This window comes from Benincasa hispida, chromosome 10, assembly GCF_009727055.1.
Source record: "Benincasa hispida cultivar B227 chromosome 10, ASM972705v1, whole genome shotgun sequence".
NCBI lineage: Eukaryota > Viridiplantae > Streptophyta > Magnoliopsida > Cucurbitales > Cucurbitaceae > Benincasa > Benincasa hispida.
The window spans coordinates 36,011,166-36,083,254 of NC_052358.1; the positions used below are offsets into that span (position 1 = coordinate 36,011,166).

Sequence of the window (72,089 nt, forward strand, 5' to 3'; positions counted from 1 at the left end):
TTCCCCTTTAGGATCTTGAAGGCAGAGCAAATGATGTATGGATTTAATCTTATATGCTACATTTCTTAATTATTTGGAAAGTTTGTAAGTTTTTTAGGGTCTTCTTCCTTGTTATTGTTCAAATTCTTATTGTTTGGTGGAAATTATTTGGTAAGGAAAGGAATAGGAAGTTTGAGATTGATTTTGTTATAGGTTTCTTTCATTTATTTTAAATCTTGTATGGAGTCTTTGTTCCATATGATGTTCATGTTCAATGTTGAAAGAAAATTTTTTGAGGTAACTAAAGAGGACAAGAAGAAGACGACAACGACATGAAGAGAGAATCTTCTTATAGGCTAAGATGTAAGAGAGAAATGGAGGCACATAATGGTAAATAAGCTATAAATTTAATGAAAAAAACTTGGGTGAAGCCTAGGTTACACCCATCTACTGTGCAGCCTCTACTATACTCAATTAAAAGTTGTCACGTGGCAATGTATTTTTCCGAAAAAATGATTAAAAATTGTTCTGCTCGTAAGGGAAGGGTGAACATGAGATTAGGTGTAGCCCACTCTAAATTAAATATGGAGAAGGTACAATTGTATTAATAAGGAAAGAAAGTGACTTATGTAAGAATGAGAGGAAAATTTTTAGGAAGTTGAGAAAATTTGGGAATTTGAATAGTAGGGTATAAGGCTTGTTAACAAAGAGAGAAAATAAAGCATTTTGAGAAGGGAAAAACATTGGAAGTGAGTTGAAGAAAGAATGGAAGGTTATAGTCCACATCTACCAATTCAAAATGTAAATTGGTATAATCGTAATGGAATTTTACTGATAGATCAATCATAATTGGCCACAATCACAAATGTATTTGGATTGTATTTTATCACATTTATTTAGAATTATAATTTTTTCTTAGTTTATTATTATTATTATCTTTACTATTACCATTACCACTAGACATAATCTGTTATATTTATTTATTTTATTGTTACTACTACTATTACTACTATAGCCTAGTAATGATGGCAACAGTAATAATTACAACAATAGTAACAATAAATATGAAAGACTCATAATTCTAATACCATAACAGTAACAATATCTATAACTATAATAGTAGTTGTAATGATATCGATAACGAATAGTGGGTCCTTTTAGGGTTGATGCCCTAAATCTCATGGTCTTATAGCTTGTAATTGAATTTATACAAACAATTTATTTATCTAATAAAATAAGATGTATTTTATTCTCTATTCAGTTGCATTAACCTACAAAAATCAATAAACTAAGATCCAATGTTATCTTCTATAACTTAAACATGCATGTGGAGACATATAGGTGGATCATGTTTAAGTGATAATCTAAACGGTGTGTAGAAGATGGATAAGGCTGAGTACCTTATCTTGGTGACACTATGAGTACAACCTGCTTTGTAATTTTTATAATTGTTGTAAAGTGCTACAAATTATCATATCCTAATCATTCATGGGGAGACATGTGAGTGGAGGTATTCTATACAAAGAGTTTGTATAAGACAGGAACACGAAATGAATAGTTTTTCTGTATAACCCCGTTACTAGAAGAGACTTACATTTCACAAGGATGACCATAGGTGACTTAACCTGAATTCTGAGTGAGTTGTGAACTCCTACTTATGAAGACGGTCCTTTGATATTTATGGGTGAGAGTGGCGAGTTTCGCCGACTCAATGTGCCTACCATTTTGGGGATTTGTCTGATTGGAGAGATGGGAACGCAACTACATAAGAAGTAATTTACTTATTCCCTACTGTTAGGGTAAGTAAAGGAATTGCTCCCTCAAGAGCTGATTCCGGGGCTTGAGTAATATTACACCACACCCTCTCTTGGCCCGAGAAGAGTTGGGTTATAGTTGGACTATAACTTATTGTTCATTAGAGAGATTAGTGGTACTCAAGGAGTTAGATGTAAGTACAGGGGCGAAACGGTAATTTTGGTTCAGTTGTACTTACGAACAATTTGTGAAGGGTTAACGTACTGTTAATTGGTTATATCCAATGGACACATAAATATATCTATAGTGCGAAGAGTGCAATTATCGATTTTTAGTGGAGTGATTGGTAGTTAATAGAAGTTGATTAATTTAATTAAAGAATTTAATTAATTAATCAAGTTCCATTTGAGCTTCAAACTATAGGTCTATAAGATCCACTCCTTAGCTCAATTGAGAATAATGAGAATCGGACTAATTTTGGTTTAATTTGAATTGTTCAAATTAATTGAAGGAAATTAATTATATTAGATATAATTAATATAATGTATATGATACATTATAGTATAAAGTTTTAATGAAAGAAATAAATACTTGAATATGATTCAAATATTAATTATATGAATGTGATTCATATAAAAAACTATATGTTAAAACTAATATGAATATGATTCATATTAATATTATAGTTAATATGAGAGATTAATAAGCTATAGGTTATATTATATGTGATATAATATAAACTATATGTTATATATTATATATGATATAACATAGGGATGGTTAGTTATAATAAGTTAATTATTATAAATTATTTAATTCAAAATTATAATTTTTTTTAATTCTAATTTTGAATTTTTGAAAAATGTGAGATGGAAATTTAGTTTTAATAATTCCCTCCCATCTCTTCTGGAATCTCTTATTGCTTTTCTACAACGTGAAAAAATCATAGAGAATTAATCCTTATTATCTTCCTCTCATTCTTTTAGAGCGTTGAACAATTGGTCCCTAGGTGAATACTCTCTGTGAAAGATTTTCTCTCAACAAAATCCCTTCTACCAAAATTAATCTCCTAGAAACCCACTCCTCTTTAGTCGATTCTCAACCATTAAGAATAATGGGGAAGAGCTCTTGTTGGTGTCCATTGACGTTGTTGTGATTGTGTGTTTGTGAATTTGAGGTAGAATCTGATTTGTTCTTGACCGAAGAGGATTTGTGAAGTTCTTTGGTTTGCAAGGGTGAGATCCATGAATCCCTATCTTCCTCTCTATTTTTCTTTTGAAAGCATGTTGTATAAATTAGCAGTTGTTGTGTATCCTGTAAAATTCTTGGTTTTGAATTTTCTGTTTGTTTCTCAAACTGAAATTAAAACCATGTGACATTCATTCAATTTCGCTTGGGATTCAATCCCTTCAGGTCCCACACAAATTTCAAACGCAATTAGATTGAGCACCCTCAATTCCTCAATCAGATTATGTTCCTTGATTATAGAATTCGAAGTGGACCACACATTTCATTATGATTACATAATAAGTACACAACAACAAACATAATCAAATGGGGTCCACTTTTTGTCGGATTGTGTGTCCTAAAACTCGTAGTTTATAGACATTAAACATATTCTAATTTTAATAAAGCTATTATTGAGATTTATTTAATGAAATTGTTATTGAATGTGTAAATTGCATTAGTAATAGCCTAAATCCAATAAACTAACGAACCCCTGGCTCTAACATGAATACTTGAACTTTATATATAGACATAAAAGAGGATCATATTTAAGTATATAGCCAAAATGGTCTATAAGTGTAAGGATCGGGTTGGGTACCTAATCGTGGGACATTATGGATGCGGCCCGCTTTATATTTTATACAAACGATGTGATCCCAAAATTGTTCATGTGGAGACATGTGAGTGGGGACATCCTATGCAAAATATGTTTGTGAAAGAACTCTTATCAAAGAGTACCTCTAAGCGGAAGCAAGATCGTTCTAAATTCATTGTGACAGAAATACCGCATTCACAACATACAAGTTATGCAATTAACAACAAATTACGACATTCTTTGATAAATTAAACAACAAAGGAGCAAGATATATACTAGTTGAAGAACTCTTCTTCTTTGAACTCTCATTCTCATCAATCCAGCAAATCGTTGTCGCTGAGATCGTCAAGCATATCATCCACCAAATCTCGATGTTGTCTACCACCGAACGGACTTCTCACGAACAAGCAACAATGGAGGACACAACCATTCGGAAACCTCGGTATTCTTGGAGTGAGAATCCAGGAGGTGTGGGGTCTGTTGGATTTGGTAGAGGAAAGGAGGAAGGAACGATCGTTTACCACGACCAAGTAAGTGGGCGATATCTGAAGTCTATCGTATAGACTACTGCTTGATCGTTTAGTAAAAGGTGCACGATCATGTAGTAAACTGGGGCTGATCGTTTAGTAATATCGCTCTGCGCGCGCGATCGTTTAGCAAATGCTCTGTGATCATTTAAGAAAAGCGCACATGTACACGATCGTTTAAAAACACTTGAGCTATCGTGTAGGCTCTCATTTACTAGACGATGGGTAGTGTACTCAACGTGAAGCGATTAACCGATCTATATGCAAAATAAAAACCATTTTCATTTTATCCTTCAGTTACGAAAGTTTATTGGAACCTCCCACTATCTCATTCGGTTACGGAGAAAAAGCCGACAACAATTATCTTATAATTGTTTAATTAAAAAATAAATATAATCATATTATATTTATAACATATGGTTTAATATCACATCATATGCAACATATGAACCATAGTCATTTTCTCCACCACTAGATATAAATCATATTTATATCATTTTCCTCCAATTAATGTATCTCATACATCATGTCAACTATATCATATATAATTGACCAGTTCAATCATATCATATATAATCGAACTTCCTCTTGTCAATTTGAACGCTTCAAACAGACCCAAAAACTGATTCTTAACTTGAATCCATTGAACTACTAAGGGGATCTTATAGACCTATACCTCGAAGCTCCAACGGTACATGAATAACTGACTAAAGTCTTTAGCCACAAGATCCACCATTCGTTAACTGCCAAGCATTCCACAAGATCTACTATCTTTATGAATAAACACTTTATTCAATTGAAAATTTATAGTATATTTACACTGTATTAGACTTTACAGAAATTAAGTTCCTTTTCAACTCACGAACTACATAAAAATTATCTAAAATGAGAAAATTCTTCTGTAAAATCAACTGGACTCCTCCCACTGCCACAGCTAAGATGACGTGCCCGATGCCTACTTACATCGTCATCTCACCAACCTCTAGCTGCCGTCAGGATCTATGTTAGTGGCCCTAGAGTCAATAATCCAGGCAGAATCATCATTCTCCACTAAACAAGTTTCCAAAACTAGTAAATCATATTTACCTTCTTTTGCCTTAGGCTTGGCCACCTTCTTCTCCTTTAACCAGCGAGGACAATTCCACTTCTAGTGCTCATCCTAGTTGAAGTGGAAACACTTTCCTTTATCAACCGGTGTTAGACACCTACCCCATTGAGTGATAGGTTGTGGGTTAGCTGGTGCCTTCCTCTTTCCCTTAGCACCCTTCCTCTTCTTCCACTTAGTAGTGTTAGAAGTAGAAGGTGCAGACTTAGTCCCTGAGGTTGAACCTCTATGGAATATCTTTGATGATGAAGCAACATTTGCCTCACCTCCCTTATTCTTCTTACTTTTCAGCAAGGACTGGAAAGTCTGCAACTCGTTGAGGAAAGTTGTAAGGGTATAGTCCATGTTGTTCAGAATCGCATTGCTGACAAAGTGCAGTAAGCTATCCGACAACGAAGGCAGGAAAATGCTAACCTGGTTGTCCTCCTCGATCCGAGACTCATTTATCTCTACCACATTGAAGTGGACCATCATATTAAACACATGTTCTCGAACGGAGGTGCCTTCCTCCATTTTGGAGTTGAAGATGCATTTGAGAGCTTCGTGTTTGAGCTGTTCAGATGGTTGTCTGAATATTTCCCGTAGGGACTCCATGATCTCATGCGCTGAGACCATAGGCTCATGCTTCTTAGTGAAAACGTCGTTAAAAATGGCCAAGATATAGGCTCGAGCCTTCTCGTTCACCTGTGTCTAGTGTTCATAAGCCTCCTAAATATTTTGAGCGGCGTTAGGAGGTGGAATAGAAGGACACTCCTCCGTAAGCACGAACCGACGATCATCGATGATTAATATTGTTGTGATCGTGTGTTTCCATCTAGCGTAGTTTTCGTCAATCAATTTATCAGAACTAAGTAAAGCTAATGTGATGATGGCCATAATTATGTTGCTGAAAAACGAACAAACTTATTAAGTCTATACAATACCACATTTTAATACCAATTTTAGTTTTAGCAAAATAGTTTTCAAGTAAAAGTGAAAAGACTTCTATTTCGTAATGATGCCCCAGTGAGGCAGGAAAAACATCACCGGTGGAGTGATCAGATGCTCTTCACTGGGACGAGACACTCTCAACCATTAGGCATAAACAACTCTTGTAATTTCACCTATCAGTCACCATTCGTTTAGTCCAGATTTGTTAACCCTTAACAATTCTACGTAAGTATAACCTCGTTTTCGGCCCTAGAGTCTCACCCTAATACGCCCACCATAAGGAAAAAGCATATTAGGATAAGAGACTAAAGCGACCTTATCCTATATAGGAGATCAAATAAAGAAACGTGCAAAACTGCCATTGTATAGTGGGACACTCCCAGGGTACCTCGAGGCAATGCACAGAAACTTTATCCAACCTAACGAGAGAGACCGTGGGATATGCTGTCGCACGTCCCGCTCCCACTTACTATGAATATTCTCTCCATCCACCTTGATATTGACCTACCCAAACACCATCCTTTAGAGGAACACTCCTATGGTACCATGAGGCCGAGGATAGATCTCATAATTTGAGCATAAAGGGAGAAACGCGAAGAGGCTTAAATGAAGTATCAGATACCCGAAGTATCTCCCACTAAATGTTCTACTTAGGGGTTCATTAACTTAGACCATCCAGCTACAGATTTTATCTATTTCAATTTAGTTTGCTCAAAAACAACACTTGTCTTTGAAATTAAACAAGTTCAAGTAGTCACATTAAACTCTTTAACGAACTGTCCTCAAATTTTCATGCATGCATCAAATTTATCTAATTCACCTTTCCAGGTAAGTTCCCAGGTAGGGATGTTTCATTTCTGTCCTCTTAAATAACCCAGCCTAGACAAAACCCGCCTTAGACAAAAAGGTCGCTTATAGATAGATTTGTTAGACATTTAATCTTTTATTAGTCAATTTAATCCTATTAAACTGATTAAAAGATTAAACCTTAGGTTGCTAATCTTATTAGAACCGTGATCTTAGGTCTATCTCTACCAAGTTTTAAAACACTTTTAAAACCATGATTCAAGCCTAAGTTCGCATGCATGCCTTTCTTATAGATTTTAGTTCTAATGTCCTTATGAAACAACTAAAACCATACACATTGCCATGCATAACTAGGTATTTATAACTCTGATAAATTTTAACCTATGTGTCATGCTTCATGCAATTTCCATTCATTACTGTATATAACTTTTATACACTTGTAATGAACCAAGAAAACATGCTTCCATACACCCTTATACTATAACACTTATAATATAAAGATGATTCATGTCTATGTTTAATGTATGCATAAATATAACTCTTATATTATATGATGCATGAGCATGCTCTTATGTAATTTAAATCATGCTTCCCTAAATTATAACACTTACAATAAAGAGATGATGCATGACCAATATATAACCTAAGGTGGGATTTCAACTATATGGCATATCATATGACATATAATCAAACATACATCCTATATACATTCACAAAAGATTAATGGACCGGGATGAACCGCCTCAAAACTGAAATAAAAATCTATCTATTACATTTCTCCATCGAGCAAATCGGTTCACAGGCGAACCGGGTCTTGAACCGCCTAAGCGAAGCTCCCTCTGATCGTTTAGTAAATTGGTCGGGTATCCACGATCGAGTACCATTTACAATGCGATGAAGCATGAGGTACTCGATTGGCACCAGAGTTAAACCCGCAAGTCTAAACGATCATTTAGACGACGATGTTGCTATGAAGCACGATCGTTTAGACGATTGTACAACAAGTGACAAGTAACAAAATTACTCTACAATCGTGTAGTCAAGAACTAAACGATGAAGCTTCCTGAGCTACACGATCTTCTAGTGTGCACGCGTCAACATGCTCCTGAGTATCCAATACTTAACGATCCTTTACCCCATTGTTTACACGACCCAACCAACGCTTGGTCGTCTTCATCCTCGAAGAACAACAACTTCTTGCCTTGAAGCCTCATCATGAATGACTCACATAGACTCAAACACTTTGAGTTTACAAACTTGATAGCAAGTTAATCTGCCCAAAACACATGGGCCTTTACAATTAACTTCAAATGTAAAAGAATTAAATAATCAGAGGCTTCATCCCAGAAAACTCCATTAATCCACATCTATCAAACTATTTAACAATTAAAGGAGTGTAGACATACTTTACCCATCGAGAAAGTATATGTTATTCTTTGCATCAATTAATTTAGAATATTAGAACCTGACTCTGATACCAATTGAAGGAACTCTTATCAAATAGTACTTCTGAGTGAAAGCAAGATCGTTTCAAATTCATTGTGAAAGAAATACTGCATTCACAATCAAGTGGGAGATATTTGAAGTCTATCACATAAACTACTGGTTGATCGTTTAGTAAAAGGTGCACGATCGTGTAGTAAACTGGGGATGATCGTTTAGACGATCGTTTAGTAATATCGCTCCACGCACGTGATCGTTTAGTAAATGCTCCGTGATCGTTTAGGAAAAACGCACGTGTACACAATTGTTCAGAATCACTTCAGCTATTATGTAGACTTTCGTTTACTAGAATATGGGCAATGTACTCAACGTGAAGCGATTAACCGATTTATATGCAAAATGAAAGCCATTTTCATTTTATCCTTCACTTATGAAAACTGATTGCAAACTCCCACTATCTCATTCGGTTACGGAGAAAAAATCGCCAACAATTATCTTATAATTGTTTAATTAAAAAATAAATATAATCATATTATATTTATAACATATGGTTTAATATCACATCATATGCAACATATGAACCATAGTCATTTTCTCCTCCACTAGATATAAATCATATTTATATCCTTTTCCTCCAATTAATGTATCTCATACATCATGTCAACTATATCATATATAATTGACTAGTTCAATCGTATCATATATAATCGAACTCCCTCTTGTCAATTTGAACGCTTCAATCTGACCCAAAAACTGATTCTCAACTTGAATCCATTGAGCTACCAAGGGGACCTTATAGACCTATGGCTCAAAGCTCTAATGGTACTTGAATAGCTGACTAAACTCTTTAGCCACGAGACCCACCATCCGTTAACTCTCAGGCATTCCACTAAAAATCGAAAACTGCACTATTCTCACCACAAAAATATTTATGTGTCTATTGGATATAACCAATCAACAATACGATAACCCTTCACTGATGCTCGTAAGTACAATTGGGTCAATTTACCGTATTGCCCCTGTAATTACATCTAACTCCTAAAGTACCACTGATCCCTTTAATGAACAATACAACATAGTCCTACTATGTGTGGACACCTCTCAAGCCATGAAAAGGTGTATGGCACCATATCATTCAAGCCCCAGAATCAGCCCTTAAGGGAGCAATCTATCTACTTACCCCTTCTTCGGAGAAGGAGTGAATTCCATGTGTAGTTGAGTTTCCAGCTCCCAAATCAGACGAATCCCTAAAGACAAGAGTTCCCAACTCACTAAGGATTGAGGTCATGTTACCTATGGTCATCTTAGTGAAGTGAAGTTTTTTTCATGAACGATGTTATTTAACGAGACTATAACACTTCATGGTCCAGTCTTATACAAACTCCATTGTATAGGACGCTCCCGCTCACATGTCTCCACATGAATGATCAGGATCAGACCATCTGTAACAAGTCATAACACTTGTAACTATTCTACAAAGCGGGCCGCATCCGTAGCGTTACCAGGATAAGGTTTCCCTACTATACCCATATACTACAGACCATTTTGGTTATCACTTAAGGCATGATCGACCTATATATCTCCACATACATGCTTAAGTTACAACGAACACCAGGGATCTTAGTTTATTGGTTTGTGGTAAAGCAATTAAAACATCCAATGTTCCATAGACAAGAGTGAAGAAAAATATCATATATTATTATATCATACGTTTGTTCGATATAGTGTTTACAAACTACAAGATCCAACGAGATTTTAGGGCATCAATCCCAATAGTTGCACAAGCCTAGACCATGAAATAGTCACTTTTCTTTATAATGACCGTTTACTGTTAAAACTGACTATTTCAATCTGATGACCTAAGCTAACTCGATCTGAATCTTGAGCTAACTATGAATTTTTGTTTGTTTGGGATTATCTTTTAATCTGCATGGGTGAGAGTAGCTCAACAACGCCACTCAATAAGCCTCTCATTTTAGGGGTAAGACCGAGTAGATAACTAGGGATATAGTTTTACAAGATGGAATTCGCTCCTATCCGCTTTAGGGATAGCAGATAGGTTGTTCTCTTAAGTACTGTTTTCTAGTCTTGAACAAAGGGCCCTACCCTCTCTAACGGACTCGGTTTATAGGTAGGACCATAAACCAATTGTTCATTAGTGAATCAATGGAGATTTAAGGAGCAACATGTATTACAGGGATAAAACAGTAATATTGAACTAATTATTAATACGAACAACCTATGAAGGATCAACAAGGGGATAGAAATATATATATACAGTGAGTTGAGTGCAACTACTGGGCTTTAGTGGAGTGACACTAACTAACGAATGCTGATTAATTCGGTTAAAATATTTTTAACCAATTAATCTCTAATCGTTGGAGCTCATGATCTGTAGGTTCATTAGGTCCCCTTACAAGCTCACAAATGGACTAAACCTTAGAAATGTGTGATGAGAGAATTTGAAACGTTCAAATTCGAATTACGAGAATTTTTAATTATATATGATATAATTAAAACATTCAATTATCAAATGAAATGAAATTGAAGAATTGGAATATTTAAATATGATTTAAATATTAATTAAATGAATATGGATTCATGACGGAAAAATTGGTGTTTAGTTAATTTAATATTTGATATTAAATTAATTTAATTATTAAGAATTAATTTTATACAAAATTAATTATGGAATTAATGTTTGTTTAAGAATGAGTTAATTTTATATAATATTAGTTACTGAATTATATTTTATATAAAATTATAATTTCTTTTTAATTTTCAAATTTTGATTTCAAAATTTAAAAATTGAATTTTGAATTCAATTTAAATAATGGAAGTAATACACCTTCCATTCCACTCACCAAATTGTGGTTTGGTGTCACGCCTTCATGCAATCATATTGCATGCTAAAGAATGAACAAAACCAATTCATTTTGCTAAGAAATTTAGGCTGCATGCTAAAATTTGAAGAAGGAGAATGATTCTTCTTCATACTTGAAACCAGAAAATTTGTCCAATTCTCTTGATTTAGCCTCATTTTGGAATCCACCTTCCAATCCAAGGTCCAAGAGAATAATAAGAAAGATCTAATGGTAGTCTACAAGCCATTGAAGAGGAAAAACGAGCGAGGTGTTGTTGATTTGAAGAGATCTTCAAAGGTATTATAAAGCATTATGAAACCCTAAGAGGGCGTTTGAGGCGCAGAGTAGGTTATTATAGTCTGTAAGTTATAATAAACTGTCTATTTTTATAATTTGTGTTTGGGGTACAAACTATTATAGTCTGGTTCATAATAGTATGTGTTTAGTGTGTAGAGTATTGTATTTTGTCTTATAATAGTGTGTGTTTGGAGTGCAGGTTATTATAGTTTGTATTAAAACATTCTGTAATTTGAATGCAGATTATTTTAGACCATGTGTAACTTTTTCTACTACCATATTTTATAATACTAATAATTATGAATATGAAATATCATATTTTGAAAATATAATTAAGACTATATGTTCCACCAATTAATACAAAATTATTTTGATTGTAATTTATATTAAAGACTAACCACCAATTTTTTATCATTTTGAGATATACCTTGATTAACATGGCCAAAAAAAGAAAAAAATATATACTTTCGGATGCAATTCATGTGTTTCATACATAAACCTCTCTCTTTTTAGTTACAAAAAAAAGTAAGACAAAATAACTAACTCATGATTGCATGATTAAAATATGACCTTTTTTTGAGGTACCAAATGTACTACAAACTTAAATGCATAAGTGAAACAAACTAATCATCGTTCATTATTGAGAAGTAGTCCAAAACACGGGTTGATCAAACATTCTCTTCAAGGAGGAGGTTACAATAGTCCAACGCATATCTCAGGAACATGCATCGCATACCGCGTCCATGGATTTTGATTGTCGAGTAAAATTGACCTCCTAATTTTCACTATCAGTTATATGTCCTAAAACTCGCCGTTTATAAACATTAAAACATATTCTATCAACAATAAATATGTTATTGAAAGTATTTCAATAAAGTTGTTATTGAATATATAAATTGCAATCATAGATTCATAAATCCAATAAACTAATGAACCCTTGGCTATAACATGAAAACTTAAGCTTTATGTAGAGACATAAAAGTGGATCAAGTTTTATAGTATATAGCAGAAATGGTCTATAAGTATGTGGATAGGATTGGGTACGTTATCTTGGGGACACTATGGATGCGGTCTACTTTGTATATTGATACAAACAATGTGATGATCTCAAAGTCGTTCATGTGGAGACATGCGAGTGGAAGCATCCTATGCAAAAGATGTTTGCATAAGGCCGAACCACGAAATAGTCACTTTTCTTTATAATTATCATTTACTATCAAAACCGACTATTTCAATTCGATAACCTAAAGTATCTCGATCTCAATCCTGAACTAACTATGAACTCTTGTTTATTTAGGATTATCTTTTAATCTCCATGGGTGAGAGTGGCTCAACATCGCCGCTCAATAAGCCTCTCATTTTAGGAGTAAGATCGAATAAATAGTTGGAGACATAGTCTTGCAAGACAGAATTCACTCCTACCCGTTTTAGAGTTAGCAGATAGGTTGTTCTCTTAAGTACTGACTCTTGGTCTTGAACAAAGGGCCCTGCCCTCTATATGGCTGGGAGGAGCTCGGTTTATTGGTAGGACCATAAACCAATTGTCCATTTGAGCATCTATAGAGACTTAAAGAGCAATATATATTATAGGGGTAAAACGGTAATTTTGACCTAATTATAAATACGAACAACTTGTGAACACTCCAACAAAATACTTATAGCACTTTTCAAAATCGCTATTGAAAGTATAGGGAAAATAGGCGCTAGTTGAAATTTAGGTTTCCCTCTCTTTGAAATCTTAAAATCCACTTTTCCTAATTTTGGATGAAGCCTTTCTCCCTCCTGCCTCCTCTTTTTCCCCATTTTCCCACTTATTTTTTCTCCTTTCCACATTTTCTCCCTTTTTCCTCGGAAATGGCCATGGGCAAATTTTTTCTCACACTATTCACTATGGTCATCTTTTGCTGTCGATTTTCACACTTAGTTCCTCTTGGTGTCGATTTTCACACTTCTCCCTTTCCCCTCAACATGCCTGCCTGCATCGCCTTCATCTCCAATGACAACACCAACAACCAAGATGAAAGAATCCTACTGCAACAGCCTCAAGACCATCCTCAATGCTGACGACGACTGCCTTTTCTCGGTGTTCAAGAACAATGATTACTTAGGCATTATCCTCAATGTCAAAAAGGTCCGCTACTTTAGGTTCTCTCTTACTTTCTTGTCCAAAAAACCCTTAATTTCTATCCTTTAGTTATTTCTTCAAAAATAACTCATGGCAAAGTTTCTTGTCCACCTGCTTTTTAATGTAAATGCAAGTTTAATTCCTCAAAATTGCTATTTTAATTTTTGACTCTATCTGGAACCTATACTAGATAACAGTCATAATTTGACAGTGGATCTTGTGTCCAATAGGTGGATGTTCATTGCGTACTTGATTGGTTATTAATTCCTATATTTTGAATCACAAATGATGAGCTCAGTTTCATAATTATGTTTACAGAACAATGCAGGGAAGACTAAAGAATCTGAGTGAAGACGAAAATATCAAAGAGCAAAAGTTCTTTTCTCCTCCATTATGTTCTATTTTCCACTTGGCGTTATATGAATAAAATAACAACATTGCATATGTTTCCAATTATGATAGGTGGCTCTTTATGACGGAAGAAGACATTAAAAATTTGCCTTGCATTCAGGAAATTTTCGTAAATACTTTATTTGAGCTCACAACATTACTTCTAAATTAAATGTCAATATAATTATTATTTTGATAGGTAACTTCATATAGATTTGTTGTACAGGAAATCAGTCGTCTTAAAAAAGAAAGACGTGCGAAATGTGTATATAATCATCACATTTCTCGGAAAGGTTATGCGAATCTTGCCCAAGAATTAGTAAATTTTTCGAATTAAATTAAATCTTTTATTCTAATATGTTTATGCTAATTAAATATGTATGTTCATGTAGAACCTATCGAATGATCCTTCTTATTAGGCAACTTTATGGAAATAAGCAAGAAAAGGAAAAAATAATGAATACTTTGATGAAGCTACTCGAGAATGTGCCAATCGAATTGTAAGTTTATATTGTGCAAAGTTTAAAGATGACATATATATATATAATGTCTGAAACTTGTGATGATATATATATTGTGTGAAAATTGTAATATGTTTTACAGGATAAATTGGTTGAAGTCTATGAAGGTAAAGATGTTTTGACCAAAGCATTGAGTACAGAGGAACATTGGAAACGTGTTAGAGGAATGGGTGATTTTGTTTTGCATTCCCAATATTTCAAATTAGTAAAACCAAAGTCCTCAATGAGCCAAGAAATTGAAGGATGCTCTAGTGAAAAAGATGTTCAACATGGTAAAGTGTCAAGAGAAAGAACTCACAACAGACAACCTCATGAGTCCAAATCATCTGTTGGAAGTGTTGCACTAAATGCATCTGAACAAGAAGATACTGCGAAGATGCCTAAAGAAGACTTGGAGGTAATTTATTTGTTGTGACTTTTAAATTTTAATCATATTGTATGTGCTTAACCATGCATGACATTAGTTCTTTTAAATTTATTAAGAGGACACCATGCCACTTGGCTATAGGAACTATAGATAATATTGTTGCAGTAGCCACAGTATTTGATGATGATGTGTCATGCTTAACTGTTAAAGTTCTGATTGACATTGTCATGGGAGAAGATTTGCCTATACCAATTCCTGTGAAGGGTAAAATAGAGTCCTTAAATCAAGCAATGGGCAACTTTGTAACATGGCCTCGTGAACTTGTAGTTATGGTTGACGAGAAAAAAGTATGCCTCTTTTTCAGTATATGAGTTTGGTTATTTATTATTTTTCCTAGTTATGGTAACTTTGGTTATGGTAGGACCATTCAACAAATAAGAGTTTCGGCCAGTCCTCCAAATATACTAACGCAAATGGTACCATCAAACTCTTGAACGGACATGCCATGCATAACATGAACGATGTAGACATGATCCATATCAATTTGGACGAGCATATATTTGGAAGAGACAAATTTATTTATTTAGGCCGCGATGATTTGATCCAATATTGCAATATGATTGAAATAGGCTAAATGTGTATTTTGACATACATTGCGTAAGTATTACTGATCTAGATTCACTCATGTATACTTTGTTTCACGTTTAAATAATAACTTTTACTTTGTTTAGGTATCTTTGGGATGAATGTGGTCATGATATTACGAAAAAGTTTTTTTATAATTGATGAAGCAAGAATATCACCACACATGAAGTCTCAAGATATTCGATCCAAAAATTTAGTTAATCAACTAAAATTGGTTAATTTAGACCAGTTAGTCCTTATTCCATATAATACAGGGTAAGTAAATACAAGTTCTTAAGTTATTTTTAATGTGCATTATACACATACTAATATTTCAAAATTGTTGCTTATTATAGTTATCGTTGGATATTGGTTGTAATCAATCTACAAGAAAATTGTGTTTATGTTTTGGACTTTCTTCAAAGTAAGGTTCAAGAGGATTTTTATAGAGTTATAAATATGTAAGTGTAATCGAACTTTTTTAGCTCTTAATTGAAGTATTTATGTTTAACTAATGTTTTCAAACTATTTAGTGGATTGAAAACATGGCAAAAGCACGATCTCCAACACCATTGTCTTCTCCAAAATGGAAACCTGTAAAGGTAAATTTGCATTCATTTTTTAACAATTTATGTTCAATCGAATATAAGAATAATTGTTTTCAACTTCTTTACATGCAGTGCCCCCGTCAATTAGATTTTGTAGGATGCGGGTACTATGTGCAAAAGTATATACACGAAATAGTGTATAATCCTACTACTCCCATTATTAGCCTCGTACGGAAATTATTTAATTTTTATTTACTAGTTGTAATTTAATAAATGGATGTAAACTTATGTTGGATTTATTTTTTTTTTCCTCTTTGTAGTTGAATACAAAAAAATGCATACATCCAAGAAGAGATTGACGTAATTTGAACCCAATGGGCAAGTTTTGTTGGCCGATTTGTGTAAGGATGTAATTCTTATTTTTTGTCTCAATAGAATGTAAATGCTAGCTTAGAATGAATGCAAACTTATCTAACCATGAACTATTTATTGGAAGATTTATGTATAATATTTTTGTGTTTATGGGGTATTTGGTGTTAAGTATTCCTGGAATTAGTATTAATTGATATTTGTGAATAAGAGAAATGATGGCCCGGTGTAAGTATTCTATGAAAGTCTGTTATTGTTATACAAATGTTGGTGATTAGTGTATTTATTTCATATTTGATGAGTATATGTAATGGATTGGAAATATTAATTCTTGTTTGTGGATAAATTCATAGGTGGAAGAAAAATATTGATGGCTTGTGATGCAAAATTTTTTATACTTTTTAATAAAAAAAAAAAATTGACGGACATTTCCTGACCCAACACAAGACATATAATGTCGTTTTTAACTTTTTGACCGAAAAAAATGGATTCGACAACGGAATTTTAAAAAAAAGACAATAATTGATAAAACGGACAAATTATGGGTTTCAATGTCGGTTTAAAGGGCTTCAATTGATTCTTGGGCTTCAGTTGCAACCGACATTAAAGGGCTTTAACGTCGGTTGAAAAATTCATTAAAGCAACATTAAAGGGCTTTAATGTGTAAAGCCCGAAATTTTTGTGGTGGACTCTGTATGTTTCCGAATTCAAATAAAAATGGACCAGTTATATCCCAACTAGGACACCCACACTTCACAAAGAAAGAGAATGAAAGAAAATAATGGAAGAGATGTTAACAAAGAAAACAAAACGAAAGGAAAAATTGGATTTGTGAACTTTGTTTTTTGTTTTCATAATCAATGCATGTTGAAGAATTTGTGGATTTTTTACATTCCTGAACACATTATTTCAGTCTTTGTTTGGGACTAGATTGTCAATTGTGGTTGTGAGTTCATGGTTTTGGCTAAGAGATATACTTCCTTGACAGAATCTCAAGATATTCATTTGTTACTTTTCTCCTAATTCTATTGGTTCTAATGCTCGGAAGGAATCTGAAACCATTTTGGAATTTACTCGTTGTTTATACTTCCAGATATTCATCCAAACCATGTAACAAATTCAAGGGGCTCTCATTGTGGCTTCATGTTTTCAAATGGTTATGGGTTTCCTTGGCTTTTGGAGGAATACTGTGAGGTGGGTAACATTTAACTTTTTACTTTATATGTTTCTTAACCATGTTGAACTTAGTCATTTTAGCAGAGTACATGTTAAAATTTTCCTATGATTAACTCAAATTGAAAGTTTGTTATTGATATTGAATGTGGATGATGATGATCTTTTAATTTTTTTCTTGATTTAATTTTATACTTAAAGTAAGCATCAAGAAGCATTTATTCTATACTTTCTCTTTGAATGTTTAATGTGCGTGGGATTTTCAGTCTGTCATTTTCGGCAGTTTAGTCATCGTGAGATGATGTAATAAATGAGTAGATTACAAGTAGCTTGTAAGGTTTATTTCAAATGTTCAATTTACTTGGTTCACCTTTTCTTTTCCTCAATAACTAATTTGTATCCTACACTTTGCTTCTAATTGGTATGCATTTCTTTATACCTCTTTGAGGATATTGACTGTATAGAGTTTTCTCGAGTAAAATGGTGGTTTAATATACATTTTCCTTTATGGTTTAGTATATATGTAAAGCTGGTTTCTAGAATGCAATTAAACGTTTGATTTTCATCTTTCATGCTTGGTTTCATATTTCTTTTTTCATTGCATAGATATTAGCTTTCACTAGTTGTACAAAAGTAGTTCAATTTAGTTGTCTGGTAATTTTAAATTGAAGGATGTTTAGGTGTGAATATTAGAGCTAGAATGGTGTCATTGATTTTGTTTTATCATCTTTTTACTATTGAGATAATGGAAAGTAAAATCTTAACTTTGTGACACTTTTGTGATCTCTTGATTATAGAATGTATATTTGGTTAAAATAACTTCAAGGAATCTACCATGTTGTTGAGGGTGAAAAAGTTTAGGAGAGTTATCTTTGTGACTATATGATTTGCTTAGATAGATATTGTGTACTTGAAATTGGTTGGAAGTTACTTTACGAATTTTGTGTATAGATATCAATAAGTTTTTTGTTTCTTCCATCTTTATTTTCTTCTACCATCCTAAGACACACATCCAAGATGAAATTGGAAGTATAAAGTTTGAATTTGTCCGTATATCTATATATTATTTTCATTATTTGTTTCAATAATTTTACTTAATCTTTTATTACATAATGACTTTTTGTAGGCTGTTAAAGAACTATCAATGCATGTGATATCTAGACGACAAATGCAACTAATTTGGATTGATTGGAATTTTTATATAAATATTTTGTAATTTATAAAGTTTATGTTTTGTTCATTTGGAGTTAATTGATTATGTGAATTATAAATACTTTTTTCACTTTTAATGTGTAGCAAGGTATGACACACAATAATAGTATCATCAACATAATTGAGAAACTATAAAAGGTTCCTAAAGGGCTATAAAAAATTATAAAAGCTATGGACCAAATTTTTTTAACATTCAAGGCTCATTAAAGCTTTCATTAAAGAAATAGTTATATTGTAAATAAATGTTATAATAAACAAACAATAACCTCAAATTTTGGCTATACAAATATTTTTATAGCTTTTTTTAAAATGTTATCTTAAATGTTGCAAAGATCAACTGTTGTTTATAAAATGCTATAAAAAGTCAAATATTTTATAGCATGTTACTAAATAGAATAATAGGTCGAATTTTTTTTAGCATTTTAAAAACACAATAAAAAGCTACATATTTTTAATAGCTTGGGTTGTTATGACTTTGCTGAAAATGCTATAAAAGACCTATTATAGCATTTTTTTAAGCTATCATAGGCCTTTTTTTTCCAGTAGTGGAAAGATCGACTTACTGATTATGGTTAAATCAATTGAACACAAATATATCTATAGTGTAGAGAGTGCAACTATTGAGCTATAGTGGAGTGTATCGGTAGTTAACAACACATCCATAAGGTACATGTCAAGACTTTCATACACGGTCAGACCAATTAAATATCTCAGTGTAGTTATATCCACCACTTGAGAATATTTCTCCTCATAATCAATACGAGGTCTTTGTGAAAAACCTTGTGCAACTAGTCTTGCTTTATATCTTGTGACCTCCTTATTTTCATTGTTTTTTGTCACAAATACCCATTTTTATCCCACGGGTTTTACACCCTCTAGTGTTCGAATTATTGGTCCGAAAACTTGACATTTTAACAGAGTTTTTTTTTTTTTTTTTTTTTACTTTAATTGCTTATTTCGACTGAAGCCAATCTTTTCTACGTGGTAGAAAATAACAAGTTTTTTATTGGGTTTTTGGAAATTTAAAAGTTCAATGGCATTATCGTAATTATTGAGCAGTGGCATTTTTGCAATTATCTCTTCTTCTTAAAAAATAGGGCAGTATTTTTGTGTAACTCTCTTTGGGAGAGCAGGGCAGCTGCTGAACTGAAAACAAAAGGGAGCCGCCTGGGAAAATCGTAAGCTGCAAGTGTCTGAGGCAAAAATTGGGTAGTTGCCGAGACTGAAAAAAAAGTGGCAACCGGTGGAAGTCGATCATGATCGATCGGTGGGCATATGTCCGCGGGTTCAGCGTGGGTGTCCACGCAAGGTCGCCGATCGTAGCAGCTGCTTTGCAGATCAGTTTGTGGCATAGGCAGCGGTTTGGTTTCGCCGTGGAGGCTGGTTCCGGCGGCAGTGAGAGAGAGGCGCGGGTCTACGCATGGTTCGCCGGTCAGAGGCGGGTAGCACACTGTTTTGGGCTGTTTTGCAGCGGGTTGTTCTCATTAGACAGAGGCAACGTTGTGTGCGGATCTCTCGGTATCAGTGGATACTTAAAATTACGGGATTCATTGTCCATGGATATAGTGTTGGATGCCTTGAGAACGAGAAATCTCGAGATTAAAAAGGAATGCAAAGATGGAGAGTTACTCATGACCAGAGGCAAAAATGAGAAAAAGAATAGAAAAGGAAAAGAGTCGAGATCCAGGTCGAAATCAAAGGGAAAAAGCAAAAAGTGTTTCCTATGTCATAAAGAAGGATACTTTAGAAAAAATTACCCTTTGAATAAGAGCAAGGAAGCATCAAGTAGCAAGCATACAGGGGATTCTAGTATAGCAAATATTTCTGATGGGTATGATTCAGCAGAGGTTTTGATGGTGTCCAGTAGGGTCATTCAGAATGCTTGGATCATGGATTCAGGGTGCACGTTTCACATGACTCCAAATCGGGATTTCTTGGTTGACTTTCAGGAAAATGATGGGGGATCAGTTCTGCTTGGTTATTGCTCATTAATAAATTAATTCAAGTTGGTTCTCAAAGTGGATGTAGACCAAACTGGTCGAACCACTATATATCTTATTGTTCTTTACTGCTTTCGTTTTATTTCTGCTGATTGTTTGCGTCCTGTTTGGCCATCTAAGTTACGTTCAGAAACTCTCACATACGTCAATATTTTTCAATTGATTTTGGCTTAGAATCCTCACTTTCATATATAAAATTAATTATTAGAATCCTCACTTTCAGTTATTGAAATTCTAATAATTAATTTTAATAAAATTAATTTTAAATACTAATTAAACTATTTAATTAATAAAAAAATTGGTATCAAATATCATATTATCAAACCATCAATTCCTAATACATGAATCCCCATTCATGTAATTAATATTTAAATCACATTTAAATATTTTTCAACTATCCTACTTTTTGTTTAGTTCAATAGTTAAACGTTTAATTACATCACATATAATTAACAATTCCTTTGATTTGAGTTTGAACGTTTCAAATTTTCTTATCACTGTATTCTAAGGTTTAATCCATTTGTGAGCTAGTAGGGGAACCTAATGGACCTACAGATCATGGGCTCCAACAATCAAGATTAATCGACTAAACTCTTTAAACCGAAATAATCAGCATTCATTAACTATCGGGTCACTCCACTAAGGCCTAGTAGTTGCACTCCATTCACTATAGATATATTTATATCCACTTGATATAGCCATAATCATTAAGTCAACCCTTCATAGGATGTTCCTAATAATGGCTGGGTCAAAAGTTATTTTACCCTTGAGATTACATCTTGCTCTTTACGTCACATTGGTACTCTAATGAACAATTGGTTTGTGATCTAATCATCAAACCGAGTCCCTATCGAGCCAATGAGATGGTGGAGCCCTATGTTCAAGGACTGGAGTTGGCACTTAAAGGAACAACCTCTATACTATCCCTAAAAATGGGTAAGAGTGAATTCCATCTTGCATTCTATGTCCCCAGCTATTTACCTAGTCTTACCCTTGAAATTGGGAGTTTATTGAGCCAGTGCTATTGGGCCAACCCTTACCCATCCAAATCTAAGGATAATTCTGAATAAATAGAAGTTCATAGTTAGCTCAGAATTAAGGTCAAATTACCTAGGCCATCGCTTTGAAATAGTCAATCTTATACAGTAAACAACGTTATAAATAAGAGTGACTTATTTCTTGGTCCGGTCTTATAGAAACTTTTTACATAGGACGCCCATACTCGCATGTCTCCACATGAACGATTCAGGATCACATCGTTTATACTAAATATAAAATGTGCCGCATTCAATAGTATTTCCAGAATAAAGTACCCAGAAAAGGATATTAGGAGTGTTTCCGATAGTGTGTCGTTAGCACTTGAATCATTACTTCTCCAATTTCTATCCCACATGAAATTCCAATAACTCTATCAATAATCTCCAAAGAAGGATATTAGGAAACTAAGTAAACTAGAGATCGATTCACGCAGTTCTCTTATCTCTTTCTACAAATAGTGAACTTATTAAGATAGTATGATAATATATAATATGATACGACATGCAAGCATTTTTCGAAGAAAATTAGTTAAATACCCACGGAAGTAGTTTAAGTATTTTCTTAAACTAATTTTAAAATTTATTGAACAAATTTTTTATTCTCAAAGTTGGTCAAATTCTTATAAATAGAAAAATCTAAAAAAATATTTATACATTTATAATAAAAATGTTTCAAAAATATTTGTATTTTTAGAAACTTTTTTCTACAAAATATAAATATTTTTAAATATTTGAAAAAAACCCCTTGTTTTTATCCGTACTTGATATTTTAACCATATATTACATTTTTTCCCTTTTTTGAACGGCACATTTAATCCTCCAAAATATCTCGGAAGGTTTAATTATAAACTTAACCTCCATAATTGAGACAAAATTAAAATTTAGTCCTTATAATTTATAATTAAATTTAGTCCTTGTTGTTTGATAAAATCTTTATAAATAATCTTTACCGTAGGGATTATTTATAAAGATTTTGTTAGGGACCAAGATAGTATAGGTTACCTTTATTTTACATTAATTAGAATGAGATGACCAATATACTACTTAAGTGGCTTGACTCCCCTACTTCAATAATTAGCTTTTGGGATGTGGTTCTCCAAGGTGTTTAAGTACGTACTAGATTTATCAAGCCATAAAGATTATTTGTAACTTTTTCTCAAACCATAAAAACTAAATTTAAATTTAAACTTTTAAAATTATAGATACTAAATTATAACACATTATCATACGAAATTTTGTAATTTAGCCATTAAAGTACGTACCTGAGGAATTTTCTTCCTCGTACTATTCTGCAGCCTTATAAACTTTTCAATCCCTTTCAAAAGAGAAAAAAAAAAAAAAGGAAAAAAGAAAGTCTTCATCGCTGAAAAGTCATCGGTACTTTCCAAAACAAAATAGGCCATTCTTGAAATCTGTGACTAATGAATACTTCTTGTCTTTCCATTAGTTGCACCATCCTTAAAGATATTTTAGTATATCCTCCATTATTTCAACCATTTTTTGATTGGTTGCACCATCCTTGTCTTTCCTAAAAGATATATATATATATTTTTTTTTTTCTAGAAAATTATCTTTGTTTCATCCTCCATTGGACCTATTATGTCATCTAGTATTTATAACGTCACAAATTCTTTTTCTTTTTAAATAGATATTTTATAGCATAAATTTTTAAAACATAAACTTAATTTAACATTGAACAAGTTCTAAAATGTCAATATCAACGAAATTAAAATATCGAGTTCTCAATTTTACTAAAATGTATCTGAAAATATTGAAAAATGTTGATGTTAATGTAATTTTAAAAAAATAATTAAAGAAATTAAATTAGTAAATAGGTATTTTATCCTATTCTTAAAAAAGTTTAATTGTTATTATTTATACCATATACACATCAATAACATTTTTGTTGCTTATTGTTATATTTCATGGATTTTTTTTTATAATATATATAATAGTGAAAATGTCAATGGCAAACCTATAAAAATGGGGAAATAGCGAACTCGATTATATCTCATATTAGATACCTTTACTCTCAAGTTAGTGGTAAATCAAATCAAACTTGGTTGCTCCCAAAAGTCTGCATTCACATTCAATACTCGAAATGTGGGTCTCTTTAGCGTTGTCTTTATATAAACATCACCATGAAGAAGGAGAAGCCAAAGCCAAAACGGCAAACCATTATGGATATTCTCTTCCTTTTCATTTCCCTCTCTCTATTCTCTCTCCTTGCCTTGAGATTTTTTCTTCAACTTCATCGCCAAAACCTTCCCCCAACACCACTTTTCTCTCTTCCCATTATTGGTCATCTCCATCTTGTCAAACATCCTATCCATAGAATCCTTCACAATCTCTCCAAAAAGTATGGAGATGTCTTCTCTCTCCGATTCGGTTCACGACTCGTCGTAGTTGTATCATCCCCTTCTGTTGTCCAAGAATGTCTTACAAAGAACGATATCATTCTCGCAAATCGACCCTTGTTGGGCACTGGAAAGCACTTGGCATACAACCATACCACCATGGTTGTTGCCCCTTATGGTGAACACTGGCGAAACCTTCGTCGAATTAGCGCCCTCGAGCTTTTCTCGACGAATCGACTAAATCTATTCTCGGGAATTCGAGAAGACGAAGTTAAAGGGTTGATGGTTCGATTACGTGGGAGTTCGTTGGAAGAATTCGCACTAGTAGAGCCAGAAAGTATGTTTTTAGATCTGATGTACAATGCTATTATAAGAATGGTGGGTGGGAAGAAGCCTTGTGAAGAGGATAAGGGAAATTCGAGGGAATTTAGAGAGGTGGTGACAAAGATTATGGAGGTTGGTGGGGCAACAAATCCAGGAGACTTCATACCAATATGGAATTGGATTGATCCGTGTGGCTTGGAGAAGAAGATCAAAAAGCTTGGAAAGACAATGGATGAACTTCTCCAAGACTTAGTTGATGGGGTAAGAAATGAGAAAGGTGAAGGGAATGCTATGATTCATCGTTTACTTCATTTGCAGAAAACTGAGCCTGAGAATTATAGTGACCAGATTATCAAAGGCCTAATACAGGTATGTATCTCTCTATTTTCGTCACTCTCTTATCTCCCTTCCCTTTACCTTGCTTGACTTAACTTTAGACATTCTAAAGGTATCGAAGTGTTTGTTATCCAGAAACCGAGAAAACCCGTCCATACAATTACCTAGTAAAAATTTGTTGTTTTTAAATGATTCTTTTTCTGTGCAACACCTAATTAATTACCTGCAAAGAAAACATATGAAAGTCACATCAAACTCATTATATATATTTATACATATACGCTTTTATTGTCTTTTTTTCTTGGTTGAAAATTTGAAATGGCAAGTAATAAAAAAAGATATTTGTAATACATAGGAGAATAAGAGAAAAAATTTAAAAATATATTAGATCTTTAATATATTTGTAAACATGGATGAGTTGATTAGTAAATTTTTTTATTTTTTAATTTCTTATTTCACCCCCTTCTTGTCTGATCTTGTTGTACACATTTTTTTTTTTCTATTTTTGCTTATTCCCTCCATTTTTCATTTTTTCATTTTCTTTTGTTTCTCAATTTTTCATCTTCCTTTTTTTAAAAATTTTTTTATCCCATTTTTGCATTTTTTTTTTATTTTCTTTCATTTCCTCCTTTTTTCCTTTCTTTCTCTTTCCTTTATTTTTTATTTTCTTTTATTTCCTTCCTTTTATTTCCTTCTTTTTAATTTTCTTTTCTTTATTCGATTTTTGCTTATTCTTTTCTTTATTTATTTTCTTTCTTCTGTTTTTTACTATTCATTTTTTTTTTTTTTTACTTTCTTTCCTTTCTCCAATTTTTGTTTATTCTGTTTTCTTTTTTTATTATATTATTTTCTTTTCTTTCTCCGATTTTTTGCTTTTTTTCTTTCTTTTTCTTTTTTAATTTTTCTTTCATTTATCCAGTTTTTACTTCTTTTTTTTTTTCTATTTAATTTGCTTTCCTTTCTTCTATTTTTTATTCTTCTCTTTCTCTTATTTTAAAATTTTTTCTTTCTTTTATTTGAATTTTTTCTTCTTCCCCTTTTTTTCACAAGAATTATAAGGCTGAGTTTGGTACCCAATACATGAAAGTACTCAATTCATAAGTGACTTAACACCAACAAGTCAATCATCAAGTTTGATTATTATAACAATAATAAATATAAATAGTAAATGCCAATAATATTTTCTATCATTGATAACTTAATCTTTGATTATATTTTGGATAATTGCAATTGGTAGCATTTTTAGGAATAATAACCAAGTATATAACATCATTTAAAAAAATTACAAATATAGACAAGTCTATCAGTAATAAACCTCTATCGTTGATAGACTCCCAAGTCTATCAGCGATAGACTTCTATAGTTGATAACCTCTTACCAGTGATATGATCTATCACTGATAGACTTCTACCAATAATATGGTCTATCACTGATTGACTATTTAAATTTCACTATATTTGCAATTTTTTTTTACATTATGTTATATCTGCTAATACTTTGGGCCTAATGTCTATATTTGCAACTGTCTCTTATATTTTCATAGTTAATAGCCGCTTATAAAAATCTATCATTGATAGCCAACTTAGTGAATTTAATTAATAAAGTTGAATCTCGAACTAAAATATAAGTGGAATGCCTAGTAGTTATCACTAATAGCATGTTTATTAGTGATAGAAGCTATCATCGAAAAGCAAAGGGACTTATAAATGTTTGGGAAAGATAAGAAATTGGCGAAAGGTGTCTAGTAGCTATGATTGATAGAAACTACTACTGATAGCATGTTACCAGTGATAGAAGCTACCCGATAGCATATTATCGGTGATATAAGCTACTCGATAGCACGTTATCGGTGATAGAGAACTATCACTGATAGCATGATATCAGTGAGATCATTGATAATATCTTATCAGTGAAAGAAGCTATCACTGATAATCACAATATGAATGATGTTTGTGATATCGGTGATAAAACTTAGGTGATATCTATATATCGAGTTTCTTTCAAAGGTGATAACTGGTTATAGAAGTCTCTCATTGATAGCCTTAAGTGTTAATATTTCAAGGTTGATTCTAATTGATGAAAGTCTATCAGTGATAGCGATTGATAGCTGCTATCAGTGATGATCATGATAAAAGATTATTAGTGATAGCTAATGTGGTAATCAAAGTTGTTGGTCTTCTTTCAAAGTTGATCATTATTTATAAATCTATCATTAATAGCCACTGATAGCTTTAAGTATTGATATTTCAAGATTGATTCCAATTGATGAAAGTGAATCAATGATAGCTACTGATAATTGATAGCAAATTAAAAGCTAATATTTCAAGATTGCATTAATTTTTCTCAAATTGAAAGCTATCGCTAATAGCAACTATCGTTAGCAGTTGATAGCAGCTATCATTGGCTATCACTGATAGCTACTATCAACGATAGTTTTTAATTTTAGAAAAATGGGAAGAAGCGAGCAAAATGGTGGCTAGGCATGGGTTAAAAATTTTAGTATTTTATCATTTTTTGATCTATATATGCAATTATTTTATCTTTATACTACATATTTTATTATTTTGGGCTTGAATTCTATTTATGCAACTAGCTCTAAAAAAAAATCATATGTCAAAGTAGGACTATTTTCATTAATGTTTTCTTAATGACGGATAAAACACACAAATTTTTTTAATGAAGAAAAAAAATGAAAGAAAGGTTTGAAAAGAGTAGTTTTTAATTACATGGTAAAAAATCTTTAAAAATATATATTTATTTTTCTTTAAATTTTGTCACATGACAAACATTGGTTGGGTAATGATAACTAATAAGGCTACGAAAAGATTTGTGCATGTCAGGGATATCAACCCTTGAATTATCTCTATAATTATATGATATTGTGCAATTTGGGTATAATTCTCGTAACTTTGCTTTTGGGTTCATCCCAAAAGGTCTCATACAATGGAGATAGTTGTCATTACTTATATATATTTATGATCAACCCATTATGTAAGTGATGTGGGACTTTTGTCGCATTCCCTACAATCCTCCCTTCAAATAGGCATCCATTCATTTAATAACTCTTATCTAGAGTAACTCATCTTCACTAGAACACACTGCCTATCTGATAGAGTTCAACCATGGATTACACTATGACCTACTTTCAAGGCTATACTACATCTTTGTAGGGCACACGAAGATTCTACCGACATGGCTAAGTTAGGGACAATTGATATCCACAATGATACGATATTATCCACTTTGGGCATACACCTTCATGACTTTACTTTTTGGATTCACCCACAATAGCTCATACCAATGGGTATATAAATGATAATAACTATATAGTTGTCTTTACTTGTATACTCGCGATCATCCCCTTATCTAACTGGTATGGATTTTTTATCGTATTCCTAACAGTGCAGTTTAAGATACATCCAAATAATTTTCTTAAAAAAAAAAAAAAGGAGAAGAGACATGTTTTCGCTTTGTGCTTTTATTTCTTTAACTTTAATCTATTTTTGTAAATAAAAACATGCCTTGTAAGTAAAATTAGTCATTCCTATTTAATGACTTTTATTCACAGTCATCGACTGATAACACTTTTTGAAAATTCAAAAGCTTGAAAACATCACGTTTTTCCTTTTGAAAATGCAATTCAACCTTTTTATGACATTTTTCTTTTCTCTCATCCATTAATTTGTGTATGACATTGTATCATGTAATGTCATATTTCTTAACGTGAGTATTGAATTGATAGATCATATTTATAGCTGGGATTGACACAACAGCCGTAACCTTAGAATGGGCACTCTCTCATCTACTAAATAATCCTAATGTATTGGAGAAAGCAAAAGTTGAGATAGACAGTGCCATTGGACAAGAGCGACTAATAACTGAAGCCGATTTGCCAAGTTTGAACTATATACAAGGAATAATTTCCGAAACACTTCGATTGACCCCTGCAGCTCCTTTGCTTGTTCCCCATTGCGCTTCCGAAGATTGTAAAATTGGAGCCTACGATGTACCACGTGACACAATGGTATTGATTAATGCTTGGGCTATTCATAGAGATCCCAAATTATGGGAGAATGCCACAAAATTTAAGCCTGAAAGACATACAAATCCTATTGGAACTGACTCATATAAATTTTTACCATTTGGATTGGGAAGGAGAGCCTGTCCTGGAATAGGAATAGCCCAACGGATGGCTACCTTGACTTTGGCGACGATGATTCAATGCTTTGAGTGGGAAAGAGAGGGCTCTTCATTGGTTGATATGAGTGAAGGTGAAGGGATCACTATGCCCAAAGCTCGACGATTGGTAGCCAAGTGCAAACCACGTCCAATCATGAAAGCTATATTTAGCTAAGGAGTTTGATCACAATATCTCAAAATGGACTTCTATAAGAGTAGCAAAACAATGCAATATATGTGGGATGATATAATTCAATTTTCAAAGACTTTTACTTGATGTTCTGTATTCACTACAAAATGAATTCATATTCTTTATGTCATTGTTATTTATAGTTATGAATTGTGTTGGCTTATTGCAAGTTATTGGAATATAAATACAATGACTACTTTATTAGTATGCAAATGCATCTCCTCCTTTAATCCAAATTAAAATTATTAAAATATAAACGTGGTCGGCGGAATTTATCATCTAAATTATAACCAAATAATTGACTGTTTCTCCCAAAAAGTACAGTAGTTGTAGCACGGGTCGAACTCAAGGAACAAAGAATTTCTCAATTAATTGACCACAATCTCGAGGTAACTAAGGGGATTCTGACATTGATTATTGCAAAAAGAATTAAAATGCATAAAAATAAGAGAGCAATTAGAAGTTGTGATGATCAATGAAAAAAGACCTAGCTTGGGTTATTGCGAAAATTTTCTATTCAATATATTCCATCATCGAATTCTCATACTAGATTTGAGTATTTATTTGTACTTAACAAAATTTATTAGATCAAAAGCTAATTAATCATGCTAATTAACTAATTAGTCCCGAGTAAATTGATGGAAAGCATGCCAACCGAAATTGTCCTCATTGCATTAAGATCTAAGAAAACGAGTTGAATATTCAATTTTCAAGCGCTCAATTAAATATTCGTTTGATTCAATCTTAGGTTGATTAAAGTAATGTTTATCGTTGTTGATTCACAAGCTAACCTAAGTTATTGCATCTTGCAAATTAACAGACAATTACATATTACTTATTGTATGTCAATGTATCTAAAGTGGTAATCATGCAGTCAACAATGACCATAAAATATTATAATAATCTATTAAATCAAAATTCAAATCAACAAATACAGATATATAAACGATGTTTAATGCTCACAAGTACATTAATAAGTAGAAAAAAAATCTTAAAACTCAAGCTAGATTCACTACAACAAAATTGAGATTTCATGACATTTAAAAACTGTCAGATTTTAAATTCGTGACAATTATTTTCAATTATTGTATCATCTGTAAAAGTATGAATATCAATGACAAGTTTTATAAAATGTCATAATTGTTCTTCTCATGACAATAAATAAATGTAAACAATGAACAATTACTGATAACTACCATCATCAAGTTTACTATGATATGTTATCATTATCATCGATTGAATCCAAATTGGCTCAATTCTATAAGGTTATGTGTGCTGATGACAATTATAAGATGTCAAAAAATGAATATATAATGACATTTTTTTTCTTGTGAAGAATATATGAAATACGATACTTTATTGTCAAGAATATTTGGACCATGACAAATATTTTATGCCTACAAATGTTCTATCATAATACATTTTTATTGTCACAAAATTTCATATTTATGACACTTTTGTATTGTCAATATTATACATGACTTGATAGTTTGTTATTTTTTGGAACTCTGTCATCACGCGTGTATCTATAATCAACTTCTTATCCTATTAAAACACACAAAAAAAACATAAACATAAAGGACTTTTATATGTATATACAATGATAAAAGTTAATAGTGTTTTTACAAAGAGGTGGGCTAAATAATCTTTGGTAAAGGTTTTATAATAAGCTAACTAAGTACAATCTACAAACAAGCTTGAATTAAATACATTGCAACCAAAATTTTGCCACTGACCCTACAAAAAGTTTTATAAATGAATCAATTGCTTTGTAGCTTCATTGCTCCAATGGATTTTAGTAAAACCTAGTAACAAAATAAAAACTAATTTTAGAGTACAACTCTATACATGAATATTGACAATGATAATAATATAAGACTGAACAAGTCTTCAAATAATAGCTCAACGACTTCATATTTAGGCTTAGGACATCAAATATAAGACTCTTCCTTATATCATATAGCCAAAATTATGTGAAGATACTTGACAAATGAAAACACATGAAAAATCCTATCAACCAAATTGTTAAAAACCAAATATCAATGTGAATTGAAAATCCTATCAACCATTTTATTTAATGTCACCCTCCAAATGCCATTGCAACAAAATGTAGCAGACACGAAAACAAACCCCTCCACCTTCCATATGCATATGCTTTATTTATGTTCCCATGCTCTAAAAAATAGTAGGATCCACCAAGAATTAGAGATCCCAGCTCAAAAAATTACCATAATACATTGAAATCCATTAAGTTTGCTAGAAGAACAAATAAAACCATCGACAGCTAATAATAAGAATAAAAAAAAAAAAACTTGAAACATTATTTTAATAGTAAAACATAGTAAATATAGAGGAATCCACTTCCAACTGCCTTCTAAGACATTACAAATTTTTAATATATACATATTTTCAAATAAATTCTACATATACTTAATTTCAAATCAATTCTAATGGACAAATTGAAAGTCTTGACAAAATTTGAGGGGTCAGACCACAATGACCATCTATCTAGGAGATCACTAATGTTGTGTTACATGTCCTAAAACTCGTAGTTTGTAAACATTGAAACATATTCTATCAATAATAAATATGTTATTGAAAGTATTTCAATAAAGTTGTTATTGAATATATAAATTGCAATCATAGATTCATAAATCCAATAAACTAATGAATCCTTGGCTATAACATGAATATTTGAACTTTATATAGATAAATAAAAGAGGACCAAGTTTTATGGTATATAGCAAAAATGGTCTATAAGTATATGGACATAATTGGGTACCTTATCCTAGAGACACTATGGATGCGGCCCACTTTGTATATTGATACAAACGATTTTATCCCAGAGTCGTTCATGTGGAGACATGCGAGTGGAGGCATCCTATGCAAAAGATATTTGCATAAGACCGGACCATGAAATAGTAACTTTTCTTTATAATGATCATTTACTGCCAAAACTGACTATTTCAATTCAATGACCTAAAGTAACTCGATCTCAATCCTTACTTATTATGAAATCTTATTTATTCAAGATTATCCTTTTAATCTATTTATTTAGGAGTAAGATCAGATAGATAGTTGGGGACATAGTCCTGCAAGACATAATTCACTCCTACCCGTTTTAGGGTTAGCAGATAGTTGTTTCCTTAAGTACTGACTTTTGGTCATGAACAAAAGGGTCCCGCCTTCTCTATGGCTAAGAGGGGCTCGATTTATTGGTAGGACCATAAACCAATTGTTCATTTGAGGATCGGTGGAGACTTAAGGAGCAAGATATATTATAAGGATAAAACGCTAATTTTGATCTAGCTGTAAATACGAACAATTTGTGAAGAATCGATTTACAGATTATGGTTAAATCAAGTGGACAAATATATATCTCGATAGTTACCAAATATTTGTTAATTCGGTTTAAAGAGTTTAATCATTTAATCTCAAATCGTTGGAGATGATCTGTAGGTCCATTAGGTCCCTCTACTAGCTCGTAAAAGGATTCAACCTTAGAATAGGGTGCTGAGAGAATTTGAAATGTTCAAATTCGATTTAGGGTTTGGATTTTTATATTCAACATAATTAATGTTTAATTAACGAATTAAACAATTTTGGAGGGAGGAAAATATTTAAATATGATTTAAATATTAATTGCATGACTAGTGTTTCATGTTTGAATTATGTGTTTTATTAATTTAATATTTCATATTAAATTAATTAAAATGTTTAATTAATTAACAATATATTTATTTAAAATTCGAAATTTGTGAAATTCAAAATATAAAATTAATTTCATTTGATTAAATTAATTAAGTTATAAATAAATAAAATAAAATAAATTATTATTGATCGGTGCAAAATATGTGTCGTTAGTTCTATCTTACCCAAGCAATTAAAATTTATAAGACTCTAATAACTACCAAAACTAACACGTAGTTAAGTGTAAGTAAGAGGTCGATCCTAAGAGAACCTCTATTAATTGATCAAAAATAGTTCTTGAACTAAAGAAAAATATTAATTGGAGGGGTTTGTTTGAAAGAGATTAAAAGAGAGCTAAGATGAGGATAAAGGTAAATTGTAACACAAACTCACTATTCTTGTTAGAAGGAAGTGGATAGAAAAAGATGCTTGAAAATTCTTGTACCAGGTTTAATCCTATCATTGTTCTTGAATAACTGCTTGAAAACTCAACATCCCACGATCTAATAAGGAAAAACCCTTAAAGTGAATGAACTTTTATCAAAGAGTACCTCTGAGCGGAAGCAAGATCGTTCCAAACTCATTGTGACAGAATTACCGCATTCACAATCAAATAGACTAGTTATGCATTAACAACAAATTAAGGTATGTTATGAAACTTAAACAACATAGAGAACGAAATACATAGCAGTTGAAGAACCCTTCTTCACCAAAATTTTGCTCTCGTCACACGGACTGCACCTCTCACTCTCGCTGAGATCGTCCAAGCAATCGTCCACCAAATCGTCCACCCACAAGTAGATTCCTCACCAATACGATAGCAAGGAAGACACCACCACTTGGAACCCTCGGTATTCTAGGTGTGAGAATCTAGGACGTTTGGGCTCTATTGGATTTTGTAGAAGGAATGAGGAAAAGAAAATCGTATACCACGACCAAGCAAGTGGGAGAAGTCGGTTGTCTATCATATAGACGATGCTTGATCGTTTAGATAGAGGTACACAATCGTTTAGTAAAAGGGGTGCGATCGTATAGATGAATGTTTAGTAAGACGCTCGGGCGCACAATCATTTAGAAAGAGCTAAACGATCGTTTAGTAAATCCTATGCGATCATTTAGAAGAATGCGCATGTGTATACGATCGTTTAAAAACTTTGAGCTATCGTGTATGCTCTCGGTTTGCTATGCAATAGGTAGTATATACCACTCATGAGCGAATGTCTGATCTGTTACAAAATGAAAACAATTTTCGTTTTATCCTTCAGTTATGAAAACTGAATGGAACCTCCCACTATCATTCGGTTACGGAGAAAAAGTCGGGCAACAATTATCCCATAATTGTCAAATTAAAAAATAAATATAATCTTATTATATTTATAACCTATGGTTTAATATCACATCATATGTAATACATTAACCATAGTTCTTTTCTCCTCCACTAGATATAAATCATATTTATATCATTTTCCTCAAAATAATGTATTTCATACATCATGTTAACCATATCATACATAATTGACATGTTTCATTATATCATATATAATCAAACTCTCTCTTGTCAATTTGAACACTTCAAAATGATATTTATATCATTTTCCTCAAAATAATGTATCTAACGGTACGTGAATAGCTGACTAAACTCTTTAGCCACGAGATCCACCATCCATTAATTGCCAGGCATTCCACTAAAGACCGACAACTGCACTCTTCTCACCACAAGTATATGTCTATGTCCATCGAATATAACCAATCAATAGTATGATAACCCTTCATATATGCTCGTAAGTACAGCTAGGCCAATTTACTATTTTTCCCCTGTAGTTATATCTAACTTCTTAAGTACCATCGATCCCTCTAATAAACAATACAACATAGTCCTACTACGTGTGGACACTTCTCGGGCCATGAGAAGGTGTATGGCGCTACATCGTTCAAGCCCTGGAATCAACCCTTAAGGGAGCAATCTATCTACTTACCCCTGCTTTAGGGAAGAAGTGAATTCCATCTTGTGTAGCTGAGTTCTCAGCTCCCAAATCGAAGAATCCCCAAAGTGGTAGGTTTGCATCGGCGATCTGGCCACTCGCACCCATGCAAATCAAAGAACTGCCTCTCAAAGGCAGAAGTTCCCAACTCACTCAGAATTGAGGTCATGTTACCTATGGTCATCCTAGTAAAGTGAAGTCTCTGTCATGAACGGTGTTATATAACGAGATTATAACACATCGTAGTCTATTCTTATACAAACTCCTTTGTATAGGACGCCTCCGCTTGCATGTCTCCACATGAAGGATCAGGATCAAACCATCTGTAGGAAGTCACAACACTTGTAACTATTCTACAAAGCAGGCCGCATCCGTAGCGTCACCAAGATAAGGTTTCCCTCATTTATCCATATACTATAGACCATTTTTCTTATCACGTAAGACATGATCCATTTATATGTCTCCACATACATGCTTAAGTTACAAACGAAAACCAGAGATCTTAGTTTATTGGTTTGTGGTAAAACAATTAAAACATCTAATGTTCATAGAAATAAGTGAAGAAAATATTAAATATTATTACATCACAACCGTTTGTTCAAAACTGTGTATACAAACTACAGGATCCAACGAGAGTTTAGGGCATCATCCCCAATATAAATACCCAAATAGCTAATTAACAAGAATCACATCAATTAGCCTTAATCTAAGTAAAAAACACTTCCATATAGCATTTATCATGTTCTTTTAATAGATTGGTTTAAAGACATGGGTTATCAAGATTGTGACATTCAAGAAACACATTAGAGTAAGATTCAAGAATGATTGAATGAATGTTCTAACTAGGAATTTCAAGAGTTAAATTCAGAAAAAGTCCTAATTAACAAAAGAAAATTTAATTTTGTAACCTATCTCACCATTATGTAATAGTGCCAAGTAAGAATTACACACAAGAATTCAATGGAATTAACGCGTCAATTATCATTCATTAATTTCCATTCAAAATCAGCCCAAGAACATTCAAGTATGAAGACAATTTAAGAAAATATAAAAAAGAACTCAAGAAATAAACCTAGAGAATTCCCAAGAAAAAGAATTACCTAGCCATGGAGATAAGAAATCTTGAAGAAGTTCTTGAAAGTATGATGAATTCCATCAAGCAATTCACTAGGAAATTGTAAAAGTTACAAGAATCTCTCATATAAATCACAAAGTTCAATAATTTTCTCTCTAATTTTGTTCTAAGTTCTTGTCGACTGAAAAATGAAGTTTTTCTCTCTTTTCTCTCGCTGAAAATGATACCATAAATTTTATATCTGCAGGTGTAGCGTCGTGACGCTGAGGCTAGCATTGCAACATTAAATCATAAAAGAAAGTCAAGAAGCATTGGGCTTGAGTCATGACGTTTGGTTGACACGTGGTTGCACAAGACGCGCACGCGGATAGTCTTGTCAAAATCTGGAGCGTTACAACCCTGAGTGAAGCATTACGACGCTGCCCTGTTTTTGAAGCAAATAGGTGCATTATGTCTTCAAGCGTCAAGCTAGTGTCAGGCTCAGTGTTGTGAGGAGCATTGCGATGCTGTAAGCATTACTGAAGTGTGTTGAATTGTTCCTCTTAAGGGGCAATGTGGTAAGTTGTCCTAAATCTTATTGTTATGTGGTTCTTTGGTGTCTTTTGCCTCGAATTAGCTCCAAACTTTTCGAATTAACTTTTTTTGAGTCAGGATTGGGATTTACCTACAAAAATAGACATTTTAAGCAAATAATTGAAGTAAAATTGAGAGAATTCGTACTAATAAGATAGCTCTTTACAAGACCTATCTGTTGGGGTTGATGCTCTAAATATCGTAAGGTCCTGTAGTTTTTAAACACATGTATGAACAAACACTTTGTGATTTATAATATGAGATATTTTATTCACGTCAGTTTATAAAATATGAGATATTTTAGTTGCATTAACCACAAACCAATAAACAAAGATCCATGGTTATTATTGTAACTTAAGCATGTATGTGGAAACATACAAGTGGATCGTACTTTAAGTGATAACCTAAATGGTCTGTAGTATATGAATAAAGGAGGGAAACCTTATCCTGGTGTCTACGAGTGTGGCTCGCTTTGTAGGTGTTACAAATGTTGTAAAGTGCTACAAATTGTCTAATCCTGATCATTCGTGTATTAGACATGCGAGCGGTGATGCTCTATACAAAGAAGTTTGTATAAGACCGGATCATATGTAACATGACCTTATTCTTGAGTGAGTTGTGAACACCTGCCTATGAAGGTGGTCGTTTGATTTGCATCGGTGCAAGTGACCAAATCTCAAACTCAAACCTACCACTTTGGGGATTCGTCTGATTGGGGAGCTAAAAACTGAGCTACACAAGACAAAATTCACTCATTTCCCAAAGTAAGGGCAAGTAGATAAATTGCTTCCTTAAGGGCTGATTCCGGGCTTGAACAATGTGGCGCCACACCTTCTTATGACCCGAGAAAGGTTTAGTCATAGTGGGACTATGATATATTGTTCATTAGAGGGATCGGTAGTACTTAAGGAGTTAGATGTAACTATAGGGGCAAAACAATAAATTGACCTAGTTGTACTTACGAGCAATTTGTGAAAAGTCATTGTACTGTTGATTGGTTATATTTGGTGGACACATAAATATATCTATAGTGCGAAGATTACAGCTATCGGTCTTTAGTGGAGTGTCTGACAGTTAACGGATGGTGAATATCGTGATTAAAGAGTTTATTTAGTTATTCACGTACCATTGGAGCTTCAACCTACAGGTCCATAAGGTCCCCTTGGTAGCTCAATGGATTCAAGTTGAGAATCAATTTTTGGGTTAGTTTGAAATGTTCGAAATAACAAGAGAGAATTTGATTATATATGATATAAATAAATTAGTTCAATTATATATAATATAATTGATTTGATTGGAGGAATTAATATAAATATGATTTATATTAAATTCCATAAAAGAGAAAAAGAACTATGATTTATATGTAGCATATGATGCAATATTAAAACTATAGGTTATAAATATAATATGATAAGTTAGTTATTATATTTATTTACAATTATTAATTATAAGATAATTAATTTTCTTTTTCTTCGATAACCAACCTTAATGTGTTGTTTTAGATGGTTTATGGCAACGGATGGATAAATATGAAAATAGTTTTCATTATTCATGGAACCAGGCTTCACGAAACAAGTGATTAGATTACTTGTTGAGAGAGTAAACGATAAGTCATCGAGTTTTCTATACGATAGTTATTCGCTTACTACACGATCGAAAATTAAGTCTATACCATAGAATTCTTCCTTCTGTCGTATACTCGAACGTCTACTCGATCATTTATTCCTCCATCCCTCTATCCAAATCCATACAGAGCTCACAACTCTTGGATTCTCACACCGAGAATACCAAAGTAATCGAGTGGTGTGTCCAATTCTGTTCGAGGGTCTATGATCGAGTTATATTCGCTAGTGATCCAGGATTTTCCAGATGCTCGCTGCGTTCGTGCTATTGGACGCGTTGGTGATAGATCGAGAGAAATACGTGAAGAAATGATTCTTCAAAGGTATTGTACTCGATCTTTTGTATTTTGTTTATGAAGCATGTTGTACTTTATCTTTGATGCATAATTGTTTCTGATCGATTATAAATGTTTATGTTTTTTCACAATGAAGTTTGGAATGATCCACTTCTGCTCACTGGTTCTCTACATTTAGAGTTCTTTCACTCTAATTTAATTAATTAGAAATTCAAAGTTTTGCTAACAAAAGGTTGAAGCTTATTTTTTAAAAGAAAAAGTCTTTTTCTTGCAAAATTATAAATGAAAAGACTACCTAGTTTTAGTTTACTTAAAAGCCAAAACTAATAGAAAGAAGACATCCAACTTTCAGTTCCTCTTCGCCCTACACTGGCCCGGTTATCGGTCTAGGATATACCTAACTTGCATTTGAGAAAGGCAATACTAACACAAGGGTGCCTTTTTATAATCACGCACACAAAATATAATTGGCATTTCTTTTACTTAGAGGGATAACTTTCACACTCGCACCCTCGGGAACTTATCACTCTTTTCTCGTGAGCCCTAGCAGAAACACGATGAAGATAGCCCTTTTCACCTCTGCCCATGCACAAACACACATATTAGTGAAGGTTATGTTAATTTTGCAAATTTGCTTTTTTTTTAGCAATTTTTTTTTTTTTTTTTTTTTTTTTTTTTTTTTTAATTTAACACTAGGCCCTTGTTATTCCTCTATATCTAAACTTTCCTCTAAAACAAGATGGTTGTTCTTAGACCAAAATTTGTCCTATCGGGGTGACAAATAAAATTAAGTAGATATGACATTTCCAAGAGTTTTAGATTCTAAATAAATCTAAAAGACTACGTATTTGATTTTTTATGAAATTAAAAAGAAAAGAAAGTTTCTTTTGAAATATGAGTTTCAAAATTTTGTTTGAAAATTTTAAAAGGTCTAAAATTTTATTTGTATCCTTACTAGAAAGAGTGTATCATCAAAATTTTATTAATAAGAATCAAGAAATTGTGTAAAAGAAATGATGCACAAAACAAAGTGAATAAAATTCTTGAATGAGCAAACATGAATCTATTGCATTCAAGGCATAAATGGTCTTTTGAAGCATAAAGAATTCAATAGACATGTTTTTCAAATAATCAAAATTACGCTATCAAGATGAATCAGAGTCTTAAATTTATTCAGATATGTTAGATCAAAGTTGCATAAATCTATGTAATCAGTCTAAGTAATCAACAATCTATTAACCCGAGCTCAGATGCTCAAGGGTTCCAAACATTTCAAACATGCATATATGATTCTATATGGATCATTATTAAGCAAAAATTTTTGGTGAGGCTTATTTTTTAAAGCTAATCAAAGAATACCAAAATGAATACAAAAAACATGCAATATTTACCCACCCGCAACTTAAAGATGGAACATTGTCCTCAATGTTTAAAATAAGTAAATGAATTCAAGAAACAAAAAGGAAGGGATGTAGAGAGAAACTTCCCTGGTTTTGTTGTTCATTTATTTGCTTGAGAGAGAATTTTCTTACTTTTGTTTTTCTTTCACGATGAGCATCTTTATNTATATATATATAGATAGATAGATAGATAGATAATCACCTACAAAAGAAAAAGAAAATAATCAATTATTCTATTTATTAAAAATGCTAAAATAAGAAAGAAAGAAGAAAAATGAAAAATTAGAAAAGAAAGAAAGAAAGAGAAAATTTGTCTTGTTGCAAATTTTTAGCGTCGTTTACTCGATATTGGTGAATATAGGTGTCAAGTATATGAGGAATTAGCTAAACATGAATTCAACTGGACTTGGTTTACATGCCTTTCATTGTAGATTTTGAGCTTGTGTCCGTTCACCTTGAAGATTTTTCCTATTTCAAGACTTTTTATTTCGACGGCACCATAAAAGAAAACATTAGTAATTTCAAAAGGACCTAGCCACTTGGACTTGAGTTTTCCAGGCATCAATTGTAATCTAAAATTGTAATGAAAAATGAAGTTTATCTCTCTTGCGCTGAAAATGAAACTACTGATTTTACATCTGTAGGTGTAGCTTTGCGATGCTGAGGCTAGCGTTGCAACGCTAAATCGTAAAAACAAAGCCAAAAAGCGTTGGGCTTGAGTCGTGATGCTGGGTTGTGCAAGACGCGCGCTCGCGTGGAAAGTTCGGTCAAAATCCAGAGCGTTACGACACTGGGTGAAGAGTTGCAACTCTGCCCTATATTTGCAGCAAATAGGTGTATTCTGTCTTTAAGTGTCAAGCTAGCGTCAGACTCATTGTTGTAGGGAGCGTTGTGATGCTGCAAGCATTGCTGAAGTGTGTTGAATTGTTCCTCTTGAGGGGCAAAGTGGTAATTTGTCTTGGATCTTCTTGTTAATTGGTTCTTTGGTGTAGTTTGGCTCGAATTAGCTTCAAATCCTGTGAAATAACTTCGTTTGAGTTGGGATTAGAATTTACATACAAAAATAAACATTTTAAGTAAATAATTGAAGTAAAATTGAGGGAATTGGTACTAGACCATTCATATGTATGGAACGGAAAAATAAATAAATGATTTATTTAAAGCAAATAAATGATGGAACTGAAAAATCTACAGGTAGAGCAAAATTTTCAGGAGTGGTAAAAAAAATTAATAAATTGAGAAACAAAGAATAATTGTTTAGACTGACTTAAACACCACAATTCATATGTATTGCATAGTCAAACAGGAAAGAAAAGGAACAACAAGAGTAACAAAAAACCAGTTGTTCCTTCGTGATCTCGGGAGTAATGCAACAAATTAAACATTAACTTAAAGATAGCCTTACAAAAATTAAGTTTCATAAACGCAAAAGTAAGACTAAAATGGAAGGAAATAAAAAGGTTCTATCTCCAGTAGTATTTTAACAACAAAATCCAAACAAGAAATAGCGAGATCGCAAGAATTAGAAGAAACCAAAGCACAGGAAGTAAATTCCAGAAAATTAAAACCTCAAATTGAGCTCGAAACACCCTTGAAAAACGAGGGGGGTAGAGAGGGGGAGAAGAATTCAGCAAAAAAAAAAAAAAAAAAAAAAAAAAAAAAAAAAAAAAAAAAAAGAAGATATGGCAATAGAAACAACAAAATGAAATCGAAATATCACAAGAAAGATAAGAAGAAAGCAGAAGAAATGGACAAACCCGAAACTAGACCACGTTCAATTACATTATTTTAAGTAGATCTTATTCAATCTTTCTGACTTGCAATCTTCAATCCATTACCTGCATAGACATAAATTATTTACCGACTGTTTGAATATATCTGAAAATTTAAACATACAAGTACTAATCACCACTCACAATTAAGAAATCAAACTACAAAAAAATAAAATTACTATATCAAGAATTATGGAAATACAGATCAAATCAGCAGCATCCCAAAATCCAAGTTCAAAATTTAAAGCTAAATATATAACAAATTTCTCCAATAATAAGAGGCCGACAAAAATCCAAGCAGTAGCAAAGACGATATTCAATCAATATATTGACCAATAACCATCACAAATTCGGCTTACTTGGAAATTATGGGTCTTTAGAACAAAAACCACACTTTGAGAAATACTGATTGGCCCTTCCAGCAACCACATGACGGCGATGGCGAGTGCAATGATCGTGACCTAGGGGAAGAGAAATCCATGGCTATAACATGAATACTCAAATATTATGTAGAGACATAAAAGTGGACCGAGTATAAGTATATAGCCAAAATGATCTATAAGTATAAGGATAGGGTTGGACATCTTATCTTGTGGACATTATGGATGCAGTCTGTTTTATATTTGATACAAACGATGTGATCTCGAAATCATTCATGTAGAGACATACGAATGGGGGCATCTTATGCAAAATATGTTTGCATAAGACCGGACCACGAAATAGTCCATTTTCTTTATAACGTAAATGACCTAAGGTAACTCAATTTCAATCCTAAGTTGACTTGAAATATAAAGAAAATGGACCACGAAATAGTGGAGAGTCTCGGTAGTTAACGAATATCGATTAGGTACGTTTATGGAGTTTAGCTGATTAATCTCAAATCGTTGGAGCTCATGATCTGTTGGTTCATTAGGTCCCTCTACTAACTCGTAAATGGTATAACATCAGAATAGCGTGTTGATTGAATTTGAAATGTTCATATTCGGATTAGGCTTTGGATTATCACTAATGTTCAGTTATTGGATTAAACGTTACGGTTTTGGAAAATTGATAATAATTAAATATTATTTAAATATTTTAGTTATACATATTTGAATTAGGTGATTTATTAATTTAATATTTGATCTTAAATTAATTTATTAATTAAATGGTTTAATTAATTATTTATTCAAATTAATTTTATTGATTTTTAAATTTATAAAATTCAAGTATAAAATTAATTTTAATTTTATTTTAATTAATTTGAAATTTGTTCTAATTAATATTAAAAGAAATAATTAGATGAAAAGTGCGATAATTCCACATTTTCCATTTAATTCACACACAATGTGTTATAAAATGAGCTAGACATTTTAAATCTATAACAAAAATAAGAAACATGCTCACTTATGATAACACATAACAACTTATTTTAATCGTTAAAATAGGACATTATCTTGTAAAACTATGGTTACAAACTCACCTGGACTATAATCCTATCTATGACTAAACTAACTTAAGTTGATGGTTTACAGAACACTTGCTACCTTGGATTATAGCTAATTGTTGAGCATTGTTACCCGATTTTATGAGCACACGTGAGCGATATGAGGTAATAAAAGGGTTTATCACTTAGACATTGTAGGTTGAAATCCAAAATATAAACGTTATACTTGGATAAATCACATAGGTTTAGGTTGTTTTTAGACGAAATATACTAAGTAAAGAATATACCCAAACAATTAGAACACTTCAGTTGGAGATTAATAATATAAATGATATATTGTTTGTCATTAAGAGTTCATATCATGAGATCCATGTTTGGCTTCTTGTCGCTTTTACTGCGACTGCTTCATTCAAAAAGTGTTTGCATGGGTCAATAACAAGGTGAATAGGGGAACTTGTCCATAGTAAGTGGGTGAAGAAAATGTATCAACATATCCTGCAACCCCTCCATTAGTTTGAACCGTGCGATTCTTATTTTGTGTCTGCTGTCATTTAAAGGCGACATAGCTCGTCATTTCTAGTGACTATCCCCTCGGAGGGTTGTAATATAGGATTTGGAACAAATCAAACTTAAAAAATGAATAAGGTTTCTTAGTTTCATCTTCAACATTTTCTTCTAGTTCGGGAGCTTGTTGATACTGTTCTCTGAAATCTGAAAATCGAAAATCACACTTACAAAATTTACTAAGTGTTGGTAAGTTCTTAGCTGAAAACGGTAACTAAATATCTAAAGGAATAAAGAGTTATTCTAGAGTTAGTATTTAGTCAAGAATGTATTGCTTCAGTAAAGGAGTATTTGACTGCCCCTTGGAGCATCTACTCGGACTCACTAAAGTATCGTTGTAAATAAATAATGAAATATGGGTAAATTATTACTTTTTCTAAAAAGAATTTGGATTTAGACGCAGTTTACTGATATAATTTGCTTATATTTCAGCATGTCGAATTCAATTATCCAACTTTTTAGCTTTCGATAAATTTAACGGTGAAGATTATTCAAATTAGAAATCAAACATCAATATGATACTAGTTGTGGATGATTCGTATTAATGGAGGAATATCCTTCAGTTTCCAACTCATTTGCAAGCCAAAATGTTTGTGATGCATATGCCAAGTGGGTAAGGGCAAATGAAAAAGCTCCAGCCTATTTCTTAGCTAGCATATCTGATGTGTTAATTAAAAATATGAGAGCATGGTCACCACTAAGGAGATCATGGAGTCGTTACATGTGATGTTTGGACGACCCTCCACATCCGTTCTACATGATGCTCTCAAATACGTTTATAATTCCTGAATGAAAGAGGGGATCTTTGTTAGAGAACATGTCCTAGACTTGATGGTCCACTTCAATATAGCGGAAGCAAACGGAGATTTCATAGATGAAAAGAGCAAAGTCAATTTCATCATGGAATCACTTCCGAAGAATTTCTTACCATTTCGTGCAAATCCTATGATTAATAAAATAGAATATAATCTGACTACTCTTCTCAATGAGCTTCAGAGTTACCAATCCCTAATGAAAAATAAGAGTAAGGAAGGGGAAACAAACATTGTGACCTTAGAAAAATTCCAAAATGGATCGTCATCTGGAACTAAATCCACTTGTAAGAAGTCTAGACCTTCTATGTATAAGGATAAGATTATCCAAATGAAAAAAAAAAGGAAAAGGGAAAAAGAAAACTCATGCAAAGAAAGGCAAGTCCAAAGTTGCTAAAGGTAAATGTTACCATTGCAATGAAGACGAGCACTAGAAAAGAAATTACTCTAAATACCTTGTAGAAAAGAAGGCTGAAGAGGCAAAACAAGGCAAATTTGATTTACTAGTAATTGAAACTTGATGCGTTGTTTTATTAAATGGAAATATGGATGAGATGCGTTGATGGAATTGCGTTGTGCACTCAAGTTTCTCCAGCGAAATTCAAGTATAAATCCACCTGAGTTTCCTGGTAAGTCCAGGGACGAACATAGGGACTTGTGAAAATAGTTGCGTTGGTAATTTTTATGAAGACTTGTGGTAACCAGTTAAATAAATAAATCGTAGGGTTTGTTGTTTGCATTGATAAAAATAAATAACGAATGCGACGGAGTTTAAAAAGAGTTGGTAATGGGAAATATGATGAATATGCGGTGAATGGGTTGAGAAAACTTTCGGCTAACACTCCCTAGAATGTGTTCATGCTTTGCGATCATGCAACATGCATACAATAGTAAACCACCTCTCGGCATGAATGCTATGGCTTATAAGGCTAGAACGCATGCAATAAATATACGATAAGTCTATAGGGTTTACACATAAACCTCTATCTCTATTTATGTGATGACAACATGACATTCACACAAATATGCGACCACATACTATCATTCCCATTCCTAGGATGCATGCGACGCAAGCTGACAAACAAACCTTATCTCTAAGTCCCTATCTCTTGTTTATGTAAGCCTAATCTTGCTCTTTCGAGTCCAGATTCTAACCTAGCTCTCTCGAGACATTAGGTTCTTTCTTTAGATTCCCTCTCGAGTAACTCTAAAGGGTATTTTTCACAGCATAAAACAAGACAATCATATGTAATGAACTTCCTAGGTCATTTTAGCTTAGTTCTTCTCAAACCATTCAACTAGTTTAGCTACTCATGCATATTAAGAGAGTGAGCAGATGTAGAAATAGAACTTCCATTGAATAGATATGAAGATGAAGTACAAAATAACAATGCAAGTATATTAAAGAGCCTGGTAGCAATTTCTTGCTGCCAGGCGTGTACACTGTTTCTACTCGTGCTCTAAAGATATTCCCGCTCTCACGAGAGTCGGCCCGCTTTCTACTCTTACCCCATAAGGTTCTCTCTCAAGTTGCCCTGGGCGATCTCTGGCGCCACCATTATTCTCTTGCTCCACCGTAAAATGGAAAAGAAAACTATGAACAGAAGCAACTGATGAACTTGTTAACTGATCAACCCCTTTTCTGAAGAATGCACTTCGTATTTATAGGGTATCAATGGTGAAAGGCGGCTTCTCTCTCCCGGTTGATCAGATGAGACAGCTTTAATTCCTGATTGACGCGCGGAATGATTGTCACCAATAAAGCTGAGTATACTTCGTAACCGTTATCGACTGTCAACTTAATTTGGATCGGACTGTCATCAATTTTCTGTATGATCACTCTTAATTATTCTTTCACCCGGATGCACCCACCATGTTGCGCTGACCAAGTTGTAGCGATCCTTCTCCGGAAAAAGTTTGCGAGCACGATCAATGCAAAGTCTTGCAGTAAAGTTGCACTCGACCGATAATTTCCTATGATCGCAATCTTGCATTGCATTAACGCATATTCTGCACAAAAATAGAAAAATCAATAGTTCTAATGCGCTGAACGCATGCGACTGCAATATTATAGAATTTATGCTTAATGAACGCAATTTAACATATTTTATCAACGCAATCCAACATTGTTTAATAACTTAGCACTATGATAACGTGCATTTCTACCCGTTATCACATCCCCAAATTTAAACAATGCTTGTCCCCAAGCATAAGCTAAAGATTCCTTTAACAAGTACACCACAGAGTTCTTTTCCTAGATTTCTCAAGGATACTTCATTCAAATCCTATATATCATAAATTTCTTAAGTTTTATTCAAGTCTCTTCCTAAAATATTTCTAAGACTTAGGGATTGTAAGCTTAACTTTCAAAAAGACTTTACTAAATTCCGGAACATCGCATGATGTATTTCAAAAGAAAATTTTCTTTCAGGGTGTCAAATGATTTTATCCTAGCACAAAAGTTTTCTTCATTGCTATTTTTTTCTGACCGATTTTATCCTAGCACAACTTATGATGGCACGGGGAGTGCTAAAACGAGTGAAAATATTTTTCTTCAAGAAATGGGAGACTACCGCCGCATCACTTGCGACACATGCTATTGCCTCTACGCATTTGGAGACATAGTCGGTGATTAATAAAATATAGTACTTACCGTTCGAAGGAGGGAAGGGTCCCATAAAATCAATCTCCTATACATCAAATAGCTTCAGTTCCAAGATAGTGTTCATTGGCATTGCGTTCTTCTATGAAATGTTGCCTGTGCGTTGACACTGATCACATTTCATTGCGTAGTCAGCAACATCCTTAAACAATGAAGGCCAAAAGAATCCACTTTGCAAAACTTTGGCTGTAGTACGTTGCCCTCTAAAGTGCCCACCATATGGTAAGTCATGGCATTATGACAATATGTGTTGTTGAGCAACATCTGGTACGCATAATCGAATGATTTAGTCTGTACCTCTTTTATACAGATTCAGCTCATCACAATAATAGTGTCTGCATTCATTCTTGAGCTTCTTCTGTTGATGATAGGTGTAATCTTTAGGGAATTGTTCACAAACCAAACAATTAATGATGTCCGCATACCAAGGCAATTCTTCTATGTGGAACAGCTGCTCATCCGGAAATACAGCACTCACCTCAGATTCATTGTGGTCAACTTGGGGTTTTCCAATCTAGACAAGTGATCCACAACTTGATTTTTTGTCCCCTTCCTATCAATTATCTTGATATCAAATTCTTGAAGGAGGAGAACTCATCTGATCAACCTTGGCTTTGTGTCTTTTTTTGTCAATAAATATTTGATTGCCGAGTGATCAGTGTGAATGAGTACCTTTGTTCCCAACAGATATGCCCTGAATTTCTCCAACGTAAAAATCACAGCCAGAAGTTCTTTTTCAGTGGTGGTATAATTTATTTGAGCAGGGTTTAGAGTTTTATTTGCATATGTGATGGGGTGCAAAATAGTTTTCTTCTTTTGCACTAATGCAGCCCCTATTGCATACCTGGTTGCGTCACACATGATTTCCAATGGCATTGTCCAATTCGGTGCAATTAGTACGGGCGCGGTAATCAGCGCATTTTTTAAAACTCTGAACACGTTCAGGCAATTGTTGTCAAACTCAAATTTCCTGTTTGCCTTCACGCTAGTTGGTGGTGGAAGTTTTTCAATTGCTTCGATCTTTGCTTTGTCCATGTCGAACCCTTCCCGGTAGACTTTGTGTCCCAAAACTATACCCTCTTTCACCATGAAGTGACATTTTTCCTAGTTGAGCACCAGGTTCGTCTCTTCACATCTCTTCAGAATTTTCTCAAAATTGGCTAGGCAGACTTCATAAGTATTCCCATAAATGGAGAAATCATCCATAAATATTTCCACTGAGTCTTCGAGAAAATCTGAAAAGATTTCCATCATACACCTCTGGAACGTGCTCGACACATTGCAGAGGCCACACGACATGCAGCAAAAAGCGAATGTCCCATATGAGCAGGTAAAAATGGTCTTGTTTTGATCTTCAGGAGCTATCATGATTTAATTGTACCCAGCATATCCATCCAAGAAACAATAAAAATCGTTCCCTGCTAATCTGTCTAGCATCTGATCGATGAATGGCATAGGGAAGTGATCTTTCTTTGTAGCCGCATTCAATTCGCGGTAGTCCATACATATGCGCCATCCAGTGATGGTTCTTTGCGGTATTAATTCATTGTTCTCATTTGGGACTACCGTCATTCCACCCTTCTTCGACACACATTGCATGGGGCTGACCCATGTGCTATCTGCAATGGGATAGATAATGCCCGCATCCAGCCACTTGATAATCTCCTTCTTGATGACCTCCTTCATCGCAGAGTTAAGTCTGCGTTGATTTTTAATAGTTGCTTTGTGGTCGTCCTCAAGACGAATGTGGTGCATGTAGTACGTGGGGCTAATTCCTCTGAGGTCAACGAGCGTCCAATCAATTGCTTGCACATGTTTCTTGACAATGCTCATCAACGCATTCTCTTGATCTTCGTTGAGCGCAGAGGAAATTATCATTAGCAGTTTCTCATTCTGCACCAGAAATGCATATTTCAAATGTGTTGGTAGGGTCTTCAGTTCAAGTGTTGGTGGTTCCACGAGGAAAGGTTGTGTTGTTTTTCTTTCTTCTTTTGGCTTTTCTTCTTGTTGCGATCATTCCTTCTTCTTTGTTTATTTTTGCTACGATAACATTGCAGGCAGCTACGGATGCGTTGACATCCTCTTCTTCACACTCTTCATCAGACTTTTCTTCTTCAATCAAATTCAGGTCATCGTCAGAATCTTGTAGGTCTTCCTCATCCAGGAATTTCATGGCACGAATTATGTTAAATTTGAGCTTCTGTCCGTTTATGCTCAAAGTGCTTTCTCCCTTGTGCACATTAATTTGAGCACGATCTGTTGATAGGAAAGGTCGTCCCAAAATGATGGGCACATCTTTGTCGGCCTCATAGTCTAGAATGATGAAGTTAGCTGGCAAAATAAATTTATCAATCATGATCAGCACATCCTTTACCTTACCTTCTAGATGAACCAGAGATCTGTCAGCTAATTGGAGAGTCACTGATGTGGACACGAGTTGCCCCACATTTAATTGTCTAAAGATTGATAGCAACATCAAATTTATGCTGGCCCCAAGTCACACAGGGCTTGCCCAATATAGAGTCCTCCTATGGACCAAGGAATAGTGAAGCTCCTAGGATCGCTCATCTTCGGTGGGATAATAGATTTGGAACTTTGCGTTAATGCCACCGTGGCAAATTTTTTAGTGTCTCTTTTCTTAGTTACTATGTCTTTCAGAAACTTGGTATAGACAGGCATTTTCTCAATCGCTTCACTGAAAGAATTATTAACATGTAATTGCTTTAACATAGATAAAAAGCGTTGGTACTGTACCTCTTCGTTTTTCTTCTTTCTTAGCCTCTGAGGGAAAGGTGGCAACTGGACTTTTACGGTTTCCGTTTCATTTGACTTTGAGGTCGACGAAACCTCAGGTTCCACTGCTTCATTTTCTCTTTCTTCTTCTTGCATTACCGCAATCTCGGGCTCAGTTGCGATGGAAGTTGTTTTATTCTGATCCTTCTTTTCTCCCTCCATAATCTTCCCACTGCGCAATGTCACAACCTGACATTGTTCCTTACCTGATTCCTCTGGGTTGCGTGGAAGTTCGGTATAACTTGGCAGCACCCTTTGCGGTCGATTCTTCAGTTCATTCGCAATCTGGCCTATTTGCAATTTAAGGTTGCGGATGGATGTAGCCTGACTTTGAAGCACTATCTCGTTTTTCTCTATATATTGCTTCAATAGGCTCTCTAGAGAAGAAGATTGCATTGGTTGTTGTGAGCTACTTGTTTGGTTGCTCTGTTGACCGTTGTTACGTTGAAAGAATCTTGTTGGCCCTTATTTTTATGCCACAGATTGAAAATTTTGTTGTTGATTCTTCCAAGCAAAATTAAGGTGGTTTCTCCACCTGGGGTTCTAAATGTTTTAAAAGGGAGTATTCTTTACAAAATATACAGACGGTGGATTTTGCAGATAATCTTCCATCGCATGCCCATCACCGCAAGTCGCACACCTTGCGGTGTTTTGACTTATTATGTTAATTTGCCCACTTTGTGTTGTTGGGCTGCTGATTGCCATTCCTTAAATAAAATTCATCATTGCGGTCATTTGGTTTTGTAATGAAACAATGGCGCCGTTATTTGCATCGGAGTCTTTAAGTCTCAATCTCTGGTCGCTCTCTCTCTAGTCTTCATGGTTCTTAGAGATGCAGTCCAAAATATTCTTCGCCTCATCGTAAGTTTTATCAAGCAGACCACCAGCGCCTGCCGCATTGGCACCGTCTGTGAAGCAGGAGTCAAACCGTGATAAAAAATTCCATTTGAAGACAGTCTGATAGCCCATTATGCGGACAATCCCAGACCAACCTTTTAAACCTCGCCCAAGCATCGCTGAGCGATTCGTCCATATCTTTTTCAAAATTAGTGATAAGCTTTCTTCGTCTTTCGTTCTCAGTAGTTGGAAAATACTTTTTCATGAATTTCTCCACTACTTGCTCCCAAGAAGTAATCTCTCTTGGTTCGAGCGAATAAGCCCATTTCCTAGCCTGATCAAAGAGAGAAAATGGGAACAACGTTAGTCGAACTTCTTTTGGGAACACAAAAGTGTTGCAGATTTCAATAAAACTTCGGAGGTGGGGGTTCGGGTCCTCGCCACGCCTTCCTCCGAATTGACCTATAGTCTGAATAATCTGCAGCATCACTGGTTTCATCTTGAATCTGGTTTCATCAAGGGCAGGCCTCATGATTCCTATAGAGAAATCATAGAGGTTTGGTGATGCATAGTCCCTAATGGGTCTATTGTGATCGTTTGCCAACAGAATCGGATTTGCCATGACATTATTATCATTTGGTGTTCCACCTCCAGGCTGCTCCGCCATATCTTCTTTATCGGATTGTGGTTGCTATTGGCTGTCTCGTAGTCTCCTTCGAAATGTTCTCTCAATCTCTGGATCTTAGTTCGCTAGAGATTGAGAGTTCTGCAAAGAAATCAAAGAAATTACCGTTAACAACTATTTTGCCGAAGTCCCCGGCAACAACGCCAAAAACTTGATGCATTATTTTATAAAGTGGAAATATGGATGAGATGCGTTGATGGAATTGTGTTGTGCACTCAAGTTTCCCAGCGGAATTCAAGTGTAAATCCCCCTGAGTTTCCTGGTAAGTCCAGGGTCGAACACAGGGACTTGTAACCAGTTAAATAAATAAATCGTTGGATTTGTTGTTTGCATTGATAAAAATAACTAACGAATGCAGCGGAGTTTGAAAAGAGTTGGTAACGGTAAATATGATGAATATGCGGTGAACGGGTTGAGAAAACATTCAGCTAACACTCCCTGGAATGCGTTCATGCAACATGCATACAATATTAAACCATCTCTCGGCGTGAATGCTACGGCTTCTAAGGCTAGAACGCATGCGATAAATATGCGATAAGTCTATAGGGTTTACACATAAACCTCTATCTCTGTTTATGAGATGAAAACATGACATTCACATAAATATGCGACCACATACTATTATTCCCATTCCTAGGATGCATGCGACGCAAGCTGACAAACAGAGTTTATCTCTAAGTCCCTATCTCTTGTTTATGCAAGCCTAATCTTGCTCTTTCGAGTCCAGATTCTAACCTAGCTCTCTCGAGACATTAGGTTCTTTGTTTAAATTCTCTCTCGAATAATTCTAAAGCGTATTTTGCACAGCATAAAACAAGACAATCGCAAGTAATGAACTTCCTAGGTCATGTTAGCTTAGTTCTTCTTAATCCATTCAACTAGTTTAGCTACTCATGTATATTAAGAGAGTGAACAGATGTAGAAATAGTACTTTCATTGAATAGATATGAAGATGAAGTACAAAATAACAATGCAAGTATATTAAAGAGCCTGGTAGCAATTTCTTGCTGCCAGGCATTTACACTGTTTCTACTCGTGATCTAAAGATATTTCTGCTCTCGCGAGAGTCGACCTGCTCTCTACTTTTAAGCTCTAAGGTTCTCTCTTGAGTTTCCCTAGGCGATCTCCGGCGCCACCACTCATCTCTTGCTCTGCTGTAAAATGGAAAAGAAAACTATGAACAGAAGCAACTGGTGAACTTGTTAACTGATCAACCCCTTTTATAAAGAATGCACTTGGTATTTATAGGGCATCAATGGTGAAAGGCGGCTTCTCTCTACTGGTTGTACAGATGGGACAGCTTTAATTCCTGATTGACACGCCGAATGATTGTCACCGATAAAGTTGAGTGTACTTCATGACCGTTATCGGCTGTCAACATAATCTGGATCCGACTGTCATCAATTTTCTGTCCCATCGCTCTTAACTATCCTTTCACCTGGATGCATCTACCATGTTGTGCTGACCAAGTGACGGCGATCCTTCTCGGGCGAATGTTTACGAGCATGATCAACGCAAAGTCTTGCGGTAAAGTTGCGCTCAACCGATAATTTCCTATGATCGCAATCTTGCATTGCGTTAACGCATATTCTGCACAAAAATACAAAAATCAATAGTTCTAATGTGCTGAATGCATGCGACTGCAATATTATAGAATTTATGCTTAATGGATGCAATTTAACATATTTTATCAATGCAATCCAACATTGTTTAATAACTTAGCACTATAATAACGTGCATTTCTACCCGTTATCAAACATGTTTAGTGAAAAGTTCTCATTTGATCTGGATATCAGATTCAGGTGCCGCTAACCATATTTGTACTTTCATTCAGGAAACTAGTTCCTAGAAACAGCTAACGGAAAACGATTTGACTTTCAAAGTGGAAATAGGTGAAGTCATTTTCACTTATGCATTGGGAGATCTAAAGTTGTTTTTTGGAGATGCCTACATTTTGTTAGAAAATGTTTATTATATACTTAATATGAAAAGAAACTTAATATCAATCTCTTGTTTATTAAAACATATGTACAACGTTACATTTTATATCAATGAAGTGTTCATTAGGTCACGAGGTGTTCAAATATGTTGCTAAACAGGAAAATAACTTGTATGTGTTAAAACTAAGTGAGGCAAAAGCTATTTTAAATATAGAGATGTTTAAAACAGCTGAAACTCAGAATAAAAAAAGAAATATTTCTTTTAATGCCTATCTTTGGCACTTAAGACTTGGACACATAAATGTCGGATTGAGAGATTAGTAAAGAATGGATATCTAAATCAGTTAGAAGGCAAATCTCTACCTCCGTGTGAATGACGTCTTAAGGATAAAATGACTAAAAGAACTTTACAGTAAAAGGTCTAAGAGCCAAAGAACCTCTAGAGGTTGTTGGTGCATTCATACCATGCGATGAAATGAATGTGGATTCTAACACACTGTTTTATATAGTTAAACCCAAGTATAAGCTCAACTAGATTTCTGGCGAGTCCAGGGTCGAACTCAGGGATTGCTTTGTTGTGAATGCATTGACAACTAATGTTCTAATCTTGACGCAATTTGAATACTAAACAAGTGATGGATTTTGATGCTATTCTAATGCTAAGATTTATTTTAGTAGTGGATGCGATGGAATGTGAAATTCAAATGAGAGATGGTAGGGTCGAGAAGAATATTCACTCACATTCCCTAAGAAAATATATTAATCATGCATTTAAGTAGTGCACTCGATATTATAACCTACACCTTTCAGTGTACATAGCCACAATATCCTATTCCTAGGATGCTTGTGATGAGTGTATATTGTGAAAGATATTTCTTTATTTTTAAAAAACCTTTCTTCTTGTTTTTATAATTTCTAAATCTCTAGTCCTTTTAAACCTAGATTTAATCTACTTAGAATAATCTCTCGAGTTATTCAAGCATTTCAATAAGTATGCATAAAACAAATACAACGAATGGTTTAAATATTTCTTAGTTCATGTTAGCTAAATGCTTCATAACCCATGAATGGTTTTAGAAAAGATGGATGGGATATGAACTGAATTTATGTTCATATTAAGGAAAGTAGTCTTTCAACGTTTATACAATATAAATACACTATGATAGGAAATAGAGATAGCAAAAGAAGTTGTGGTCTATAATTTCTTATTTTCTCTGGGTTTAGCAATGACTGCTTCACTCGGAGTGTTAAAAATCGAGTTCCTCTTCTGCATCCTGAGGTGATTCGTAAGTTTTCCCTTAAGGTTTACATATGGTGGAAAGAAGAGTGGAGTTTTGCAAAGTTTTCTTTCTATTCTCCTCGTCTGTTTGTATGGTGATTTCATGTTGTATTTATAGGCATTTAGATGAAGCTTTTCTTCTCTTACTAATGATTGTGCTAATGAGGTGCATTAAATTCTATACCCTGATGCGTCGCATGCTACGTGTCAGAAGTTCATTGGTTCTACAGTGAAGCTTTTTTATCACCTAAAACCTTTATATTTTATTTGACTTCCACATCCTACACGTCATGTTATAGCTTATACCTGAAACGATCACTTGGCCAACTATGCGATGATATATTGGTGTTGATAACTCATGTGATCGCATCGATAGATTTTATGCACTAAGCGAAGTATGATTTTTAACCTTTTGTAGACATATTAGATTTTGTGTGTGTATGATCGCATGATGTAACTATTTTCATGAATTCCTTATCAAGTTGTCGAATTTTCAGAGCTTCTATTTGTTATAGATAAAATAGGCAAAATAACTTGTATTTCTACAAGTTATCACTCCCCAAATTTAAAACAATACTTGTCCTCAAGCATATACATAGAGTCTTAATAAGTCTTGATAATCTTAATGATGGAAATGTCCTAAACTCGCAGTTTGTAAATGTTGTTAATGTATTTTATTTATCAATAAAAATGTTGTTGAGTTTTTTTATTCAATATATTATTATTGATATTGCTTCTTTTTATGAGAATCCAATAAACGAATCCATGACTATAACATGAATACTTTAACTTTGTGTGGTGATAAAAAGTGGACCATGTTTTAGTATGAAGCCAAAATGGTCTATAAGTATACAGATGAGATTAAGTACCTCATCTTGGTGAAACTATTGGATGTGGCCCATTTTGTATTCTGATACAAATGATGTGATCTAAAAATCATTCATGTAGTGACATGTGAGTGGGGGCATCCTATGCAATGAGTTTGCATAAGGCCGGACCTCGAAATAGTCACTTTTCTTTATAGAAACTGTTTACTGCTAAACTGACCATCTCAAACTCAATGACCTAGGATAACTCGATCTTAATCCTGAGCTAATTATGAACTCCTGTTTATTCGGGATTATCCTTTGATCTGCATAGGTGAGTGTAGTCTAACAACATTGTTCAATACACCTCCCATTTTGGGGAGAAGACCAAATAGATAGTTGGGGACATATCTTTGCAATATGGAATTTACTCTTACCCGTTTAGGGTTAGCAGATGGGTTGTTCTCCTAAGCGCTAATGCCTTGTCTTGAACAACGAAGCCCCGCCCATGAAATCTAGGGCCACTAATCATGTTTGTTCTTCTTTTCAGGGGATTAGATCCTGGCGGCAGCTTGAGGCTGGTGACATGATGATGTGAGTGGATGACCTCCAGTTAACTTTACAGAATAAGTTTATCACTTTACATGATGTATATGTTGTTCCCAAATTAAAAAGGAACTTAATTTATGTAAAGTGTTGCTTTAATATAAATATATCCTCAACTTTTCTATGAATAAAGTGTTTATTCTAAAAGATGGTGTTGATATTTGTTCAGCAATACTGGAAAATAATTTTTATGTGCTAAGACCGTTAGTAAAAAATTTCCTCCATAACATAGAGATGTTTAAATTTGTCGTAACTCAAAATGAACAACTTAAACTTTCTCCTAAAGAAAATGCCCAACTTTGGCACTTTCGATTAAGGCACGTTAATCTCAATATTATTGAAAGATTGGTGAAGAATGGACTTCTAAACGAGTTAGAGGAAAATTCTTTACCCGTGTGCGAGTCATGCTTTGAAGGCAAGATGACTAAAAGACCTTTTACTGGAAAAGGTTATCGAGCCAAAGAGTCTCTAGAGTTAGTATATTCAGACCTTTGTGGTCCGATGAATGTGCGAGCCAGAGAAGGTTACGAGTATTTCATCACTTTTACTAATAATTACTCGAGGTATGAGTATGTTTATTTGATGCAACATAAGTCAGAATCCTTTGAAAAGTTTAAAGATTTCAAGGCTGAGGTTGAAAATGCATTAGATAAATGGATTAATACACTTCGATCTGATCGGGGTGGAGAGTTCTTGGATTCTGAGTTCCAAAACTATTTGATAGAACATAGAATCGTTTCTCAACTCTCAGCACCTGATACACCTCAGTAGAATTGTGTATCAGAGAGGAGAAACAAAACCTTGTTTGACATGGTTCGGTCGATGATGAGTTATGCTTCCTTACTAGACTCGTTTTGGGGTTTTGCAATAGAGACTACAGCCTATATCCTCAACTGTGTTCCTTCTAAGAGTGTTGCAAGTTTACGTCATAGAATGGGCGTAAAGCTAGTTTACATCACTTCCGCATTTTTGGTTTCCCAGCCAATGTGCTTGAGGCTAATCCTAAGAAACTGGAACCACGTTTGAGGCTGTGCCTATTTGTAGGCTACCCCATAGGGACACGAGGGGGTTAATTTTATGATCCTAATGAAAAACATGTGTTTGTGTCGACAAACGCTACCTTCCTTGAGGAGGATCATATGAGGGAGCACAGTCCGAAATGTAAAATAGTATTGAGTGAACTTTTCAAAGACACTACTGAAACTGCAACAAGAATTGTTGAAGTGCCTGCTACATCAACAAGAGTTGTTGATGAAAATTCATCTAGTAGGTCAAATCTACCTCAAGAGTTGAGGGAATCTTGATGTAGTGGGACGGTTGTGAACCCACTTGTTCGCTATATGGTTTTAACTGAAATCCTGGCTATGGTAGCCATTGGTGAGGTTGAGGATCCGTTGTCTTATAAGAAGGTAATGGAAGATGTTGACAGAGATGAATGGGTCAAAGCCATGGATCTCGAGATGGAATGTAGGTATTTCAACTCAGTATGGGATCTTATAGATCAACTAAATGGATCTACAAGAGAAAATGGGGTGCTGATGGGAAAGTGCAAACCTTCAAGGCTAGACTTATGGCAAAGGGTTATACCTAGGTGAAGGGAGTCAACTATGAGGAGACTTTCTCACCTGTTGCCATGCTTAATTCTATCTACATCCTTCTATCCATTTCCTCATATTATGACTATGAGATATGGCAAATGGATGTCAAGACTGCCTTTCTGAATGGTAATCTTGAGGAGACCATTTATATGGTGCAACCTAAGGGATTCATAGCCCAAGGTCAGGAGCAAAAGGTTTTCAAACTAAATCGGTCCATTTATGGACTGAAATAAACATCTTGATCTTGGAACATAAGGTTTGATACTACGATCAAGTCTTATGGCTTTGACCAAAACGTCGATAAACCTTGTGTCTACAAGAAAATCATCAACAGTTCAGTAGCTTTCCTAGTATTATATGTAGACGATATCATACTCATTGGGAATGATGTAGGTTTACTAACATCAGTTTAGTGATCCAATTCGAAATGAAAGATTTAGGATAGGCTCAGTTTGCTTTTTGAATTTAGATCTTTCAGGATCGAAAGAACAAAGTGTTAGCGCTGCCTCATGCATCGTACATTGACAAGATGTTGATCAAATACTCGATGTAGAACTCCAAGAGGGGCCTTTTGGCTTTTCATCATGGAGTTAGTTTGTCTAAGTAGCAATGTCCTAAGAAACCTCAAGAGGTTAAGGAAATGAGATAGTTCCTCTATGCATCTATCGTTGCCAGTTTGATGTATGCGATGTTATGTACTAGACCTAACATCTGCTACATTGTAGGGATAGTCAGTAGATATAAGTCTAATCCAAGACAGAGTCACTAGACTACCGTCAAGAACATTGTCAAGTATCTTCGGAGAACGAGGGACTACATGCTTGTGTATGGATATAAGGATTTGGTCCTTACTAGATACACAAACTTTGATTTTCAGACTAATAAGGATTCTCAGAAATCCACTTCAGGATCAGTGTTTACTCTTAACGGGGGAGCTGTAGTATGGTGAAGCACTAAGCAAGGGTGTGTCGCTGACTCCACTATGGAGGCTGAGTATGTAGCAGCTTGGAAGTTCTTGAATGATCTAGAAGTTATTCTAGACATGTCTAGGCCAATCACCCTTTATTGTGATAATAGTAGTGTTGTGGTGAATTCCAGAGAGCCTAGGAGTCACAAGCACGATAAACATATCGAGCAAAAATACCATCTTATCAGAGAGATTGTGCATCGAGGAGATGTGATTGTCACGAAGATAGCTTCGGAGCACAATATTACTAATTCATTTACAAAGGCTCTCATGGCTATAGTGTTTGAGGGTCACCTTCAGAGCATGGGTCTATGGGATTGACCGCGACTGGACTAGGGCAAGTAGAAGTATTATAGTACAGTGTTTGTGTCCTAGTTTATTGTTTTGTACTTGTAATTTTCTTGTACATGTTGGGGTTGATGACCTAAAGTCTTGTGTCTTGTAGTTTATAAATAGTTTGTACGAATGCTTGTGATGTATAATATATGATATTTACTTCGCATTTTGGTTTTGCTCAGTTGAATGTTTTTATTTTCTTTACCACAAACCAATAAACCTAAAATCTCTGGTTTTCTTTATGTAACTTAAGAATGTATGTGGTGACATACGAGTGGATCATGTCTTAATGGATAACCAAAATGGTCTGTAGTATATGGATATAGGAGGGAAACCTTATCCTGGTAACGATACGGATGCGGCCCGCTTTGTGGAATGGTCACAAGTGTTGTGACTTGTCACAGATGGTCTGATCCTAATCATTCGTGTAGGGGACATGCGAGCGAGGGCATCCTATACAAAGAGTTTGTATAAGACTTGACCACGAAGTGTTAACATCTCGTTATATAACACCATTCATGATAGAGACTTCACTTCACTAGGATGACCATAGGTAACATGACCTCAATCTTGAGTGAGTTGGGAACTCCTGCCATTGAGGGCAGTCCTTTGATTTGTATGGGTGTGAGTGGCCAGGTTGCCGACTCAATACTACTACTTTTGGGATTCGTCTGATTTGGAAGCTGGAAACTCAGTTACACAAGATAGAATTCACTTTTTCTCCCAAGTACAGGCAAGTATATAGATAACTCCCTTAATGGTTGATTCGAAGGCTTGAACAATGTGGCGCCACACACCTTCTCTTGATCCGAGAGGTGTTGACACATAGTTGGACTACGTTGTATTGTTCATTAGAGGAATCAGTGGTACTTAAGGAGTGAGATGTAACTACAAGAGAAAAACGGTAAATTGGCCCAACTGTACTTACGAGCTTCTGTGAAGGGTTATCATACTCATCATTGGTTATATCCGATGGACACAGAAATATATTTGTAGTAAGAAGAGTTCAGTTATTGGTCTTTAGTTGAATGCGTGACAGTTAACGAATGGTGGATCTCGTGGCTAAAGAGTTTAGTCAGCTATTCACATACCGCTGGAGCTTTGAGCCATAGGTCCATAAGGTCCCCTTGGTAGCTTGGATAAAGTTGAGAATAAGTTTTTGGGTCAGTTTGAAATGTTCAAATTGACAAGAAGAAGTTTGATTATATATGATATAATTGACTAAATGTATGAGATACATTATTTTGATGGAAATTGGATATAAATATGATTTATATCAAGTAGAGGGGAAATCACTATAGTAGATATATGATATCAAACTATAGGTTAAGAATATAATATGATTATATTCATTATTTAATTATTTAGGCGGTTATGAGATAATTGGCCTAGTAATTCTCCAGAATCGTGCAAAAGTGGGAAGTTCGAATTCAGTTCTTGTAACTAAAGAATAAAATGAAAATTGTTTTCATTTTGCAATACATGAAAGAGAACACAAGAAAAATCGCTCATGGTGTGAATCTAGACGATCGCTTAGCGTTGAGAGTCTATAGGACAGTGCCCGTCTTCCTAAACGATCGCACACTTGCGCACTAAACGATCGCTTGCGATTACTAAACGATTGCTTACGTTTACTACACAATCGCTTAGCGCGCCAAGTGGAACTAAACGATCGCTTACTATTTGATAGATGATCACTTAGCTAAAGCTACACGATCGTGTACCTTTTTCTAAATGGCAAGTACCCGACTTTACGATAGTTTTCTACTATCTCCCACTTGCTTGTTCGTACTACACGATCGTCTTTTCCTCATTCCCTTTACCATTTCCATCAAAGTCTACCATTTGGATTCTCACTCCGAGAATACCGAGGCCTTCGAGTGGTGGTGTCGTCCCCGATTGCTATTGGTTCGTGTGCTGCTGATCGTGTAGACGACTGTGGTGCTGCTGCGCTGCTGATCTTCCAATTTAATCTCTTTATCAATTTCAAGTTCAAGCCTGTAAGGCCATTCTTCTTCCAACTCAACTGCCCTGCATGCATTGACCTCATTGGGGAAGATCATCACTTTAAGGATGTTAAATTTTAACTTTTGATCATTGACTTGCATCGTAATTTCTCATTTATGCACGTCAATTTGGGTTCTTCCTATAGACAGGAAGGGTCTTCCCATAATGATTGTTTTCCTCGTAATCTAATATGATGAGGTCTACTGGCAAAATGAAATTGTCTATCTTGATAAGCACATCTACGATCTTCCCTTCTGAATGCAACAAAGATCGATTTGCTAATTGTAGAGTAATCATGGTAACGCTCTCCAATTTCTAGCTATTTCAAAATTGACAAGGGCATGAGGTTAATACTTGCTCCCAGATTGCATAAGGCATGACTAATGTAAATGCCACCAATGGAATAAGGAACTATGAAACTTCCTGGATCCTACATCTTGGGAGGAATTATTGCATTGCAACCTTGTGTCAATGCTATTGTCTTGTAATGGCCTATTTTCCTCTTTTTGGAAATAATATCCTTCAGGAATTTGTATACCTTCCGTTTATTGAATGTCAACTCTATTAACTTTAACGCCACGTGGAGGTGGTTAAGGCCTTTTAATAATCTTTTTCCTTCCATAAGAAAGATACAACTTTGACAGATACAGAAAATCTTTGATTTTAATATATGATTCAAAAAAGATTTTATAAGTTACAAGTCCAACGATTTGTATGGTCGGTTCATTGTACACAGACGTTGTTAAAAGGGTGGTTACTCATTGCAAATGGGACATGTCTTCCCGCCTCAACCCAAAATCACAATGTTTTTCAAAACCCTTCATTACTTATTAAATATTTTAGTTGTTAATTGTTTGACTTTAAAATTTCTGTCAATTTGATTCACTGTTTAATTAAATACTTTACTAACAATCTTAGAGAAGATGATCTACAAATTTTGTTCTGATTACTGTCATGGCCTCTACTGAGTCAAAATATCATTCTTGCAAACCTGAAAATTTCAATGGAAAAAATTTCAAATGTCAGCAGCAACAGACGAAATTTTGGCTCACCACCACTGAAAAACGAGGAAGAAAATAGTGAAGACAACACTTCTCATCCCAAGCATGCCAACTAAACCTACATTTGTTAATGATCTAGAAGAAAAATATGTTTTATGTGGTGTGTTGTCAGATAATGTTTATAAAATTTTGTGTACAAATAAAAATTCTATAGAATGATGCGAGGCCCTAGAGAAGAAGTATGGGGCTGGAGAATTAAGCTTTAAAAAACATGCCGTGGAAAAATGGTTTCATTTCAAAATGGTAGATCATAAGTCTGTCTGCGACCAAATTCATGAATTTAAAAAGATTTTCTTTGATTTGAAAATGAAGAGTGTTCTAGTGGCTTGCTTCATTAAAAATTTACTCCCTTATTGGTGTCTTAAAAAAAACAGAAAAAAAAAAAAAAAAAAAAACGACTTTTCTTACAATGAATTAGTCATTTCATTAAGAAAAATAGAAAATTTAGGTCTTCCTCTTGGTTAGGATTGTGGCCAGATGAATTATCGGGCAATGGATTGCTACCAACATAAAGGTAGAACTTCCAAACTAAATACACCAAAACCACAAGCAAATTTGGTGACGATAGGCTAGGCCGATTCCATTCTCTCATCGAACTGGTATTATATAGTAATATTGAGTTAAATTAGTTTTTAAATCAAATGATCGTTGGTTTGACATTGATGCGAATATTCATGTGTATTCTAAAACAGAATTATTTTCTTTGGAGTCAAGTACCAAATCGGTAAAGGTGGAAAATGGGAATGAGGCCCTCGTAATAGGGGAAGGAGAATTCAGTTAATGTTATCTTCTAGTAAAGAATGTCTATTAAATAATGTTATGCATGTTCCAGAAATTTCTAAGAATTTAGTTAGTGTTTTCTTATTAGTGGAGCAGAAGTTTAAAATTGTCTTTTGAGTCCAATATAGTTTTTATTAGTAAACATGAAGCTTTTATTGGTAAATGCTATTTAGTAGATGGATTGTTTAAACTCAATGTGATAATGCTAATATTTCTGAATTTTCATGTTCATACGTTATGGTCAATGTTGAATGTTCTATAATCAATGTTGAATGTTCTGATATATGACATGGTCATTATGGTCATGTGAATTAATTCAATAAAAAGAATAATGAATATGGATTTAGTCCCTAAATAGACCTTAAACAATAAAGGTAAATTTAAAGTTTGTGTGCAAGCTAAACAATCCATGGTCGAATTAATTCATAGTGATGTTTGGGATTGTAATAATATCTTAACTCGTGGTGGAAAAAGACAATTTATAATATTTATAGATGATTGTGTTTACTTATTAACTTCATTTGAAGTATTTACTACTTTTAAAATCTATAAAGTTGAGGTAGAAGTAGTTAGAAAAGAAAAGTAAGTAGATCTGATAGGGATGGAAAGTACTGTTGATGAATGAATTTTGTAGCATGCATGACTTAATTCATCAAGTTACTCCCCTTATACACCCATATGAAATGTTTTTGACATACTAATTTTTGGGGTGAAGCATTATATTCTGCCAGTTTAACTTTGAATAGAGTTCTTTATAAGAATTTTGATAAAAGCCATAAGAAAAATGAAAAAAATAAAATCTTCAACTTAATATTTATTTAAAGTATGGGAGTGTTCGGCCAAATTTAACATTTGTTAGAGAAAATTAGGACATAAAACTATGTACTATATATTTTTTGGATATTCTTTAAACAATACTACTTATAGGTTTTTAGTTCTAAATTCTTACATTTCTGGTTATACAAAGAATACCATAATTGAATTTCATGATGCTACCTTTTTAAGAGAAAAATTCCTATGAAAAATAACTTGAATAAACAAATTGGTGAAAGTTCCCATAATAAAGAATTTTATACTAATTTAGAACAATTAGAACGAAGAAAAAGTAAAAAAAATAATATCAGTAAAATTTCGGGATGACTTTTACATATATTTAGTTGAAAATGACCCAAAACATATTCAAAGCAATGAAATGAGTTGATTCACATTTTTTAAAAGAAGCAATTTATAGTGAAATGAAATCGATTGTCTAACCCCACTTGGGTTTTGACTGAACTTCCACGTTCTTTCAAAGTCAGTAGGTGGAAATGGATTTTTAGGAAAAAAACTTAAAATTGATGGTCCTATAGATAAATTGAAGGCTAGATTAATTCCAAAATGATTTAGTAAAAAGGAATGTGTCGATTTTTTATAGGTACTCTCCCATTCTAATGACCACTATTAGAATTTTAATTTTCATTGCTTCTATCCGTAAGTTAGAAACTCATCAGATGAACGTTAAGACAACTTTCTTAAATGGTGAATTACAAGAAATTTACATAAAACAACGTGAGTGGTTTATAAAACAAAGCAGGAGAATAAAGTGTGTAAACTGGTTAATTCCTTTTGTGGTTTAAAACAGGCCCTTAAATAATAGCATGAAAATTTTAACAATGCATAATTTCTTATGGTTTTGTAATTAATGAATAATAAATGTGTATACACTAGAATGGTGAAAAAATCCATGTGTTATTTTATGCTTGCATATTGATGACATCGTTATCTTTGGTACTAAAGTGAAAAATATTATTGAAACCAAATAGTTTTTATCATGAAAATTTTATATGAAGATTTTGGGTCCTGCTAATATTATGTTAGGGCCACGGGTAAAATGAATTTTTGTTGACTCTATCATATTATGTAAAACATTTTTTTTTTTCAAAAAATTTGGCTTTTCTGATTTGAGTCTTGACGTTTTTATCCAAATTTGAAGTTCAAAAAGAAAATAGGAGAATGAATTTCACAACATAAATATTCTAAAATAATTGGTCATTAGTGTATCTTGCTAACTGCAATAAGCCATACATTGCATATGCTATGAATGGATTATATAGATATACCTGTAATTTAAATGAATTTTTATTGGGGTGCAATTGAAAGATGTAGATATTTTAAAGGTATCTCTAATCTTACTATTTGTGGTAGAGGAGTTCTTTCCTGAAGATTTTAGTGATGTCAATTAGATAGCTAAATCAGATAAACTAAAGTAACTAGAACGTATGTTAGTTTTTACATTTGGTGGTGCATAATTGGATTGCCCTTGATGGGCTTTCCATACATGTGATTTGAGGCTCTTGTGTCAAGATACCACATACTATCTTGACACTTTTCTTCTCCCTTTGAAACCATAAATAAGGCTCCATTCTTCTCTGCATAATTGGATTGCCCTTGATGGGTTTTTGATGTGCTAGCGGTTGATTGGTCTTGATGCTTTCGATCAATCGACTCTGTTTGAGATAAGTAACGCTCATTCGCATAATGTCTGCATGTGTTACAATTATAACATTTTACCTGAGATTTGTCTCTCCCGAACCTTCCACCACGTCTTCCACGACCTCGACCTCCTTTTCCTCTTGAGGATTCAGACGAGTTTTGAGAAACATCGGTGCTCGCTTCACCTCTTCCACCATGGCCTCGACAAGCATGACCTCTTCCATGTCCACGACTATTCTCCTTATTGATTTTGAGTTGAAGAAGTTGCTCAACGGTCTCTATTTTTTCCATCCTCCTTTTCCTTTTCTCCTCATAGGCTTGTAACGAGCCTATAAATTGTTCAATTGTCATGTTCTCGAGATCCTGTGTCTCCTCAATCGCCGTGGAGATAATCTCGAACTTTGTATTTAGGCTTCGTAGAACCTTCTCCATGACACGAACATCGGTGATTTCTTCATCATTCCGTCTCAATTGGTTGACGACGGCCATTACTTTTGTGTGATTCCGCTATCACCTCCGTCTCCTTCATTTGTAAAGATTCAAACTTACCACGTAAGGTTTGCAACCATACCCTTTTCACACAATCGGCTCCTCTATGAGTCGATTGGAGCTTGTCCCATGCCGCCTTTGATGTCTCCGTATTGGCGATGGTCTCAAACGTATTTTCGTTAACCGATTGATACAAGATATAAAGGCCCTTCTTGTCCTTTTTTCTTGTCTCCTTTAACGCATCTCTTTGCGCTTGATCGGCTCCAGCTTCTGCCTCTTGGAAACCGTTCTCCACGATCTCCCACACGTCTTGTGCTCCTAGTAACGCTTTTATCTTGATGCTCCAATTGTCATAGTTGAGCTTGGTAAGCATTGGTAGTTGAAGTGAACCTATCCCACCGTTGGCTATTTTTCTCTCAATATTTTCTACTAGCTCTGATACCACTATGTTAGAAAAAAACGTGGAGGACAAATATGAAAAATGAGAGATATATTTTCCATTCAACTAAGCATGCCTTTATATAGGTTTACAAACATAACCATAGGAATATCAATGGTTTAAAACTATAAATGTCATCAAAATGCTCATAACACACATAACTCTTATAACTCAAAAATCACTATTGGTTATAAAAAACTAAAAGTCACAAAACCCAAAAGTCAAACTAAATTCCACAAATAAAGTTTAATAATGAAAAACTTTTCAACATTCTTGACTCTCCTTTAACGGGGAGGAATCTCTTTTTAACCTCTATGATTTACGATTGGTAAACGTAATCCTTTAGTTGTTCATCTTTTCTTTATTGGTGGCAGTTTACGTTTTTTTTTTCAGGGTCTCGTTCGAGGAATGTAGAATAAGCAAAAAGGTTCCATAAAAGGATGAGAGTGTTAGGACAATTGATTAATCGAGATTAATAAACTTTTGTGGTGACAAAAATATTGGTCAAAGTAGGGCATCCAAGTTTTGTAAGTTTCTTGGGGTTAAGATGATTAGCCCTTTGGGCCACTACCTCGAGATGTCATCCCAAACTGCATGCAACAAAATCAAATTTTAAAGAGAATTGAAGATTGTCTTTGGTTTTCTCTTCAGGCTTGGAAAGAGAAGTTGTTATCGGAAAGCAGTCTAAGTCTACACAATGGGGTGTGCTTGAAGGAATCGGTTAAGGTCCTTGAGCAGATGTGGGGATCAATCCCAAATCCCAATTTTATAGAATTGAACAGGAACATTATGCATTAGTTTAATTTCAGCATGCTTACTAAGAAAAAGAGAAAATAGATAAAGATGAATTAACCCTTGAAGATCTAATCTTCTCGTAATTCCTTCTCCAAAATGGCGACGAACTCGAAACCTGGATACCACCCATCAGAACCTACTGTATTCTATAGGATGAGAATCCAAAGAGTTGTGGGCTTTTGGAATTTTGGAAGAGAGGGATAAAGTTTGAGAGAGGAAGAGGGGAAGAACCTGAACATGAAAATTTTTCTAAGAGATTGTATTTCTTGAGTCTCTGTAAAACAGAAGATGAAGAAGATGACCCCTCATCTGCACCCCACATTCACGTAGTAGAGAGAAAAAAAGGGGGAATTGTATTTTTAAAAAAATTACACTAATAAAATAATTTTATTTAATAAAACAAATAATATGTATTTATATGATAACCACTTTATCATATAATATATTTATATATATATATTAAATTATATGTTATATCAAATATAACATATAACCTGTAGTTTAATATTGTATCAAATACAATATAACCTATAGTGTTTCATTCTCTCATTAATGTATGGTATTTAATATAAATCTCATTTATACTAAATTTAACTATATTATTCCAATTCACATAATTAATATTTGAATATAATTCAAATATTTATTTCCTCTCAAATAAACATTATATTATAATATATAAAATACACTATAGTAATTATATCATATATAATTATATTAAATTTGTTGAGAATGTCCTAGAGCTCGCAGTTCATATTAAACATTCTATTTATCAATAATAATGACTTGTTCACTTTGCATCTTATTATGAAAATCCAATATACGTATCCTTGGCTATGGTCTGAATACTGTAACTTTATGTAGTGACATAAAGAGGATCAAGTTGACAGTATAAAGCCTAAATGGTCTAATAAGTATACGGATGAAATTGGGTTTCTCATCTTGGTAACACTATTGGATGCAACCCACTTTGTAGTTGTTATAAGAAGTTATAATGTGCTATAAACAATGTGATCCACAAATCGTTCATGTTGAGACATGTGAGTGGATGCATCCTATACAATGAGTTTGCATATAGACTGGACCACGAAAATAGTCACTTTTGTTTATAATGACCGTTTACTGTTAAAACGGACTATTTCATTTATCATATAACCTAGGTTAACTCAATCTTAATTTTGAGCTAGCTATGAACTCCTGTTTGTTCGGGATTATCCTTTGATCTGCAAACGGTGAGAGTAGTCCAACAACACTGCTCAATAAGCTTATCATTTTGGGGATAAGATCGGATGAATAGTTAGGGACATAGCCTTGCAAGATGAAATTCACTCCTATCCTTTTTAGGGTTAGTAGATAGGTTGTTCTCTTAAGTACTGATTTCAGGTCTTGAACATCAAGGCCCTGCCTTCTCATGATAGAGAAAGAATTTGCTTCATAGAGATTATGAACTGTTCACTAAAGGGTCAATAAGAACTTAAGGGAAAATATGTATTCACAAGGGTAAAACGGTAATTTTGACATAGCTGTGATTACGAACAACCTTTGAAGCATTGACTTACTGATTATGGTTATTAAGTGGACACAATATATCTACAGTGATGAGAGTCAACTATGGGCTATAGTGGAATGTCCCATTAGTTAACGAATGGGGGTTAGATCAGATTAATGAGTTTAGCCGATTAATCTCGAATCATTGGAGCTCTTGATCTGTAGGTCTGCAAGGTCCCCTACTAGCTCGTAAATGGTTAGCTTTAGAGTAGCTTGAGAAATTAATTTGAAACGTTCAAATAAACGGAATAAGAGAATATATATTTAAATATGATTTAAATATATGAAAATTATTATTGTGCAAAAATTAATTTAACATTTGATATTAAATTAATTAATATTATTTTTTGAAATTAATTTTAGAAAATGATTTTTTCAGTTATTAAAATCAAAATTGAATTTTGAAATCAAATTTGGTTTTAAAAACAAAAATTGAAAAAATCGGATTGCATGCTTTATAGTAGAAAATGTTGATTTTCCAATATCATCTTTTTCATACTCACACAAAGCCCATTTCCTTCTCATCATTAATACTCCAAGCATGAGCTGCAAACCATGCATTTCTCTTCTTTGCATGTTCATCTACAATAAATAAAGAAGTTTGGAGTGATTTGAAGGTATGCATAACACATAAATTTTGAGAGAAAATTTCAATGAGAAAAAAGTGTTCTTCAAAGTGAGTTGGTGTGAGCCTCTGCCTGTTCTTCATCGTTTCAAGTTGTTCTTCAGTCCCACAACTTGGTCTAAAGCTCCAAGAGGATAGTGGGGAAGATCTTGAGGTGGTTCACGGTGATCTTTGGTGAAGACTGTTGTTGTACAATCAAATTCTTGAAGAGTTCTTCAAAGGTATAAACTTAAAACCCTCTTTTTTAGAAGAGCATGCTTTAGTTTCTGCCAAAATTAGTGAATTTGAATGCTTATGGATCCTTGATACTTCTGTTGCATGTTATCGAACTCTAACAATTGGTATCAGAGCATCTTTTAAGCATTCAATTTCAGTTTAATTTTATTGTGATGCGTGTTTTTCGTGAGATATATGAAATTGATGCACTGATATGGTTTTCTGAGTTTTGGCATTTTAATTCTCTTTAATTTCTCAATTAGATTTGTAACTGGCTCTTGTTTGATGAGATTTTATGTGTTAGCAAGAGACTGTAATTTATTTGGAGTCACTAGAGTTGAAATTAAGATGTAATTGAAGAAATAAGTGAAGGAGGTCGAGCTGCTGTTCCAGTTTTTTGAACTTCTGCTCAAATTCGTTGTTGAGTTTCAACTGCTAAGCAATCGTTTAATTCCAGACGTTACACGATGTGAAGAAAAGTTGTATCGTATAGCAAAGGGCGCTGGTCTTTGTGATGTTGAATACTAAACGATTGTGTACCTACGGGAGCTAAGCGATGCGTTCAAATGCTATATGATAGCACAACGTGATCGTTTAGCTTTGACGTGGGAACTAAATGATACGTTGGATTTGCTAAACGATGACACTACACGATCGTGTAGCAACGATGCACGCTAAGCAACGCGATAAAGTGCTACACGATCGTTTAGATGTGGAGCTAAGCGATCGTGTAGATGAAGTGCTAAGCGACACGATGATGTTCTATACGCTAGAGCTACACGATCGTTTAGCTTCAGCAAACACTAAGCGATCGTGTACCTCTTCTCAACATAAGGCGGACACTAGATGATTGCCTTCAGCGCTACACAATCGACCTTAGCAAGACTTTGAGGTTGGACTGAGAGCAGCCAGTTCGACCGGTTTTCTCAAGTTCCAATCCGGTTCAACCTCAAAGGGTTTTTTGGCTGGTCCGATTCAGACTTTGTTGGTCCGGTTAAGACTCATCTAGTTCAGTTCAAGAAGCTTGGGTTTGGTTTGGATAGGTTCAAAGACAGTTTTGAAGCTGTTTGTAATGGTTAGGTATCTGTTTGCTTGTTTATGCCAAAACAAAAACTATATTAGTTAGTATTTGATTGTTTATGCATGATATGTATGTAATAATTAAATAAATCATGTATATGCATATAGTATACCATGTCGATTTAAAATCCCACTGTAGGAAGCATGTTACATGCATTGAAAGTATGTTATAACATTTATAATATATAGTATGCATATTAAGGTTATGTTTAATATAATGGTTATATTAGAAACATTTGTTGAATGTTGTGGATGTTAGGTATGTCTAAATTTTGTAAGTTGTTATAAAATTGGTTAGACGTCTAAAATCCATAACAAAGAATAGTTGCATGCTCACTTAGGTTAACAACTAATTTTAAACATTAAAATAGATTGTTACCTTATAAAATACGGTTACAAACTCATATCGATTCATAAACATGTCTAAGACTGGGGGTATTTAAGTTGACGGTTTACGGAACACCTCCTACCTGGGATTATGACCGAATGATTGAGAGTTGTTAACTGACTTTATGAGCTTGCATGAGCGATTTGAGATAATAAAATTGTTTATCACCTAAATATTGTATATTAAATTCAATTATAAGAGTTATACTTGGATAAACTACTTAGACTTAGGTTGTATGAAATTAGTCGTCATGCCTAAGTAAAACACCCAAAGATTTAGAACACTTCAGTAGGAGATTAACCATATGTTTTATATATAGTTATTAGCTCTCACGTCCTTAAAAGTTCACACTGTGAGATCCATGCTCGGCTTCATGTCGATTTTACCTCGACTGCTCCATACATAAAGTGTTTGCACGGGTCAACAACAAGGTGAATTAGGGAGGTGGTTCATAGTAAGTGGGTGAAGGAAATGTGTCAACATTGTCCTACTGTCTCCTCCATTAGTTTGAACCGTGAGATTCCTATGTTACGCCTGCTGTTGTTTTTATGCGGCACTAGCTAGTCGGTAACCGCGGCGATCCCTACAGAGGGTTGTAACATAGGATTCGGAACAAACCTAGGCTTCAGTAAAATGAATAGGGTTTTATAGTTCCATCTTGGATATAGTCTTCTATCTCAAAGGCATATTCATATCGTTCTATAAGATCTGGAAATGACGGGTCACACTTACAAGAATTAATAATTGTTAGTAAAGATCTTGATCGGAAACGATAACCAAAAGAACTATTGGAATATGAGTTATTCTGGAAATAGTATTTGGTCAAGAATTGTCTTGCTTCTGTGAAGGAATTCTTGACTGCCCAATAGTAGCATTTGTTCTAAATCAATTAAATATCGTTGCAAATAAATAAAGATTTATTGGGTACATTATTAAAGTTTTGCTAAAAATGGATTTAGATGCATATTTAATAGAGTTTGTTTAAAATGTTTCAGCAATGTCGAACTCAATCATATAATTGTTTCTTTTGATAAATTTAATAGAGAGGGTTATTCAAATTGGAAGTCAAACATCAATACGATATTAGTTGTAGACGATCTGCGGGTTGTGTTGACGGAGGAGTGTCCTCCAGTTCCCAGTTTAACGGCTACACGAAATGTTTGGGATGTTTATGATAGGTGGGTGAG

At 34.0% G+C, this 72,089-nt stretch overlaps 2 protein-coding genes and 2 long non-coding RNA genes across 4 annotated transcripts in view; 3 read left to right on the forward strand and 1 right to left on the reverse strand.

Annotated features, from left to right (window-relative positions):
* Positions 1-13,375: 13,375 nt before the first annotated feature.
* LOC120089444 lies at positions 13,376-14,150 on the forward strand. The gene is made up of 3 exons (XR_005485174.1): positions 13,376-13,660; positions 13,973-14,029; positions 14,117-14,150. It is a non-coding gene; the product is annotated as an uncharacterized LOC120089444 (long non-coding RNA).
* Positions 14,151-24,062: 9,912 nt separating this feature from the next.
* LOC120087733 (cytochrome P450 81Q32-like) lies at positions 24,063-29,427 on the forward strand. The gene is made up of 2 exons (XM_039044616.1): positions 24,063-24,945; positions 28,655-29,427. The coding sequence occupies exons 1-2, from the start codon at positions 24,076-24,078 to the stop codon at positions 29,264-29,266; spliced, it is 1,482 nt and encodes a 493-aa protein (XP_038900544.1). The 5' UTR covers positions 24,063-24,075; the 3' UTR covers positions 29,267-29,427.
* A 10,863-nt stretch (positions 29,428-40,290) lies between these two features.
* On the reverse strand, positions 40,291-41,994 carry LOC120088863. The gene is made up of 2 exons (XR_005485052.1): positions 41,677-41,994; positions 40,291-40,935 (listed from the first exon to the last, which is right to left on the reverse strand). It is a non-coding gene; the product is annotated as an uncharacterized LOC120088863 (long non-coding RNA).
* Positions 41,995-67,141: 25,147 nt separating this feature from the next.
* The window catches only part of LOC120089043, a 5,269-nt gene continuing 321 nt past the window's right edge, over positions 67,142-72,089 (forward strand). Inside the window, exons 1-2 of the mRNA XM_039046476.1 lie at positions 67,142-67,186; positions 72,081-72,089. The exon at positions 72,081-72,089 is cut by the window's right edge and continues 321 nt beyond it. Of these exons, the coding sequence (XP_038902404.1) occupies positions 67,142-67,186; positions 72,081-72,089 (54 nt within the window). The remainder of the gene's footprint in view (positions 67,187-72,080) is intronic.

Bases quoted from the DNA above. Each gene is read 5' to 3' on its own strand.
- LOC120087733 (XM_039044616.1), top strand. From the start codon at position 24,076: ATGGATATTCTCTTCCTTTTCATTTCCCTCTCTCTATTCTCTCTCCTT. The intron at 24,946-28,654 runs GTATGTATCTCT...TTGAATTGATAG, and splicing joins TTATCAAAGGCCTAATACAG to ATCATATTTATAGCTGGGAT.